Raw genomic sequence first — 64,229 nt, 5'->3', positions numbered from 1 at the left:
ACCACTAGAGGAAGGATACCTTCTTCCCATAGTTGAAACTCTCTTTCTTTTCATGGTTTGATACTAAAGGGGTTCCAAGTACACCTATTGATCTCATTCTATCTCATTGAGGAAAAGGATGCCGACATCTTCTCTGAAATGGTACAAGTGTCTAGCCATACAACATTCTAAAAATGAAGATGGAAAAAATAAACTTGTTACCATTGAGCCATATTCATTGCCTTACACGCTACTCAATAATTTTGCATGTTTGAAATGCAGAATCTCGATGAACAAGATGTTGGCATGACTAAGCCAAGGTTCAAAGCAATAATATTAGGTTAACAATAAAATTGATTATTGAGAATGGTCAAAAAAGGCGTTCATACCTCGTTGAAAGTTATTAATTGGTCTCATTATCAACCCATGGAGGTCTAATATAACCAAATTAAAACACCATTGAAAGAGGAAAAGCATCAACAAAAACATAATCAACTTTTAAAAAAAGGAAAATTGCTTATGTTTGTGTAACTGGAGAAAGAGATAATATCATTTGTAATGAATCCATGAACATGCATCTCTTATATTTCTAAAGTTTTTGTACTATCTCTTTACACTTTAATTATTGGCCCTTTCCTCGAGTTTAGTTGAATACTATTTGCTCATTTATGTGTGTGGGTATATTGTTGAATACTATTTGTTACATGTGTGTGCCCAACCTTCGGAAGTATATTGCCTTTATGCATTTACAATAGTGGTTAATCTTAATGCTTTTCAATATTCCAAATTGCCTTTGAGTATATTGCAATGTATGTATGTTGGATAGTCATGAAAGAAAATTAAGGCTCAAGTTTTGATCCCATATTTGATCAAAACTTATATGTCTTATAGTAATAGATTATAATTGAAACCTTTCCATTGCATGTAGTTTCTAGGTTGGACACTCAACTTCATGATAATTTTGCTCAATATATCATGGGAAAGCAATTGCCGATTCGATAGAGGGACTGTCATCCCAAAAACAATTGCAAGTTGTGGTTTGAGGTTGTGAGTTGTTATGGGTCATCTGATACTTGCTAAGAACTCACCGGATATGCTCAACTCTAACACTCAATAGCTCCTCATCATCTCCAGTATGAGTGAAGAGTGGATCAAAGGGGTGGAAATTTGAGGCTTTGAACCTACCAGAGAAGCTCTAATTGCTCTTAGAGTTGTGTTTACCATTGTTGACTATGAGCTCAACCATCCATCATGGTTGCAATGTTATCTTCATGGGTTTATGTAGATCATGAGGTCATCAACTAGAACACTCTAGTTTCCTACTATTTCTCGTTGTTTGTCCTTAGTACCTGTGGTGTCTTGAGATGGGAAGAGTTGAAAGCTAGGCCTTCCTCCAGGGCAATGACATGTTTCATGTTTGTCAATAGGATACCTTACACAGGGACCAATGTCCCTTTGTCTAATTACATTACATGTTGCAAATTGTATTCATCCACTTGAATGCGAGGGTAGCAAGGGGTTGAACTTCCACAAGGAAATCACATAGGTTGATTGTGATACATGCACCTGAATTAATCTGACAACATCGTGATCAAGGGGAGATAAAATCACTCGACTCAATTAGACACGATTTGTCACTTAAACATTGTAGAATTATTCGATAACTCATAAAGCACATAACAAAGAAAGAGATACACAAAAGGCCAACAACAATGTTGGATTAGCCAAAATATCTTACTTTTCTCTATCCCTTTCTCGCATTTTCATTGAGATCCTTACACAAAAGGGGGCTACAAATATGTTTGTGCATTAAACAATCTCTTTAGCTCTAATGAACTCTATAAATTTTTAGTATTTTCAATCTCAACTAGTGGTGATAAGCCAAATGTATGTAAGAAACATGGTTATGTTGTAATTTGTGGGGAACTACCCTTTATTACGTAAGAATGATCAATGGGCACAAGGCTTGTAATGTGAAAGGGAATCATTAGAGTTTCCAAATTGTTAGTCCATCTCCTCGATTAACCCATCGAGAGGAGTGTGACCCTTGACTCAAAAGTGACCCTTGGAAGTGCAATACTTCAAGGTATGAGTCTTTACCCTTCACGAAAACTCCATTCAATGTGATGCGTAATAATAATCTCACTTCAACGAATTCCCAAATTCTTTGAGATTGAGCTTTGACTATATATTCCACCTCTCTAACACCCAAGCAAAGCAAGTGATTGAATTGAGCCTGCTATCTCTCTTTTCCATTCTAACATAATAATGGAGGAGACACGATTAACTCATTTTGCCATGATTTATAATGCTCCCTGCTTGTTAGTCATCCATTCAAATATTGCGCCTTTGCAATGTTCACTCCCAATAGATACCCCGAGTGTAAAAAAAGCAACATTTTTCAGCCACGAATTATTGTCATCCTAGATATTCCAAATCCCTCTCAATAGTACATGACATGACGTGGGATTTCCTCCCATTAATATATAATACGGACGCCAAGGCAATTTCATCCTATACTCCCCCTCGCCCTTCATTTCTCAAGATTTCTCATGTCAGGCTTGTATAAACACGAAGCTTGAATTTCCCAAATCTTGCACTATAATTGTCCCTCCTAAATGGAATGTGTACACCCATAATATCACATTAGGTGCAAGCCTTAATAGCATCACCAACAAGGAATGCGTAAGTATAACAAACAAGAAGGAGCTAAGAGCACATCCTTGATGAACATACACCTCATGAAGCTAATATATATCTAATGTAATTCCACCATTACACATTACTTGAGACATGATATCTTTCCCTATTAAAGGTAAGGCGGGACATACGTGCTCCAAAGCCCATTATATACTTTAAACTTGAACAAACAACCAATTGACACAATCAAACTCTTTCTCCAAATCTAACTATGCCAAAGTTAAATCCCAATGACTACGTGGGACATAATCCATGTCCATTTGAACATTATGTAATATACCTACGATTAAAATGTATTGGGCTAGGTGTATCAACTTTGGCAAATGCACTTATAATGTATTTGTCACACCCAACTAGAGCCTTCTCTGTCTATCTTTGTATCTCCTTCTCTCTTGTCCCCTAGATAATGAAGGTTTTGAAAGTTTTATAACGCGGCAATACCTACATTGAAAGAGTATAATCCTTAATTTATAGGTTTTCATTTATATGCTTCCATTTATGGGTATTTTTTGTTTAATTCCCATCGCATCGGAAGTTTTATGTTCTCTTAACGATATGCACACATCAATTGAAGAAGCAAATGACCACAACTTGAACACTTGGTATCGTATCACGTATCGAAGATGAAACAAGGGAACAATTGAGGGAGGTAAGGAAGTGCCCGTAGGGTTTGTTATGAGTGCAACACCACACACAATTGTAGACAGTTGCAAAAGAAAACAATATTCAAGAACTTTTTGTTGAATGGAGATCATTGATGCATAAAATGTGGGGGTATTGCGAGGAAAATTCACATATGCACAACAATTCAAAGGTTTTTGATATGCAAGGTGGAATGCGCAACCGACATTTCTTCCTTTTGAAATTTCCGAGGACCAGAGAAAGCCTAGATAAGGGAGAGTGCTAGAGCAACTGTAGACGAGGACCCAAATGGATGTTTGCATATAGCCTGGGACGTTTACCTTCGTACAAGGAATATGAGGGGAAGGCATGAAGGACTATCGAAGGCAGCAAGCAAGGACAGAGTGAACCACAGGTGGGCCTCAGAAAGTTGCCTAAAGACCGAAAGCATTGATCGTATCATCTTCAAGTAGAGCAATGGACTCTACTCGTTGGTTTGTTGGTTTGGCCGACTAATGCATATATGTACATATATATACATATATGTATGTAATGTATGTATATATGTACGTATGTATGTATATGTATGCACATGTGGATGGCTATTTGTGCGGCTTCTCTATGAAAGGAGTGGTTGTTTGTTTTGAAAATTTGAAAAGAAAATATCAATATTTGGGGATTATTTTTTGAATGAATAGATAAATAATACAGAAAAATGGAATTTAAGAAGAAGAAGAAGAAGAAGAAGAAGAAGAAGCAGAAGCAGCAGCAGCAGCTTTCGCCATAAAAAAAACAGGAAAGAGGGAGGAAGAAAAAAGCGAGGGAAAGGAAAGCCAGTAAAAAAATAAAAAAAGAAAAGAAAAAAGAGAAAGAAGAGAGAGGAAAAACAGCTTTTTTTATTTTTATATAAATATAAATATAAATATATACATAAACATATGTATGTATGTGTGGGAACAAATAAAAAGAAAAACAATTTTCTGCATTTCTTTTGATTAATTATATGTAATTTGTTTTTTTTTCAAAAGAAATGCTAAATCGTGATACTCTCTCTCTCTCTCTCTCTCTCTCTCTCTCTGTGATGTGTGTGTGTGTGTGTGTGTGTTTCTCTGCGTTATCTGATCTTTCTCTGCAAACCCTAAAATAGCGAGCAATTTTCTTCTTCCTCCTCCTCCTCCTCCTTTCTTCGTTCCTTATCCCTCCTCTCCCTCTGCATCATCATCATCATCATCATCATCATCTTCTTCTTTTACTTCCTATTATATATATTTCAGATCGTCTTGTTTGTTCCTTTCTTTCTGTGCGATCTGCACTTTTCTCTGCATCTCCTCACCTTCCTCCATCGCCGCTCGGGTGCTATGGGAAGGAAGAAGAAGAAACCCGAGGACGAAGACGAAGATGCAGAAGGCGATGCAAAAGATGCAGATGGTGATGATGACGACGACGACGACGACGGCGACGATAATACACCTTCTCTGATCGGACGCATAGTCCAGAAGGAGTTCAAAGGATTCGGAATCTTCTCAGGAAAGGTAGTCTCTTACAGCTCTTCACGCCGTTTCTATAAGGTTGTCTATGACGATGGAGATAGGGAAGAGTTAGATATTCAAGAAATAGAACAAATACTGGTGGATTCAGAAGAGAAGAATAGAGTTTCGAGCAGAAAGAGAGGTATTCGAGATGGTGGGATCGATTTCATCACTCCAAAACGACAGAAGAGAGAACTGATTGTCAAGAACACGATTTCTATCAAAAAATCTAACGGCAGAAATTATAAGGTTGGACCATCATCATTGTCATCGAGACAAAGGCTAAGTCTTGGCAAAGACGAAGATTTTGTTCTGAAATCAGTCACGAGAGATGAAAAATTGATAGAGGAAGAGAAGATATGCGAGGAGAAAGTTATTGTTCCCTCACCCCTTCCAAGCTCGAGAAGAAAAAGGAAATCGGAGATTGTTGCCGATTCTTCTATGTTCAAGTCTCAGGAACAACAAAAGGCTGAAGAGAGCTCGGTTTCAGATGCTGAATGTTCAAGATCAGATAATGATGTTGATGAAGATGATAATTGTGATGATAGTGGTGATGAAGAATACAGTGATTTTGAGATGGAAGGATCCAAAGAAGAAGAAAATGATTCCATTTCATCTTCAAGCTCAGATGAATCTTCTTCTGTTGTTAGGAGGAGAAAGAGGAAGACAAACCCAAGTAATGTTGTCCTTCCAGAGTTGATCCCATTGCCATGTTCATCGTGTGATATTGCAATATCAGAAGATCTCGTGGTAGAGACATGTGCAATATACAGTGTTCTGAGGTCTTTTAGCCTTGTACTGTTTCTAAGTCCATTCGGGCTTGATGAATTTGTCGCTGCATTGACCAGGCAGATACCGAACAATTTGATTGACTCCATACATCTTGTGCTAATGCAAGCTTTAAGGAGACATCTCCAACGCCTCTCTAAAGAAGGGCACAAGGAGGCTAAAGAATGCTTAAGGTACGGTTTATGTTCTGTTTTGTGAAGCGTTGGCTTTTATTGTTTTTGATTCTACAGTGAATGCACCTAGAATCATTATTTGATATGAAAATTTTGATATTATCATGCCAAACGTTGTTTGGTACTGTTTGAGCTTTGTTTGTGAAGAAGACATGCTGGTTTTCTTGTTCACATTGAAACGAAAACAAAATTTTGATCCTATCATGGAAGCTTGTAGCTTTTTTGTATTATAATGATGAGGAATGTTTTATGTTCAAGGAGCCTTTAGCGGAGGAAAAAAAGCATTTGATCTTTTATTCTACTTTGAAACAAAAATTGAAGGTTTTAAAGTCTTTTTGATATGATCATTTCAAAGAATGTTTATATGGTAAGCTAAAACATACCTTTTTTCATCCACATTGGAACATAGTCGTGCTTCAATTTTTTGATGTTATCATACAATATGAGAATTTGGAGTGATTTATTGTGCTTAAAAATGTTTAAACTATGCTCTTCTTTCTTGCAAGAAGAAATACTTTTTCTTTTTTTTTCCTATTTTGAAACAAAAATATAATTTCAGCATGTTTATTGATATTTTCATGCAAGGAAGAACCTAGAATTGTTTGATTGGTTTTCCTTTTCTATACTCCAGGCAACGAGATTGGAACCTTTTGGATAATGTTACTTGGCCCGCTTTTGTACTCGTCTTCTTAGCTACTCATAGATTTGGTAAGATGTATGGGAAAACACTGTCTTCACTTGGACTTCTCGACTCGGAATATTACAAAGTCCCTTCAAAGACTAAGCTTGCTGTTCTAGGGTTCCTTTGTGATCAAGTGATGGAAACAGAGGAGATCAGGGCAGTGATGGATCTTCGTGAGCTGCGATTTACAAGCCAGGTTAGGCAGAAGGAGAGAAATCTTGCAAGAAAAGGAGCATATTTGTCATGTAATCAAGAATCCATCAGAACAGATGAACAACAAGCTATAGTTAACAGCAACAATGTTTCCCAGATGAATGGACAATTGTCACCTAATATACCCGCTATTGATACCAAATCTATTCAGAATCAAATGTCCACCCATACGAACAATGATGAATGTATGCTTTGTGGAATGGAAGGAAATTTGATATGTTGTGATGGATGTCCTGCAGCATATCACAGTAGGTGCGTTGGAATATCAAGAGCTTCCCTACCTACAGGTGATTGGTTCTGTCCAGAATGCATTGTAGAAAAAGATGGTGGAGAGCAATGCAAACGTATGGATGGATTAAGAGGAGGTCACACCATCGGTATAGATCCCTATGGCCGAACTTTCCTGTATGCGTGTGGCCACCTATTAGTGTAAGTACTTTATATGTCAATATGTTTAATATCAAACCTTTTTATATTTGTTTGGAAATCAATGTGATTTTCCCAGAATATATGCCACTCATTGCTAAGTTTGACACTTTTAAATGTTCTGATGATAGTTCCTTTTTTTCCTCCCATTCCTGAACAGCAGTTTCCATTGTGCTGTGCATGATATACTATGCAAAGTCTGCATATCGTTTTTTTCGCTAATCAAGATTGCATCCCTTTCTCGAGGATAAATTTAAACATGAGTAATTTCATAATCTCATCATCAATTTTTCTTATTGAGTTAATTTCATCATTAGTCTTGTGTACAGGGTTCTATGTAAAGACTTGATATGGCAACCTTGTTAAGTTAGGTTATCCTTGTTTGCAGTTAAAAAACCTTGACAAAGCTGAAATCAATTTTCCATTGCACACCTTTTTATTTTTTAGCAATAGTTGTACTTTTTGAGTTCATATGAATATTCATTGTTGTATTAGCTTGTCTCTTGTTAACTTGCATTCTTTACACTGACACCAGTGAGAACATGATGCAGACTGGAGTCTTCTAGTTTTACAGAGAGCTCCTACAAGTATTACAGTAAAGATGACATTTCAAGAGTATTGCAAAGCTTAGATATGTTGAAACCTCATTGTGACAAGATTGCAAAGGCTATACGGCAACTATGGGGGTTACCAATGCTATCTACCAACTTAGATGCATCTAATAATTCGCAATCACCCAATCCAGTTAAACGTGTGAATATACAAGATGGCTCTGTTCTCCAAATAACAAATGAAAGTAATCGTGGAGAGCAGAAAGAATCAGAGTCAGGCTCAGTAATATCACAAACAAAAGTACCTGAAAAGCCTTTCGATGAATCTATGAACCAGGATTCTGCAGTTGCATCTCTGGAGACTGTTGTAAAAGTTGATCCAGATATTAATGTACAGTCAGAACCTTGTGTTGTGAATTCCAAGCAAATGGAACCTGTCATAGAATCAATATCTCTTGAACATCTGGATGAATCATTTATGTCAGCAACTATTCCAAGTACTTTGGTCCCAGGACATGACAATGATAATAAAATTTCAAAAGAAACCTTGATAGATGATTCTAAACTCCAGGAGCTCATACCTGGAAACACTGACAAGACTGAGGGAGGAGCTTCCAACTCCTTGGAAGGAACTGTCAGCAGTATGGCCAAGCCTCTTGAAGCAATTACTCCACCCTCCATAGGAGAACAGACAAAGAAAATAAACACCCAGTTAGATGAATATGATTTTTCTGTGATGAAAGAAAGATATCTACACTATGAACGTCTACGCAATGAGCATTTTCAGAAAGCGATGTCCTATACCAATCGATATTTGTTGGGAGATGCCTCAGCTACAGCAGCAGCCAACTTAACTTTGGCTACTGGTGATCAGAATGCGCCTGCAAAAGGGTTGAAGAAGAAAAAAGTGGTAACAACAATTGCTGAACAGCTAAATGCTTTTCTTCAGTCACCGCCACGCTTTTCCTGGCCAAGCATGAAGAAGAAGCTAATGGAAATACCAAAAGAAAGGTGTGGATGGTGCTTTTCCTGCCTTTCAGGTTTGAAAAGAGGATGTTTGATGAATCAAGCCTTTGGACAGCTTGCATCTGGAGCTGCATGTGTGCCTGGTGGAATCAAACCCTCCAAATCTGGTGAAGGTCATTTACCTGGTGTTGCTGGGTATCTCCTTCATATGGAAGAAAGTGTGCACAGTTTATTGCAAGGGCCTTGGGAGAATCTGCAGTTCAGAAAGCTTTGGCGTAGAAAACTTGAGCAAGCGAGCTCTGTTGCTGAATTAAAGCATGCTCTTCTAGATGTGAGTTTTGAATATCCTGCTCCCTCTCTCTCTCTCCCCCCAATAATACTGTCACTCAGGTGTCTCAATTGCAACAATTTGTTTACCAATTGGGAAACAAAATATTGGTAAAGAAGTTGTTGGAATTGAGACCTATAAGGTGACATTGATACCATACGAAGTCGTTGTTGTAGCTTTGTAGATTTTTATTATTATATGTGATTGCAGTTTGAGGCCCATTTACGAACAGTGACTCTTCTGGAAGATTGGTCCAGGCGACTAGAAGATGCGCCAACGTTTTTCTTAGGAGGTTGTTCTTCATCTACACTGAATGAACCATTTTTAAAAAAAGCAACAAGCAACAAACGTGCTAGGAGATCTGGTTTAGCTCGACGAAGGCCAAAAGGCCGTGCCACCACAATTGGAATAGTGCGATGGGTACGTCGGGGGAAGCTAGCACATAGAGTGTCTGGCTGGGCAACTTTACCAAGCAAGGTGGTGAGAAAAGCAGGCCGAAATGGTATTTACGATTCCTTGCAATTCTAGTTTATATGTTGGGATAACTCTGACAGGCCCCCTTTCCTCCTTTTCTTTGTTTTGGGTTGGGATAGTTCAGAGTATTTCAGAGTTTCAAAGTATTTCAGGCAGGGACTTTAAGAAAAGCTCAGAGTATTTCAGAGTTTATTTTTATATTATAAGTAAGGTCGATCACTTGCTTATCATGACAACCTTGATTTCAGGTGGATTAAAACGCATCATAGGGGTTACATATGCTGAAGAAGAAGAAGTTCCAAAACGCAGCAGACAAGTAGCATGGCGTGCAAGAGTAAATGCTGCTTGCACTGTTGCTGAACTTGCGCTTCAGGTTACCACTGGTTAACCTTTTTTGTTTAAAGCTTCTGTTCGTTATTTGTATTTGTTGTTTTTCCTTGGTTGGTCTATACTTTATTATGTTCTTCTCTCACAGGTTCGGTGTTTGGATGCACTATTTCGATGGGCAGATTTACTGTCAAAGGTTGATGTAGTGCCTTTGGAGAATAACACGACAGATATTACAAAGCCGTCCATTTGTGCCAAGGAAATAAAAGGCGCAGTTACATTATATCTGATTCCGTCTAGACTGATTCAAAATCCCGGTGCAAGGCAAGGTATCCCTACAGCTAATCAGGTTGTTAAGGATTTGACACCAAAACCGAAAGATCAGGAAACTTGGGTTGATGAACGACAAGTGCCATTATATCTTCTTAGGGAGTTTGAAGAACGAGAGAGGTTGTCTCTTCAGAACAAAGTGACAAAGTTCTCTGTCCTACAGAAGCAGCATATTGAAGTTAAAAGACAAATAAAAAGGGATTTCCTTAAGATCCTTTGGGAAAGAGCTGGTTTCTCTACAGCAACCAAATTGGTGATGTCAATTACATGTAAATATTGCAAGGAGAAGATGGTAGCCAGGTGGTTCTTCTTCTCTATTTGGCATGTGATTTGATAAATTTTAATGATCATAAAGTGTACGGTTTTCAGAGTATTTGGCAGTTTTTGTCTCGAGATGCATGCTTGGACCTGAAACCTAAACTCATGACTTTCTTGTTTTTCTCTTCCTTTTTGCTGTTTTTTTTTCTCCTTCAATGGGTTTCTCTTTATTTAATATTGACGTTTGTAATTTCAAATTTTTGGTCTGGTCTGATAAACTCAAATTAGCTTTTATGAGACAAAGAGCCTTGAAGTTTGGCAAGGGAGGTATATCAATCATGTGGATGTCCCTAAAAAAGTCAACCACTGTTGAGGATCTTTTAGGTCCAGGAGTCACAGCTTTTCATCTATTTTCAATATTCCTTCTTCACTATTACGTTTAAGCATTACATGACTAAAACTGTACCAACTCCCCATATTTTTATTTCTGATTTCAAATTCTTAAACTTTTAGAAACTCCCCATATATTCCTAAATAAAACTTACTGTCCCCTGGGATTATGCCAGATATTTGTATTACCTAATTTTTGCTTTCAAAGCAATTCTATTATTGTGCCATTGGGTAATGATGTGTTCATGGTGTAAAAAAATTGGATCACTCATGATATGGCACTGGAAGAAACATTAGTGCTCAAATGTATAAATGTCAAAATGTCAACTAATTAGTGCTTCAATATAATGTAGCAGTAACAAGTAGTACCTGAGTGAACATTAGTAATGCCCTTGATCATTAGAGGCTGCAAATTATGAAGAACGTCCTACATTCAAATCTTAGAATTGTCAATAACAAAATTTATTGATACGTTTTCTTGCAAGACAACTTTGGACAATCAGCATATCCAAGAAAAGAATGATGTGCATTCTCACTACCTGTCTATTGTATTCTTATAGTTTATGATTAAAATCCGTTTAAGTTAGCCTTAAAAGCACATATCTATGAACTACCACCACAAGAAATCCTGTCATTTATATCCTACTATGATTTTATTTTTGTTGACTAGTGCCGTTGTATAAAACACAAATTTAGGAGCTGCTTATGTTATGTAGTAAAAATGTAATTGGTTAAAATTTTACTAAATCATTTGAAGTTTTATATGTATTGAGAGAAACATCCAGAGTTAACGTTCTACTCTTTCATGTGCAGTTTGGCAGTGCAATGTCATTTATGTCGAGGTAAATATTTTTTTGCTGCCATTTTAATTTCTTACAAACACTCCTAGTATCAAAACCTAACTCGTGCCTTTTGAATGATAGAACCATTTCATAAGGATTGTACTATCACATCGTATGTGGAGGGATCTGGACAGATGAAAAATACATGTTGTGGGTGTTTAAAAACACCTGCCAAACTCCTATCTGCCAATACCACTGTTGGAAAGCAGAGATCACCTTGTACAGTTGAGGCATTGAAAGATCGGAATATTGTGACAAACCATGATTTAGAATCAAGGAAGGCCTTTATACCTCAGACTCCTAGGCCACAAACAAAAGTTGTGTCAGATGGTATGAGATTCTCCAACTCTATCTCAAGGAATATTGAGAAGAATGCCTATGAAGCAGTTTCCTGGAAGCAAAATGAAGCTCATTCCAGAATGCACATTAAAAACAATATGTTGCTTCCTCTTCAAATGAATGAGCAGGTTGTAGGACATCCAAAATGCTTTATTTGTCAGAAGCAGTATAGAGTTGATCAGCTCTACATCAAATGTGAATTTTGTCCTTGTAAGCTTCAATCTTAACAGCTTCTTGACTTCTATGTTTTTGTTTTTTAATTTTGTAAATAGTGTCATCTAATCATATATTATGATTTGCAGTATGGTTTCATGGGGCAGCGTTTGGAGTCACTCAAAGCAATGCTAATGAAGTTTTGGGATTTAAATGCCATAAATGTAGGAAAAAGGGTATGCCACCATGCCCTTATGGCACAAAGAGTAAGATCCAAAAACTTGTTATGCAAGATCGCATGTTGGCGCCAGCGTATACACCTTCACAGAATAATGTGGCTATAGAAGTTGGAGATGTTTACAGAGCCAAGAGGACTCCATTAGCGATTGCAGTTGGAAATCACCACCATCATACATCTCTTGAGGAAAACATCCATTTTCCTGCTGAGGTCAAAGTGCAATCTCAAGTAGACCCCCAAATCCCTATTCAAAGCATAAATGGGCTAACAGTGGATGGCATTCCTCAATTTCCGCAGGCATTTAGTGGTTTAGGTGGTGTTCAAAATGGGGTAACTCTATCAAAACCAACATTCTCGTTCACTGAGCTTTTATCTTCTGAGGATGATGGGGTGGAGCAACTTGGGTTTGACAGGGATTTTGATCTTGATGGATTTGATGTTTTCAATGTTGATGCATTAATGGGCTCAATTAGTTCAACTACTGTTTGCCCCGAAGCAGAAATAACTTCTCAAGATGTGCCCCACGTCTTCATGGATGGAAATGAAAGTATGATAGAGAACATTAATGCTGCTTTGGAACTAAAGGATGTTCCATGTGCTGTTTGTTGTGATGGATCCGTACCTTCTGATCTTCAGTGTGTTGGCTGTGGCTCTGTTGTTCATCAAGAATGCCTTGCTACTGATTCAGCTGCATGGTCATGGACATGCCATGGCTGGGCATGTGATACTTGCAAGGGTGGATTCTTAGACAATCAAGAAGATATTTTCTCAGGATTTGATGCATCCGGTGGGTAGCAAAACACTGTAAACTATATGAGTTTTGGCATTAATTGTGAAGAAAGAAAGGTAGTTGTCAATGAAGGTGATTGATTTGAGGCTCATGATATCATTATATACTGATGACAACAAGTTGAGAATAATTGGAAGATTCTATAATCGCTGCTTAGTTGCTATAATGTTGGGAATAATCGGAAGATTCCTCCGGTATCCGCTGTACTAAAATGAGGTGTGGGAAGATGTTGAGGATTCTGACATTGTCCCTGGTTCATATGCTTTTGAGCAAATGCGTTAGGTATGTGAATATATGAGAGTGAGTGAGAAGCTAGCAGTGCACTGTGCACTTTATTTCTTCATGCACACTGCTTTTCTTGTTCTTTTGGGGGTTCATACACGTCCCAGTATACACACAATGCTATATGGTGTCTTGGTTCCTGATTGTATCATACATTTCTCAACTTATGTTATCTTATGTGGAGAAGCAGAAACAGTGTTCTCAAGATTGTCGAGAATATTGTGCTATCTGAGCAAGAGCAATGTCGCAATAACGACAGTATTCTACAACATCTAACATGAAGTGGTCAGAGTTCTACTTGATAGCTCTTGCCATGTGTATGTAGACTAAATTTTTGTGTTTTTGATCAAGAAAATAATTATTTATATATGTTCCAATATGTTATCACTTCGGTAGGCTATACAATCACGGTAATGATCTTTAAAAAGACTACTTAAATTGTGCTCTAATTCTGAGCCAACAAAAACTGGTTGTCTTAGACGATCTAGCTATTAGGAGGCTCATAGATTTTGTTTTACAGAACAAAATTACCAATTCACCGAACCTCATCTGCTTGCCACCTGCTCATGGATTTTGTTAATGGCATAAGGTTTTGTGAGTAACTTAGGTAGAGTCTATCAGAATTAAAATGGGATATCTGGGAGGTTGAGTGATCGAATTATGCATCAAATAGTGGCCATTCATAGCCTCTAGTTTGATGACTTGCTACAATTGGGGGATGTGATGGATCTTCAGAATGGGGAGTATTCAGATATTGGGCATTTGTGGTTTGTCGTTTATGTATACATCTGACTAACTATCATAATGCACATGATTAATATAATACATCATACAAATTTCTGAGGATATCTGATAATGCATTCAATATGCGGCACGATTTCTGAGGATATCTGATATTGATTTACAGGGTCTGTATGTAGGCTCATCTTCTTAAGAAGGCTAATTATTGAGGACTACTATTGTACAATCTGAGGTTTGGACCTCTCTAAAGAAGAAAAGCAAAGAAATCTAAAAGATAACACATTTGGTGTTGGATATGTAATCTTACTGTACATGAAGAAAAATATTTTTACCTATGAGTTGATCAAATTGAAGAAATCATTTAAGCAATAAATATGCATACGAAATTCATGTGAGTTGATCAAATTGAAGGAGCTATAAAGATGCATAAAGAATTTATGTACTTCAATACAATAATAGCACTTCGTTTCAATGCATCTTTGCTCGACCTGTATGCCTATGCCTTCGTTGAGAAAGTTTAACGGTTCGGTTTTTTTTCAAATCGTTAAATCATTAAACCGTGGTTTCGTTTTCAACTTAGGTAAAATTTTAGTTTTTTAATTTTTTAATTTTTTTAATTTAAAATATTTTATTATTTTACATTTTTTTAAATTTGAATGATGTTTCTAAAATGTGAGAATAAGGTCTAAAAATGAAAAGGTTGTTTAAAAACAAATTTTAAAATTTAAAAGAAATGTTGTCGATTGTTATATGTCATTTAAGCTCCAAGATATTGGTATTCCATCGGACAACATAGTTTTAACCTTGCAGTTACAGAGAACGGCTCTTCATAATCTATTCTGTTTTAGAACTATTAGGCAGCTCTTGTGGACTTCCTACAGCAGAATAATAGGTTACCATCTTTAATAGGAAAATATTAGAATAATATTTTATGCAGACGTTTACATTTCTGTAATGATTACCATCTTAATGTAAAATTTCTACATAATTGGAGATATTAACATCAAATTTTAGTTGCACGAGGCAAGGGGGTTCTAGCTGTTTCTCTTTAACCATTACTACAAAATAGAATTCACATAATAGAAACCGGGCATTAGAGAAGTGTCTGACAGTAGTATACATTCGTAGTATATAGCAACATATGCTAAAGCAGTAGCAAACAAACTATGCCCTCCATTATAGAGTTCAAAGGACTTTCTGTGTATAAACTGATGGAGATGAAAATGGTAAAGTATGGGTGTTACGCAAATATTGAAGCAAATCATGGTCATTACAAAGGTCTTCTCATCTTAGTATTCAATGGAAGTTCTCTACATGAAAATTGGCTATACACGCTAAAGAAATGTTGTAACAAATATTGGCAAATCATGCCCATTAACTTACAATGGTCTTCTCATCTTTATGTTCAATGGAGGCTCCCTATATGAACCAATGGAGCTGACAGCCCTCCTTTGGGGCCTTCCAGATTGTCTTCTCATTGAAATATTCAGTGTGTCAAACCTCTGCAATAATTCCTCCGTTTCGTCTCTAGCTTTTTGTCCCAATGTTATTGGCTGAACATCTATGACACTCATCTTACCTTCTGAACTCGGTTCAGTTATCAGTTTATCTTCTGAACTCATGTGACCATTTGAACTCAGTTTAGTTATCATTTTATCGTCTGAGCTCATGTCACCATTTGAACTAAGTTTAATCAACGTCTCATGTTCTGAAATCAATTTAGGTTCTGATCCCATTTGACCTTCAGATGTTATCTTATCTCTTGAACGCATTTTCGCATCTGATACTGAGAGAACACGACCATGCCCAACTACATTTTCACTTTGTTTTCGCAGTCCATCAGATCTGGTTGCTTTACTTCCATCTTGAGAGGAGACAAACTCCTTTGAGGTTTTGACACATTGTCCTTCGGCCGGCCTTATCTTCATTTTCATCGACTGTTGATGGCTACTTTTACTCTCTCTCTTCCTTACATTGCTGTTGCACGTGGCAGCTGAGAAATCCTTGCCTGGAAAACATAAGACATCAAATCTCTTGAACCATATGGAGATCGTGTGGTTCTACAGGATCTAAATCCTACATATGCATAAATGATAAGACTAACCGTTTGAATGATATCAAATAGCAGTGTGCTTCTCAAAGGATCTAAAATCAACAATATCTAACTAAATACCAGGATTAAGCAAATCACTTACATAGAGGGCCAAGTGTTTTGTTTCCCTTTATATCATCTGGTCCACTATGAGGAGATCCTTCAAAACATGCAACCTTGGGAACAAAAAATAGACATAAATATCATTTACCAGATCAAATCCAAAAGATTTTTTATATATAAAACACTTCAAATAACATCACATACGTCTCCCTGGGTACGCAACTGTGCACCTGAGTGATGATTTAATTGTTCCATGGACTCAGCAAGTTTTTTCTGTTTAGGAAAGTGTACCCTATCTCATATGATTACTAACAACAGAAGTACTAAAACAAAATCAACTGATTATAAGAAAAGAATCTTCAAACCATCCTGGGGGATGCTTGCACAAGAAAACATTTACTATCACAGAACTATGTTCAAATAGCAAAAAGAAATGGAAAACTATGAGCTTTCTAACCTCCATTTCCAGCTTGTAGGCCTTGTGAACTGCCGACATCTGAGTATTCTCGTGTTGAAGAACTTTCAGCTACACATTGCAAGCCATGTTTAATTCAACTGTTTTTTATAAATGAACTATGAAGGATTGACAAATTTTTATCACTCGTATATTCATGAAGGTAATTTATCATAAATTTGAGTATTCACAGTAGAACCTTCACCTATGGATAAAAATATTCAGGAATGCATCAGAAGAAATTCATTAATAAGAACCGGGAAGTCTTATTGAAATGTACCAACAGGAATCCATATGATTGATTAAAATGCAATGAAAAGAATTGACCATATCTATCGCATATGAGCCATAAAAATATGTACTTACTTTATCACGCGCCTGCATCAGGTCCTGCATCAACAAAAATAACGACCAAAATCACAATGTAGCTTGTTAATGCATGCAAAGTGTAAGTTTCAAAATATTTTATACAGATTCTCATCGATATTTATTGCACTAAATAAATATAGATGAGAGTGATACAGACTTTGAATAGCTGTGCATTATGTAGAATGATTTCATCATTTTGCTTTGTCTTTTGGCAGTACTTTATCAACAGTTTCTCCATATAACGCTTGTTTTCCGCAATCAATTCTCTGGTACATTTTTAAGATTAAAATGGTCCTCAAGGAACTAACAGAAATACAAATGGAAACAAGAAAAACTCGAAGAGAAAGACGCGCAGAAATGGAGAAAAGAATGGAAATTCATACTCTTTCTCTTGCAGCAGTCTTCTCGAGGCAGCTAGATCCTGGATTATGATCACACCGAAATATCGATTAAGTTGCCATACTGCGTAATATAAAGATTTCTGTAGTCTAATAGATCCTTACGTAAAGAAAGGAAAACTATTTGATATCACAAGCATAACCTTGGTTATGCCTCCAGGCAGTGTATATAAGCTACGCTCATAGAAAGAAAGAGTTTTCTAGTCCAAAAATGACGATAGTATTCACAAAAATGTCCCTGGGATAGAAAGAGTTCTACATATCTATATAAGTTAACTTCATAAAAGAGTCTGACAGAATTCTCTACTTAGTTCGAAATCATCCTCATTCTGCACATTTTCTGCTCCGAAGTCATTATAGCTGTCGTGGTCTAAAGATAATCAGTGAAAGCAAGTGTGAAATATTCTCTGGAACGAAAGAATTACACGTTTATCAAGATGGTGAAACCTTGACGATTTGAGAAATACGAATTACCTTTTGTAGCTGAGCTTCGATGGAAACCTCGAAATTCTCGTGTGAGCGCAATGGAGTGTTTGTGATCTCCGAGAGCTTCTTTCTGTTGGTTCCACCTCTCTGGGCCTTGCGGATAGTGTTTTCGTTCCCCATCAAACTTACACTACAATCTGTGCAGAAGAAAACTTCTAATCCCCTGAAATCCGTGAAGATATCCTTAAGATCACTGAAATTATTTCTAAATCACAAGAAATTGTGATTCTGAAAGAAACGTCAGATCGGGGAAACGCTTATTTACCACAGATATCTTGCAGGAGGCAATTGGGACGAATCTGAGCAGAGGAGCCTTAACTCGCGCGGCTAAGAAACCCTAAACCAGGAGGTGCACTTCTGGAACCCTAAAACCCGATAAGCTAAACGGATTAGAAACCCTGAAAATGCGATCTGAGAAAAGACAGTAAGGCGATGGGGGAAACCCTAATTGGCGATGAATCCGAGCGATCAGCCCAGGCCCGCTTCATTTCAGGAATTTCGTTTTGAAAAAAATAGAAAGAATAAAATTTGAAATAAAATTTAGATAAAAATCAAATTGTTTCTACGATTCACGCAAACATAACGTCTTTTTGGATGGACGGTTTCACACTTGGGCGGGGCGGACATGCTGATGATGATGATGATGAGCCTCCTCCATTCACACCATCCCCAAATGAATGCTTCTCCTCAATCCTTCCATTTATTAGAGAGCCTCTCACCCGAAGCTCTCGATTCATGTCCGACATTCACAATACATTGATTTTCCGTCCGTTGTCCGCCTGCCTACCCATCCATATATACTGACTGTCACCAATTTATTGCACATGAGCTTGTAACACGCCCGGCCCCAACCAACTCCAACTCTCGGTAACCCACCTTCTTCTCCTAACACTTGTTGTGCACATGCCAATATATCACAACTCGTACTAGTTGTTAGTCCTCCTATCCCATTGATCTTGTCCCTTTCTCATCCATCTCAAGGTCTCTATATCCATCCTGACTTGAAGGTACCAAGATCTTGACTCTAACACCGTAAACTTCTCCATGGCGCCTAGGTATATCTTGGATTGTGTATCATTTTGTTTATGCCCCATGGTCCTTACGACATTCCTCGATTTTCCTCTGAGCTTGCCACCTTTCTCATCATTTGATGTGCATGTTGTCCACAAACTTTAGCAACACTTGTAGTAGCAGCGTATAAGGGTTGAAAAGGTTCATGGAGGAGTCATCTAAGTTGCCTGTATGTGTCTTCACATAGATATTAACTCATACTTGTAACATTTCATTCTATCACACAATTATTTAGCAACACATTCATCAAATTAAAAGGTGGCCAAAGCATTTTCTTCAAATTAAAATATGCACAACATGCTTTTGTGATGTCTCTGAATCTATGATCAATATAAATACATTACGTTGAACAATGAGAGGAAGGAACAATGCATGATCCATGGATAACGTTAATTAAGATGAATGAACATTAGTACCAAAACACGAATGGCCCTATCCTACACTCTTTCAATTTTATGCTTATGGGACATAGTGCAACACATTTGGCCTCCCTCTCATGTAAAGATTTTAACCACTTTCATGAACAATTCTCACTCCAACAAAGAAGTTGAGCGCCACAGACACATCATAGGGCTTGAAGATGCTCACTCTCTTTGTTATAGTGCACATGTGCTCTTTCCTAGAGTGTGCATATACTAAGCACGTGCTCTTTCATAGAGTGTATGTTTGTGCATTGTGCATCCCCCACGTGTGTTGATTGAAGAAGGTGAACATACTTATATTCTTTCTAGTGGAGAACATGTTTATCTTATATTCTTTCTAATATGATGGTCCTTTTTAAGGTATTGGATAGTTGTGAACAAAGAAGACCAAATTAGTAGTTGATCTACAAGCAACACAAACTAAATTCTAATGTAATGGACGAAAATACCACACCAATAACATCATGTTCAACTTAGTAGATAATCAATACCTCCCATGTGAAATTCATAGTAGGGATATGACAACTTTAGTATACATCAGAATGAGCATCACGACACTCTAATCTCAAGTATTATGTCACATAAAGTTCAGTGTCAATGCCACTTACAAAACATTAATGGCTCAATATACTTGTAGTCATAGTTTGGCATAAATTAATGAAACTAGTGGACCAAATAACTAATGTTTTAATAGAAGACATTGGGCATTCAAAGGGGTTTATGTTTTTGCTAGATGAGATTATTGACATTTTCATTCATGGTAGGCAACTCACTTTCTGCTCAGTACACAAATCCTTGCAAATTTGGTGTGTTAGAACAACTTTGCTTACCCAAAGAATCCTAACGCTGTGCTTAAATCTTTAGATAATACGTAGCTGCAGATCAACACATGTTATAGATCAACAACAAAATCTTCTTTGGCAGCATGGATTTTCATGTACTTTCAATCCTAGTGTAATTTGGTTACGAGGGAAGACAATCTAGTTTTTTTAATGACACTTTTAAGACTATTTCCCTACCCTCAATATCGAAGAGGAAAATCGTTACATCTGCTCAAGCTTTTAGTTTATTATAGACTCTAATGGAGACTGTTCCACATTAGCATTCCAGTTTTTTACTAATGGAACGGAATATTCATCACCATCAAACAAAAGTCGATATGCGTGTCAATATTTAGATGCAAGGATATTCAATTATTGTATCTTCACTGTGCACTCCAATTCAGACAAGAAGGAAATCTTTAAATTTTATCTTGGAATGCTCGGTAGATTGTCCAAGCAAAGCCCAAAGGAGCCTTACAGACAAACACAAACCATAAGAAAACGCACCATCATTATAGGAAACAACCAAAAACTGAAGCGGTAACATTCGAAAGGACAGCATGTTGCATGCTCTGATAACATTGGTATGCAACAATTGGTTGTTAACTTAGTGTGCACTATATTAGGACAATATTACAAGCCAAATGATTATCACAAACAATGGGATTAACATGACCAACATTTTCAAAGATGTCACCAGATCCAGCTTCAAGAATCCATAGTTCTAATTCAAACACTGACCTGCTTTGCATCCTCAAGGGAAAAGCAAAAATTAAATTTTGGAGAAAATTTGTTTGCAACTGCGAGGTGCAAATCTGTGACTAATACATCAGCTCCCTCATTATAAAAGCATTGTGAGGGATGTCCTCAGAAATGAATAAAATTAAAAGAGGAAACTATGATACAAAAGGGCACTCACAAGATTCTGGTCCATTACGTTAAGAGGGCCCCATGATGAATGAAGAGCATAAGAAAGTAGTACTAGTTAAAACACGCATGTTTGAACTTTGACGTAGAGTTAGTGAATTCCTACTCATGACGATTCTACTTCAGTTACAGATGAATTGTAGTCGCTACGCCAGTAATTGACATCGTTGAAATCTAGATCTCCAGTGTTTGCTCGAGGATCGAGTTCGTTTTTCGATAAATTCTTCACTTGATGAATCAACTCAGCCTCACCAACAGCAACTTCTGGAGGGGTGTTTGTTGCATCCTTAATCTGGGCATCATCGTTCACATCCTTAATCTTAGCATCATTATTCACATCCTTAATCTGGGCATCATCGTTCACATCCTTAATCTTAGCATCATTATTCACATCCTTAATCTGGGCATCATCACTGCCATCCTTAATCTCGGTATCATTTGTTGCGTCCTTAGTCTCAGCATCATCTGTTGCATCCTTAGTCTTGGCATTTGCGTCATCCTCAATCTCAGTGTTTGTTGCATCCTCAGTTTCCGCATTTGCTACATCCTGAATTTCACCACATTCAACTCGATTGCTTTTTGGTAGAATAGATGCTTCGCGACCTTCGATTTCCTTCTCATCACACATAATTGGATTGTGAACTACACTTGCACCATCAACTTCTTTAAATTGCTCTTCACATTCACTAGGTTCGTCAGATAAAGGCACTAGTGCTGAGCTCGATTCCTCATCTTTGAAGGGATTATTGTCAGTAAACAGCACCCTTCCGGATGTTCCTTCCAACATGGAAGGCTCTTTCCAACTCGCCCAATCGAGTGGCCTCAATAAATATGAATCTGTGTTCATATTTTCATCATTGAAAAATGGTAATTTATCTGAAACACTTAGTTTCACCATATCCGATGAGACCACTGTCTGCAAAACTCCAGCTTCAGAACTAGTCGCATCAGAAGATGTTGCTGTATCAGCTACATCTTCTTCTTCTCCCACAACTACATCATCGTCACTACTACTGCTATTAGGAGAAGTTCCATCAGTTCCTTGGTTTTCTTCAAAACGATGTGCTAGAAAAGACTGACTAAACCAGTTTGACCCCGATAAAAAGCTGTCTTTCGACCCACCCCTGCAAGACATTGGCATTAGTAAGCTTCAAGAAACATTTGAAACTGGTCTAAATTATTTCATGAAACCTCATATTTTAGCATTTGAACATGAAGGATATAAAAAATTTGGGGCCAACTGCACATGACGCAACCCAAATCAATATATTTCATGAAATGAGTGTTGTACCTAATTGAACAGTTTCCATATGCATCCTAGTGAATGAGATATGAGGCAACTTCATTGTCTCCCCAAATCAGCAGCTAATACATGACCCTTCATATATAGACCTATCTAGACTTTTCAAAATGCGGCCTGCAAAGGTCTTAGCGTATGCAAACATTGAGTGCATAACTGTAGTCTGTATCAATCAACACAAGCACGCATGCCCAAGCACATGTATGTTAGTCACCCACTGAAACAAAAATATGGAGTCATTTGAATGCCCTCCACATACACATGCAAACACCATGAGAAACAGATTATGTTATTTGAGATGGTAAACAAGATGCTTATAGTGGTCAAAAAGGAGTTTACATCAGATACTAGGAACACTAACCTGTCATGCTCTTCTCCAAGCCTCAATGAGGACATTACTCCCTCGGCCGACTCATCATCAAAAAATACATCCTGCATGGTTAACAATATCATATATAACACAATTTCCTTAAGAAATACAAGCAGCCTCACTGCCCAAAGAGGTGAAAAAAAAAACAAGATCCTTACATCTTCATCTCTTTCAGTTATACCAACACCCTGCAAAAATAAATGGGTAAATAATTAGCAGATTATCAAGGTGCCAACAGTTTGTATTACTCATTTACCTCGTCACCATCTTCATTGTCAAACATTCCGTATCTAAAAACTTCATGTGTGAGATTGGACGCCATTGTATGTATATCATAATCTCTATCTTTAAAATCATCATCATCACTGTCGCCAGCCCGGTCTCTCACAGTACTTGGACGGCTATAGCAAGAAAGTACCATTGTTTAGGGGTTTGGCCAAAGTTGTATGATACATGAATATTTTTTAGATTTAAAATTTGAAATCATTAGAGAAATCAAATCAGAAAAATCACTTGTCACCAGATCCTACACCTTAAATACGACTGTGTATTTAAAGGCTCAATGTTACCAGCATCCAGCATCTTTGTAGGTGAAGATGCTTGAATCACACTTTAACTAGGGAAATGAAGAAATGTAAACGGGAGTATGAGTGCGTATTTAAAGGCTCAATGCTACCAGCATATACTATTCACAAAATCAAGTATATATACTATTCTATAGTGAAAATGTAGCATACAATTGGACTGTAGCATGAAAGAACACAATGTATTGATCAAAGGCAATAGCTGTTTTCTGATAATTCCCAATATTCAATAATTACAATCCAAAGAGCACAAGAAGCTGATTCAGTTCCACACACTACTTTTTATAAGTACCAGAATAATTTCCCATATTTAGTCCAGGTCTGCTAGTAGAAGATTCCCCAGCATCCACACAAAATCAAGATTATATTGCAGAATAAAGATGCACATTACAACCCTACATTCTCCTTTCCTCACCTGAGGTTGAGGATATGGTCTGACGAATTGTGCTCAGAACTGAAACAATTGTGCCAAAAATTTACACCCAAACTTATACACCTAGGTTATCCCATTTTCAGAGTCATGGGTGTTTTTCTCATACATTATTACCATTATCTACAGGTGTGCTAAGAAATGGAAATGCTATGGCATATGTGAGTAGAAGATTTCCCAGCACCATACAAAATCAAGATTATATTGCAGAATCAAGATGCACGTTACAACTGCTACATCCCCTTTTTGTCACCTGAGGTTGACAATATGGTCTGATGCATTGTGCTCTGGGCTGAGCCAAGTGTGCCAAATATTTATGCCTTCTGAGAGGCATGTGTTTTGCTCATACATTATTGCCATTGGCTACTGATATACTAAGAAATGGAAATGGTATGGCATGTCGTATGACTGTTCATTATTGACACCATATTACTCCCAGAATATATATTATAATGCTAGCTCATGTATGGGCCTATGGATGTCCTTAAAGAAGATCATCTATCATGCATGTTTTAGATCATCTATCATGCAAACAAATTAAAACCAGAGATAAACTCTTCGCAGTTCCAATTGAATCCAGAGAATCAATTATGTGTGCACTCCAACAGCTTTTAAAATACCCTTATTGGTTTCGCATTTCAGTAAGTTGATATATATGCATTATAATATAGCTCACATATACTGAGCTCCATCAAATCAAAGTTTGGAGCTACAAATTGCATACACTATCTACAAGGCTTACTTCAATTAAATTTAAAAATAAATAATTTTCTGCTGATGACTTCAGACACGCATAAAAACTGCTTACCCGCATGCCCAGTAAGAGACATTTTCAATTGAATTCCGATTTTGCAAAACATTGGCTTGCCATTCAACCCATTTGGAATTTCCCTGAAATCATTCAAAAAGTCAGCACCATTAATGATACCTATTAAAAGAGCAATGGAGAAGCTTCTGACCAAATTGCAAGCCTTATATGCATGACCAATGAATAGGAAACAAAAGACAATCAATTTCAAGGAACCTCCAGGTGATCCTTTATGTCCGGGTTATTATTTGCAGCTTGTATTAGCCGATTTGCTAGTCTTGTTAGATGTCCCAGATTTCCTATTTTCGGAGGAGCTCTACCAGATGCTGGTACTGTAGGCTGTAACAATAACAGTAACAAACAAACAAAAATAATGTGCCAAATCACAGTTTACACAAGCATACTGAGCCAAGAGAAACAAACTTCTCCAATAAAAAGCAAGATAAGTAAATGGCTTCTGGTTGTGTACCTTGCCATCTGTGTTTAGCACATATGGATTTTCATCAGCTTCCAAGATCCTTGCAACAAAATTACAATCTTGCAAGAGGTGGTCTCTAAGCATCTTGCTATTACTTTCAAAACATGATATAAAAATATTTTCCGCTTGGTGATGAAGGAGATTATTGAATGGATAACTGCACAGAACCACAAATTAATTTATAAACAGTGAATATGAAATACAGAAGAGTTATACCCACGAGCAAAATATACTTACTCGAAAAATAATTTGACAACGAGTTTGATTGCATCCAATCTTATCAACTCTTGTCTGGCTTCCTCATTGTTGGTTTGAAGCAGGATAGCTAGGAACTCTACTATCTGTGAAAATGACCAAGGAGAATAAGAAAAACTATGCTTATACCTGTAATTCTTATAAATGTCAAGTCACTAGTTAGGCATATGGATACCTTTAAGCGATTGGTACCAAGGGGTGGATGTAGTTTTCCATAAGTAGTAGGCAAGACAGTCTCATCCACTGATACGTCAAGCAACTTAAGCAAGTCTCCTGTTATCATGAGATTCATCCAAGTTGAATAAAGCACAGACATGAGCAAACATGGAGTAAAAACAACAATACGTTGCAACATAGAAGCACACTCTTAAAGCTCTACTCACATACCAGCTTTCATTCTAAGTGGCAAGTGTATTAGTTAGTCTTACATATATTGTAAACCAACATCACAAGATAAATAATATAAATCAATACTAACCAAACAATAAAATTAAAAAACACTGACCTAATCTCTGTAGCATGCCATCAATAACCTCTGGGTTAATAGTTACCAATGAATCTAGTATCTGCTGCCCTCTTCCCATTCCAGTCACTACATACTTCTTTGGATCAAGCAAAGAAATACATACTGTCAGTGAATGGACAAGGGTAGAGCGGGAATCAGTGGCTTCCAACGCCTGATGAAATAGTCTTTGAATGAAGCTACAAAGCAATAAAATATTAATAAATGGAACATGTCCAAAACACATACTGAAATGTCACTCATTAGTATAATCAAAAAAATTCAAATCATGAATAGGTAAATACCTTGGGCTTGAGAGCTTTGCAGCCAGTTCTGACTGAGATAGGCGAGAGACTGCTGAAAGAGCATCAGCAGCATTAGCATGTGCCTCAGACGAGTTCTGATATAGCAAAGAACATGAATAAAGTCAGGTACTATAATTTCAAGAGATTATTTCAAACTGGACCCAATCTTTGAAGTAGAGATACAGCATTTCAACTCACATGAGGACCAAGTTTATCTACAAGCATCTCAAGCAAGTCCGTTTCTGCTAACCAATGAAGAGAATCGTCATGGACAGCATGAATTGTCTCATCTGCTCCCATCAATCTTATAAGAACCTGGAAAATAACAAGCAGTTTCTGGTAAAGAGATTTCCTGTTCGATATAACAGTTACGATTCTGCCATCGAAACATCTACGATAGTTTAAGCCTGGTAGCATTATATTTTAACTCTTTCTGTCTGGTTCTAAATAAGTAGCAAACTGAATAAATATGATAATAAAAAGCTTGACCTCCATAATAGATGTAATGGAAATCAATTCGACCAGCTGCTTAACAATTTCTTGGTGTGCCTGTGACAAGGATAAACTCACCAATGAGACAAAATAGATTTATCAAAAAAAGATTTAAAGGAAAACGTCAATATAAAAGCAATTTATAATATTACATGAAGAATGGTGGATACTGAACAAAGCATGATTAAACTAACACAAGCACAGAGAAGCTGCAAGTTAAATTATCACTTTTTATGTCAATCGGTAATACCATCTCCACCATACATAAGATCAAATAAATCAGATTTACAGCACAAACGTGCTAGAGTGGCGAAGAATGAGAATTAACAGTGAGGACTCCCATGTAAAGCACTGCATATCTATTATCTAAGAGGGAATAGAAACAGAGGACTCAAGCTGAAATGTTCTGTAAAGAAGATTATCAGAATGTTATATTTATTGTGACACAGTATACTCATCCACAGCATAATGTGATAATTAAACCTAGCTATAAATGTATCTGAACATATGCAAAGTAAGAAAATATTTCTCAGAAATATGGATAAAAACCTTAATCACTTCTTTATACATATGCTCATATGCAAGTTGAGGTTATTATCAACGTGTGTATATACCTGTAAATACCGCAACACCGCTACTGGCTTTCTCATTAGAAGACAGATCACTACCTGTGTTAGGTTCATAATAATGTTTAAACACTTGCAGTGCAACAACAAGGATAAAAGGACATGTCCTTGATGAAATAAAATGTACATGTACCTTGCTGAAATACCCAGCTAATAAAGTGCCATGTGGTCGATCTGGATTTACAAACGAAAACAGCAAGCACATCAACTGCAAAAAAAAGGCAAACCTACACTTAGTGAGAAATATTTCCATAGAGCTTCTCAACCATGTGAATTCGCCCACATAGTCAGACTAAAACAGACGATGAGAGATATGCAGTAGATACATTATATGCCAGCAAAATTAAAGTTCAATTTCAAATAAATGCTGTTCTTCCATTTCAAGTAAAGCAAAGTGCATGAAATATGAAATTATATTGGCCAGCCAAAAATGTTAATCATAAAACATCTATAACATAATTACTTGGGACAATGACATTTTGCGTTTTCCTGGAAAGATTTGTCTACCACAGTTGGTGAAATACTAACAAATTCTAGAAAACAATTTGAATTCAATTTCAAAGAAAGGATGACTGTTACTCTAAGCTTATTTTGCATAGATATTGCATTTTTGGATCCATTCTTCTTATCTATAAATAAGCAATAAAAGAACAGACATGGTGAGCCTCTGTTAGTTCTCAAAATAGCCTCTAGACGAGTTTTCAGTTTCAATGACGAGAGTCTTAAAGAGCATATGGAGGGTAAAATTGATGAACAGCTAAAAACAGGGCATGTCATAATAACCGAGACATTTAAAAGTTTTGTGTTCATTATCATAATAAATGCAGACTCTGCATTGCTGTTTCTATACAGTAGATGAATGGAAACAAGACATGCGGTACAATACAAAATTACCTCTTCATCTTCTACCAATGTTTTCATTATTATCTCGATTTCGCAAGTGAAGATTTCACAAGAAATGAAAGGAAACCTGCAAAGATCACCATTTTCTTCCACATTTAGAAATCTGGGTTACACCCTCGCTTCAGTTGAAAATATTCAATTAACACATGTCACTTACTTGAAAACCCTTTTATTATCAGCTCCCTCTGGTGGTTCTTCGATAACATACTTCAGAAGCTGCTGAACCTGTGATTTCCCTCTAAGACTGCAAAATGTCAAGAGATGACCCTGAGCATCTTCTCAGAACAACGACTCCTAAATACTACTGCTCTATACCAAATTCTTACAAATTTATCAATCGGTTATTTAGCGATTTACACTCTTGGATAAGTTCGTCCTCATCCAAAAGCTCTTCAAGTGTGAAGTCATCCCTATCAAGTAAAGTCTCAACCTGCCATCACGAAGCATAATTAGAACATTCATCCAATTCAATTTTATTAAGAGCGAGATGAAAAATATATGAAGCTATTAAAAAAACATTGTTTGAATTTAGAAGCTTAAACATTGTCTGTCCCAAGTAGTTAATATAGCAATGTATATGCATATGTTTATTTATTTATTTATTTATGAGACCAAGAGAGGTGAGAAATGCAAATATTATAGATATTAAAAATAAGTGATTTGGGTTTAACACTTAAAATTGTCTTTCCTTCATCAAAAGCAGCTATACTATATATACTTTGACAATGACTATATTTATGGATTTGCAAAAAATGGCATTGCTTTGTGTAGCATATTGAAGCACAAGCATCAAATGGCTGACCTAGGTTGATAAAGATAAATGCAAAGGAGAGAATTAGCAGAACCAAATAAAAACCACTGTTATATTGTGAAAATGCAGCATATAAGTGGAAAATAACATGAAAGAACAAATGTATTGATTAACAGCAATAGTTTATTCCCAAATATTTTCAAGATTTATAATTACAATTCCAAAGAGCAAAGGGAGCCAATTCCGTTTCCCACATGTACTTTGTTAGAAAATAGTTCGCTAATCGGGCTGGTAAATACCCTTACTTAGCTAATTGGGCTGGTAAATGCCCATAACACCGCTCTCAGCACCTGGATGGATCCAACAGAAAATAGTTGTAATGAAAGGCTTCAGTTGGGTGTGAAGGCATCTGAGTGTATGTCCAGAGATGGATAGTAAATGGGCTGTAAATCTCCAATAAAGGCTTCCTCACGAAGATAATGGTATTGCCACTCAATATGCTTTGTTCAGGAATGAAAAGCAAGTTTCTCAGTGACAGTGAGGCGGCTCTGGTATCACACTGTGAGTAGCAATCAACTCGCAACAAATCAGCAAAAGAAGTCAACATGAAATAGCATTACACATTATGTGAAACAAGCAACCGGGCACTCAGCTTGACAGTAGCATAACCATTGGTTGCCACTAATCGTTCAAGGCAGTTCCTTGGATAATAAATATCCTCAGGCCAGGCATCAATGGGCTTGTGCATGAAAGCCTTTGTTCACACCCCACCCACAAAAGATCAATCATCATGAGCACGCTCTACCAACTGAGCTAATGACCTGACTTGCAGGTAAGGCTCCCGAACTACAATACTGAGACCAGGATCATTAAGTGAGAAGAACACTCTACTCACTCTGAGGGGGAGTCTTAGCTTTCCCATTCCCACCAACAAAGAAAGGATGGAGATATTATGGAAAAAAAAGTTGGTCTATTTCAGAGAACAGGTTCCCAACACAGACCCAGCAGAGACACACCCCTCTTGTAGTTAGTGGATTGAAAGGTGTCAGGGTACCCCTTCCTAATCCAAATCACACCATCCTAAAATACCACAGTATACAGCAAGTTGGTAGAAGATCCAGTGACAAGTTGTACAAGAGATTTACAGAAAGGCATGCTTGTAGGCCTTTTGCAATGGATTTCATGAAACTTAGAGCAGACGAGCTAAGCCCATTGGCTATGAAGACGTCAATCCAAAATTAGATGAGCCAAAGACAAGAACGGTAATATTATGAGAATTCCCTTGATCTTTGAGAACTTTGTGAGAGTGAACATCCCCATCCCCAAGTCAGGGAAATACTTGATCACTTTGATATTCTTAAAAGTTTGCACATTAATTTCTAATCCCAGAAGTATTTAAAGGCATTTAGCCTCAAAGAAGTAAGCTCAAGCATTCATGTCGTGGTCATGCACAAACACCATTAGTATCAAGTGAGGTCTGGATTGAGATGATGTTACCGATCAATTAAAAAGCAGCTAGTGGCTATTTTACTTCTCAGGAATTATTAAAATAGCTTTATTAGTGGCAATTTAGATGCCCACTGCTACAAGATCCTTCCACTTCTCTCAGATTTTCCTTGAGATTCCACACAGAGAGTTGAACTTACCTATCACAAGTTTGCCAGCTCTGAATCCCAAACTAAAATGTGTGCAAACATATTTTCATGCATTTCAATGATCCATTTCCAAAAGGAATAAACATACTCTTCTGTCTGAACTTCTTATGTTACTAAGTCAGCTAAGTTCATAAAACCAAATGCTTGCGAATTTTCTACTCCCACTCACAGAATTTTCCTTGGTGTCACTGTTTATTAGCTAATTCAACATATCGTTGGAGTTGCAAACTGTCTTGGCCTTTTCAACTTCCATACTCCATAATTTAAGTCTCCCAACATAGACATTTCAAAAACGATGGTAAAATTAAATGCTGAAGAACATAGACTTTTGAAGAGCCTTCTCAGAAACAAGATTAGGTGGTCCATAACACACCTCAGAGAGAGTGAAAGAGTAGAGGGATGAACACAAATCTACAGATAAATGCAAACCCTAATGAAAGAGACTCTACGAACAAAGGCCTAGGTTTGGGTTCCGCATTAGATGTTCCAACAGTATAAACAAATGAGATTTACACATAAAATACACTCAACCAGAATCAAACCTCGCGAGCATGACAGCTGTATGAAGAACAGTCATGCCCTCCAAAAACAGGGGTGGGTGGGGACAGGGGAATGTCTAATTAGCTTCAGGTAGATCTTCAGTAGTGTAATCAGAATAAAGCATGATGAATACTAATGAGTGTGTGTCTTCTGGTGTGATGTCAACTAACTTTTGTTTTCTTCTAGAAAAGTCAAAGGATGTTGGAACATTCTAGAATTCTTTGAGATTTCTGGAGAACTCTTGAGTTATTCCAAAGCAAAACGACCTTCATGACAGTGACAATAGCTTCCAGTGGTCACTAAATGGATACATATGGAAATATAGACACACTGGTAAAACAATGACAATAATGTCATAAGATAATAAATAAAATATCAGAACAGATGTATGTGAGAGCTAAGCACCTCCAAAATACCATATTGTGAATAACAGAATAAGCAAACAAAAAAAACGTGCAGAAATCCTATCGTTTCAATTCTAGAGTATGTTAAAGTATATTTCAACAAGGGTATATGCCCAGATATAGACATACCAGAATCTATCGATACAAAAGTATTCTTATATGCGTTAGAGCATAGTATGAACCATATGTACATTCGCATTCGAGAATGTTTCAATTCATTCGAGTATGGAAAACACCTTCAAAGTATGGTAAATACCATACTTTTGTATTCATTATTTATTATAAGGTAAATTTTATTTTAAGGTAAGAAAGTTAAGGTAAAAAGTGTGAAAAAAACATAAGAATGTTTTGATTACATACGCATTCGTATGAAAAAAAATGTTTGCCAATGCATTCGAGTATATTACGTACTATGCGTTAGAGTTTTAAAAAACACACTTGCTTATTTTCAAAGTTACCTACATACGACTGATAAAGTATAGACTTGTGATCACGTGAAACTTACATGATTAAGAAAACTCATTAGTAGCATAGAGCACATGATTAATTTAACCTCTGAAACAGCTAATTAGAAAATGGAGTTTTTAATTGATCACAAAATTAAAAACTTAGTATTTAATAATTTTCCTTACAATATGTATCTATCAGCATATATCTATTGATACATAGATATATACCAACACACACACACATATATATAAACCTATTTCCATAGCCTTAGTGAAGAAAATTAAGAATCACCATTAACTTATTTCGAATTTACCATAAATATATTGGTAGGTGCTTTAAATCATTAAACTGAATATCCTCCTTTGGTATATGAGCCCTTTTACTTCTTAGAATGATAATGAAGCTGATGTGTAGAACTAAAAGAATAAAACAACTATGCCTTCCACAATATTCACATCCAATTCGGATGTCAAATTTATTTATGGGACCAAACTCGTCTTTTTAAAGGACAATTAAAAAATATATTTAGATGATAGCCCAAAAAGTGTTACAAAATAACCAAAAAAATCTTTTTATATGACCAGAAAATTTCTTTGAATGACCGATATTCTCTTCAAAGTGCGCTCTTTAAATCACCAGAAAAATGTGCCCATTTCCAAGAAAAAATCATTAGATAGAAATAACCCAAATAATATCTTTACATGACCCAAAAAAAATCTCATCACATGACCAAAACAATCTCTGTTACATGATAAACATCATATTCATAAAAGCAATTAGAAAGATATAAAACAATTTCAAAGTAAAAAAAAGAACAGAGGAATAACTTACAGGGGAGGTTGCGGACAAACCAGCCATGTGCCAGAACATCTTGACAAAATACAGTTTTCAAGTAAACAGATGGAATTCCTAAATTTCAGACTCTCCTCGCTTCAACAACCCTTCTGGAATCTTTGGAATCTTCTATAACCTTCTGCAGTCTTCCGAAAACTTAAAAGGATCTCCCCGAACTATCACACAGGAGGAGAGCTTTCCTTATTTGGACGAGGTTATCAAAATTTAGGGTTCTCCGTGGGGGAAAAGCCAAGGATCTAGGGTTTTTTCACAGAGAACCTAAAACAAGCAGAGCAGCAGAAACAGAGAGAGGTAGAGAGATGATGTACAAAGGAGATAGGAGGGGAGAGTAGATCCGCAGGAAGAGAGGGAAAGAGAGGTAGAGAGATTCCTACACAGAAAGGGTCTGATTACGGCCTTCTGTTAGTGAAGAAAAGAGAAAAAGGGCAATCGTGTGTTGAAATCTGTGTAGAAATACATACATACACTCTGTGTGTGTGTGTGTGTGTGTGTGTGTGTGTGTGTGTGTGTGTGTGTGTGTGTGTGTTTATGTGTGTGAGAGAGAGAGACAGAGAGAGGAACTTTTGAACATGGGTGGGGGTTAAACTTTTACACACTTAAGAGTATGAATCTAAGAGCAGCCTCGATCAATAATGTCTATCGGATCGGTCCGAATCTTTGTTGTGCCAAGTTCTCGTGGGTCGATTCATCGGGTCCACCCCACTACTTCATTGCCATGCTTATGGTTGTAGCTCGATCCATTGTTGTGGTCTCGGTTATTCGGTTCGAATGAGAGCTCGTCCCACTTCTTCACTAAGTGTTTTGCATTCCGCAAAGTTAACGTGCTATCGACCAATTTGTTTGATTTTCGCTCAACCAACTGAGGTGGGAGCAAGTTTTGGGTGGGTCATCAACTGAGCTCGAGTAGTTATTTGTGAGTTGACCAATCGAGATTGACTAGTTGTGATGTTTATTTCATTGAGGGAACACAAGCGAGTACTTTGCATCCTTGTACTAGTGAGCCCAACTAAATACCATTGGTGATTGCTTGAACTGACTTTGACTAGCTCCAATGGATGATTGATTAATCATATTCGACATGTCAACACATAATTGAAACAATGTCCCTATGATGAAATATAGTGTTTGCAACCATTCGTATTCAACTAAATATTTGAATCATTGATGTCGATGTTGTAGTGTCGAGGCATATTGCATACATATATGATTTACAAGATTCAATTCATGACTTTATATTTCAAGTCATGAATAAGAAACCAAATTTGTATAGGTCTTGAATGAGACTCTTGTAAATATTGTTTTTGTTATTATATTTTAACTTCATAACCTACTTATTCATAAAATGATTGGAAGATGTTGGATTGAACAAATAAGTCTTGACCACTCCAACTGGCTTGCAATTGTCCAACGTTAATAATAAGTCAATGCCATAATATGTTTAACAATCCTTAAAGGTTGTATGAAAATAGCTATCAAATCTTTTAAAACACGAGTTCATTTCCAAACTAACATCAAGATGCTATCTTTTGAGGGCGAGAAACTATAATGAAAGGGGAGGGGAGGGAGGACTTACAACGTTTTGGCCCACTTTTTGGTTCAATATCCCCTTTGTGTACTGCCCGCCACCCCTTATAAATCGGTTTAGGAAATACACAATGATAACAATCATACCCAATAGTATATACAAAAAATGCATGCACATTCACGAACGCGCAGATCTCCCTTCGATGTTTTGTTGAATTACCTTTGGAGGTGCGACATATACTATTGCACAAAAAAAGTTCAATGTTGGTTGTAGAAAAGAAGTGGCTCTAATCGTTCTATGATCTTGTTTTCCAACATAATGTTTGGCTTACAAATGATATCAACATTTTTGCATGGTTGAATTATTGGTGACTCATATAAGTGTTGAGTATATTCTAGAGGACCAAACTATTCCAACATGATTATTGTACACGAAGCCTTGTGTGTCAATATATAACCCCTATGCATGATATACAGAGAAGAAGTTAAGGCATGGTGATGATGAATATGAAGTAGATGATTTGGGAGGAGAAGAATCAAATTTAGGTTATGTTTATCATTTCAATGTTATTGTGGCGGTATGAGAGCTATTTTGCCTTTTGAAGGAGAGTTATTGTTTACAATGTTGAAACAATTTGGTAAAATGTGACCAAAAGACATACCCAAATAATTGGGATCTGGATGAACATGGTGCATAATCTCTGGGGTTCTTTGGATAACATAAAAGGTAATACGCAACAATCAGAGTTTCCACGATTGGAATTTCATGCTATATGGGACAAAGGAACACTTTATAGGCGTATTTCTAACAAGGTGGAGTGGTTCTATTCTAGACCAAAGTATTTATTTAAGTTGTTAGTCAAAACTTAGCACGGGGTTCATTACCTATATGTACATGCTTCATGTAAAGCCTTAGGGTGTTCTTAACACTAATGCAATATCTTTGGAAGAAAAAAAAAGTAGGGTTGTTTGCTACGAAGTCTATTTTCTTTTGTGACAAAACATACTTGCAAATGAGAAACACTACAATGTTAATACGATTGCTTTAATGTCTTTGCTAAAATATGCGAGGCCACATTGATATGCATATAGCCAAGAATGGCCATATGTAGTTTTTTGAAGGGATAAAAAAAAAGAGGCCAGAGTTAAGTCAATAAACAATTGACATGATCCCTAAGGACCCAATAGAATTTTGCACAACTACAAGGTAAGTAGTGACGATATTGCTATCATTGACATAACAATCGAATTTACCAATATACTATATACAATATTTGGTCAACAATATTGGAGATGGTGATCTCACTATTCACAATAATACATACAATATCATGTACAACATTTCTGTATCTCATGCATTAGAATATCATTATCGTGATACTCTAAGTTGTGGTCATTGTAGCAAATTGTGTTATGGCTATGTTGCATTATCATCAATTGGCAAACATGCATCACAACTAGTTGACAAGCATGTATAAGATTAAGAGTAATATACATATATAATATCTCGATCGATCAAACCAATTTGATTCAACACCAAATTTGGCACAAATTTGCAACTATTGTTATTATTTTCTATGATAAAATTTTCCTTCCTTCTCAATCTAGTTTTTTTAAGGGGCTTTTTCCCCTATTCGAACATAGAATACATGTTGGACAGGATGAACCTAATCATAGCATGGAATGTTCAACTCATTAGTCTCTCAATATGAACCAATAGATGGTTTGAACTCTATTTCTTCTTAGTCTTTACGAGAACCCTACAATATTTCTCGTAACTATGAGTTTTATTGCAATAAATCATATACAAGTATCTCTATGAAAGTGTCCATTCCTTGAAACCAATTTTGTGACACTTAAACAAGAGATAAGAGGTTCTTGAGGCACATGACACAAGTGCCAAAAAGGCACAACAAGAAGGAGCCATCACAATGGGTCTAACAACTAGAAACGATTTTATAAATGTCACGATAACAAACTTAGGAACTCTTCAAAGGAGCCCAATATGTATAAGTTTCTTGCCAATGTTCAATGGTGCATGATCAAAGGATTACTAAATCAAATTCAAATGTACCCACAATACCTAATCAATGATGCATGACTTGGATGAATTAATGCCTTGATAATAGATCAAGACTAGCATGGTTTGCACCATTATTTGAAAAGAGGTTGATATTACTAGATAACTTTAATGAAATTATTGAGGTATTTCATGTGTGATTTGGAAATACGTGTAGTGTAAGGGTGATGGTCGATAAAATTCGAAGATTATTTGGAATCAATAAGCGCGTGGTTAATATACTCGAAATTAAACTAGAATTAGAAGATATTGAGTGAAGGCACATGTCATCAATACATTGGCTTCACGGGATATTAGAGTCACAACATAGAGGAGAGACATTACAATAAAGTGCATCATACATGTCATCAACAAACTATCAAAGCATGTGGTCAAGGCATTGGATTTGTAAGATACACAATCAATACACATGTAGTCAACACAATAAATTCATAGGGTACTAACGTATGTAGTCAACACATTGGAAAATATACTAGACTCGTAAGATAATGAGAGTATAGGCACATTAGTCAACACACCAAACTCACAAGTATGTAGTCAACATAGTAAACTGACAAGATGCTTAGGTATATAAATCAATATAATGGAAACGATAATGTCCTTGTAACATGTATCCATTGAAATAATCAAATCACAAGTAACCAAGTATGTATTCGAAAGACATCGGAGTCAAAGACGCAATTTGGGAATTTGGAAAAGCTATTGGATACAAGGTACCATAGTCAAACATGCATATAGATCAAACATTGAGAAAGAAACCTGCAAGGTATCAGAGTCGAGCATCGCGTGTTTCAACACCAACCTCATTGCATACATGTTCGATTTCAAGTCTAGCTCGCGGATAATCATTCTCATCACAACTAACAATGGCTACTTTAATACTAATTAAAAATTGGCCATTCTTTTTATGGTCATTTGTTCTAGCCAAGGGTACAAGAAGGGATAGTGATTCAGAGGACGACAATACAACTCAACTATGATTGCTTGTGTTTGAGTAAGTAGATGAAAGCTCAGGTTTAGGCCCTTTATGCATTTAGGGAACTGAGATGGAGGTTGAGGTTGCTAGCTCAGGTAATCGATGGTCAGGGCTCATGGAGGGGGGGGGGGGCAATCAAGGCCCAAGAATATCGATAATCAAGAGGGTCAAGAGGGAATAGGAGGTCAAGGTTCACAGAGGGAGGGGGCAATCAAGACCCTCGAGAACATAGGTAGTCAAGATACTAAGAATAGGTGGTCAAGGCTCACGACTGGGACAATCAAGACCCGAGATCATCGGTAGTCAAGATAGTGAGAGACACTGAGAGCCAAGAGAGAACAGTGGTCAAGGCTCACAGAGGGGGCAGTCAAGACCCGAGAACATCGGAAGTCAAGATAGAGAGAGAGAGTCAGGGAGTCAAGAGGGTCAAGAAATGAGTCCGCTTTCTGTGGACCACAGAAATTTAAAAAAAAAAGAAAAAAGAAAAACAGAAATAAAAAAGTCAAGTCCAGGTGGGGGGGGGGGGGGAAGATGAGCCAGTCGAGCTATGGCGATGGCGTGCTCATCCCCTGCTCCTCATCGCTTCACGTTCGTTTCCACTACACATCCAGATCTCCCCTCCCCTCTCTCTCGATCCCCCTCTTCTTACTCCTCCCCTCTCCTCTTCCATCGCCATCGCCATCGCCATCGCCATCTTCATAGTCATCGTCGAAACAAGCTAAGCAGAGCTTTATTTCGTACCCTTTCCTTCTCTGTCGAGAGGTCTCTCCTCGATGGTAATGTTCTTCTCTCTTGTCTCTTCTAGAATTCATCCTTTTGCTTTGAAATATCTAAACACGATTGTTGTGGCTGTAAAATGCAAAATTATTCCTTTCTTCCCTTCTGGATGTTCTACAAACAATTCTGCGAAAATGTTGTAGATTTGTTTTTGCTCCAATAGTCCAAAATTTTCTCGTTCACTTTTAGAAAATCCAGAAGCAAATCTACTGGAATACTGGGAAGCTATTGTATGTCTGATACTCCTAAGGAGGTGAGATTTTGCTCGTTTCTTTATTTTCAAACGGTCTAGAAGGGATTCTTCTGGTCAATCTTGCAAATATTTAGATTTTGTGCTCCTTATCACCAACCCTTTTCTCCTTTCTTCTACTCATAAGTGATTCTGTTTCAACCACAAATATGTTTTAGGTACCCCAAATGCTCATGTTTTTTTTCTTTCTTGTCCTTGAGAAATCTACAAGGAATTCTTTTTTGTGAATTCCAAAATTAATGAAGAATATATACTCATAATTAGGCCATCGTATCACTGACTTCTTCCCAATTGAGTGAAGTAGAACTGATTCTGCGAGTATATTGCTATACTCACGTGGATTTTATACACTGATCCGTGAAACTATAATTTTTTTGCTCACCGTGAACTATCTAGAAGTGAGCCTGGTGGCAGATTGTGTTGGCAAATTGCTGAAACATTGTAGATTTTGCTCTACAATTAGTGAAATTTGCAATTTTCATTCCTTTGGACTATATATAAGCTATTTTTATGATAAGATAGTGCTCATACTTTCCTTCTGAATGATCGAAAAGTAATTCTGCTTGTAAATTGCAAACTATTGTGAATTTGTACCATTTTCTTAGTTTCAAACTATATCGAAGGTGTCTTTTATTCCTTTGAATGATCTAAAAGCAATTCTGCTGGTAAATTGCAAAATTGTTGTAGATTTTTAAATTAATTATATGTTGAATGCATATGATTGCTAAAGGATGAACATATTTTTATGAATTTTCTGCCCACTTTTAATAGGATGCTCGTTTGATTGGCTTCATAGTTAGAAGATTGTTTTATGCTTTGATCTTCCCTCCCACATTCCCTATGCTTTTTGACAAACATTTGGTCATCAATCTTCACTTTCACTGCTTGTCTGTTTATTCTTGTCCTCCATGCATATAAACTTCAAAACTAATAATTTTTTATACCTACACATGCAGAGCCAGCAATCATGGAGGTTCCATGTCTACCATTTTCTCCTGCTGAAGTAGGACACATTTTATTATGGTTTTGATGCATCACGTTATCCTTGTCACTCTTGGTTGATGCATCTCTTACAGGTGTTTATTCCTACAGCTACAAAAACATTGCATTTGTACGAGGCAAGATTTCTAGCTCTACTAGAGGAGGTAAGCCATTTTAGAAATATCTAGGAAACTCCTTCCCATTTGATAGAGAAATCTAAATAGTTTATAAATGTTACATCAAGTGCGTAGCACTTGGTAGATGTTTAATTGCTAAAGTCGATGTTTAATATCTAGACTTCCTATTTGTTGGAACTATATGTGCCTTTATCTCCTACAGGCTATGGGGAAATATGGCAATATGTTTGCACACATTGTGATCGAGCCGGTTTCAAATGATCAAGAAGAAGGTGTCCTTTCCTTTGCTGCAAAGCATGGGTGCTTGGCTCATATTGAGAATGTATGTTTTCTTGGCCTTGGAAATCCTGTAGGAGTTAAAGTCTTATTTGTGATTAAGCCTGCCTTCCATGACATTAAACTTCTGTATTAGTATTGGTTTTGATTTACATGTTAGGATTTAGATTTTTCTTGTGCAATCAGCCAGTCACATCCACAATGGGTGAACAGTTAAGTCGTGCCTGGCTGTTCTGAAGAGGTCAATTACCTGTTTCATCTGGGAAGGTGCGGGAATAACAAGTGAGGTTGAGCACAGTGGCATGTTGCTTGATAAGTGACCCCACGTGGTGGGTTTATGAGAAGTTCGTAATGTCGTTTCCCTTTTTTCTGCTGTCCATTTGGCTTTTAGGATGTTGACAAGATGGAGCTCAATGCCTACCTAATGCATATTGTTTGTGGATACTTCGAGTAGATAATTTATGACCCACTTCTTGAACCATTGAGTGAAAAAATCAGTTGATGAGGACATAGGATGATCACACCAAACAGAATGAATAGAGAAGCCAAGATATAGAGAGACTGCAAAATCCTGGCAGAATGAGTGATTAAAAGTGTAAAACTAATACAATGGGGGGAGCTCTCAACTACATACGGGTGATAAGAAGGAACAAAGGTCTGAGAGTGAGTAGTGCAATCAATTAGTGGGAGACGATGTGCTTTAGTTATAGAGCCACACCTTAGAATATTTTCTTGACCCTCCATAGAAGGTTTTCCTGATTAAGCTGAAAAGCTAGATGAGAATTTATAGAGAAATATAGGTTTGGGCTATTTGAAAAAGGTATGTGAGGGTTTAATGGTCAGCACCTGTCTGGCTGACGTCACAGTTTGGCAGCTAGCTGGATGAGAGGATTTTACTTTTGCTTGTAGCTAGAGTTTCACACTCATAATTGCAAGTGACAAGCAGGCATTTCCTTTGCCTTGATCACATACGTTTATACCTTTTTGATGACCGTAATTTTATGGGACTCAATCCCTGTCTCTAGGAGCATCATTGAGAGGAGGAGATATAGGGCCTTATAAGGGCTTTAGACTATTATTACTTCCTAACAATTCTAGTGATCAGGTGGCAAACCTGATTGGTGCAGTTATTTATGATTACATATATTCAAGCCCTTTATATGTAGGAGATTAGTTCAAAAAGATAATTTTCTTTTGTTTTTCACATTAGTGAGTTAACATAAATCTCTTGCCATTTTTGTCAGGTCTCACCAGGCAATATGATCTTCCAGAAATGTTTCTTTCTTTCTTTTGTTTATGTCGAATAATTGTCATTTATTAGTTGATGGCTATAGCTTTGGTCTCATGGTTCATTTTGACCCTTTAAAGGTGTTTATAATCACATTTCTTTTCATTTCTCTTATTTATTCATACACTTTCATGCATTTAATTTGTCAGCCGAGATGTAGTGGTATAAAGTTTAATTAAGATCTGTCTGTAACTTCATTTTGTTATATGTGAGTCTAGTTTGACAATGGCAAATATTGTATGCTTCATCCTCAATCTATTCCTGAGAACTATCAAAGGGAGTATAATGGTTCATAAACCTGGCTTAATTAACAGAAATATTAAATATAAACTATGACTTGTGTTCTTCTACGACAATTTATATTCCAAACATGCTTAGATCTTTTGATGTCTGACATGACGAATAGACATAATTGAATGAAAATACTTGAGTTGCCTCAATTTTATGCCTTCACCAGGAGATATTTTGGAAGTATAGACATGGGATTTGACTAGAAAATGTGGCAATATGTTATTAGAATTTCGACTGAGCTACTGATTGTTACTTAGTTAGGCAATCATTATTGCAAGTCCTAGCACATAATACTGAATGCAGAAATACTATACTATAGCTTATACTGCGCTACATGAGTTCTACTTCTGCCAGTGTGATTTATGTGCATTTGTGTCATTTCCAGGTAAGGCAAATGGAAATTGGGGCATTGGTAACAATCAGAGGTATTGGACGTGTTAATTTAGCCAATCTGACTCAGGTTTCTATGCAAATTATATTTTTGTGTTTATTATTCATTTTATATTATATTTTGCATATGGATAATAGTTATCTGGATGGATTTATGAGATCTACACATCTCTCTTATTAATATTTAAGCTTCTTGTTTCTGTTTTCTGGCAGCTGGAACCATTCTTGAAAGGCAGTGTAATTCCGGTGCAAGATACACCTACGTCTGAGATCTCTGAAATCGATGCAGCTGTAGAAACACTAAAGTCAGTCTTGACAGATGTACAAAGATTGCAGATCAAACTGAGGGTCTGATTTTTTTGAAGCATCAAATAGAGTCAAATAGAAAATTTAATATCATTACGGAATTAAATTAAAATATATTCCTATGCTTAATATGTGTATAGGAGTATAGCTGATGATACATAACATTGGCAAAATTTTCTGCATAAATCAGTTTTTCTTGTTGGTGTGTTGTGGAAATTAGGAGGGTAAGCACAAATGCTTACCTTTATGGATGGATTTGTAACAACTAAACGTAATATACCAGGACTATAATGAAAGACGACACTGAACCGACTTCCAACTATCTTGGATATTATGACATTTTTACTACAGAGGCTGAACTTTAAGATATGAATATTTCACCTTCCAAGAACTCACTTCTTTTCTATCATGCGATCTATGGTGTATGGATTATGTACAATGTATGCTGTGACCGTTGTACTGAAAGTTTCATGTAAACAAACAAAAAGGAAGGGAATAAAGAAGGGGGTGTACTAGCATAATCCTGAAGCCAAATTTGGTCGATGACAATAATGAAATGTACCATGGATGTGAAAGACGAACATGATTCCAAGATATAAACTAAAAACTAAATGACAAAAATCTGAACTTTGTGTTTCATTAGAGGGTTTGCTGATACAACCAGCTTACTTAGAGTGGCATGTAAGTTTCTCAAAGTAGTGTGCGTTCATGCTGCTTGTCGTATTTACTCTCTTAAAATTCAAAAATATCTGAAAGGATTCCATGATAAGAAAAGGAGTGGAGGATTTCCTTAATATGTTTGCTAGTACAATCTGCATGTTTAGACTGAACAATAAGTTTGTCAGAGCAGAGTACATTCTAAATATATCGTGGACACCCTTTTCCAAAGAACACATTTCATACTATTTCCGAACAAGAAACTTGTAAATAAGTATCTGACAGTTTGTGCGGCTTGTCTTAATTCCTCTTATAAAATGCAAACTTTTGTCTTTTCCTATCGACTTCTGGATGTATAGATGTGTCTAATATTTCTGTTTCCTTTTTGCAGGCTTCAAAAGATGAGTTGCTTCAAACACCTCTAGAGAACTCATTGAAATGGGCTGAGAAAGGGGATTTTACAAATGTTTCCAAGAGTTTTATGCCTTCTAGAGCTGAGAGCCTCTCTTTTGCGGCACTACAGCCAGTAGCAAGTAAGTTGTTCGATACAGACCAAAATTTACATTTCTTTCGATTTTTGCAAAACATGTGGTCAGCTTGCTTTCTGTGCTGATACTACTTTGGCCTCTGGATAGTTATCTAGAACAGAAAACTAATGTATATTAATCTACAATACATTTTGTAGACTATCTTGAGTAGGTTGTCTAGAGCAAAATTTGAAGAAGGTATAGTATTCTCTGGGGTTGCATGAAACAACATGACTTTTGAAACACAAAAAGGTCAACTTTTCACGACTGTGATACATTCTGGTTATGGATATCACTAGTTTACAGGGATTTAAAGTTTAGTATATCTAAGAGTGAGTATTTGAAGTTTCAAGCCAAATTTCTGCTATTTGTGATGGTAACTACGCGATATTTTTATGGGCAAAACACAAAAAATTTCCTAACTTTCTGAGTAGTTATCAGAATTCCACTAAGTAAATGACCATAATACCTCTCGAATAATTTTTAATACAGAAGGGTTTCTGGTATTTTTTGTAAAAGCTTGGAGGTATGATGGTAAATATCCAAAAAATGTTGGGGAATTTGGAATTTTCTCTTAAATTTCATTGGGCTGGGTTTGCCTATTTCTTCTAGGTGTATACACCATGCTGAGGTATGTGCATAATAGTGAATCAACCTTTAGAAACTATCCGTATCACCAGAAAATAAGGGAGAGGGCACATGTGCAAGACGAGATGTCATACTATAAAAGATGAGGCATTTGTAGATTATATGGATGATGTGTTAGCTATGAAATAGCTAACATGTTTCAATCAGCACTCATGTAAGATAAATTAGGGCTCAAATAAACCGTATCTGATCTAATGTAAAAATTTCCATTGGGGTGAAGCTTGGGATATATGGGTTAATTTGTTTTCTTTGTTTCCTACACTAGCATTCTTGATTCCCTGGCCCCTAAAAACTGTGTGTTGAATTTCTTTTCACAGGTGCTGGTACCACAGAATTACAGGCACTGCTACAAGAGAGGATGAATGCGATGGAAACAACTGATACATTGCAACGGTTGCAAAAGGTCACCAAACATGCTCAGCTGAATCGATCATCACTTGCTGCCAAAGTTGCGTTACAATCTCTACAATTTTAAAATTGTGTCTGAGCGTATGAAATGATCGGGAAAGATGATAGCTTATGATATAAATATACTAATTCCTTCATTTGACAAAATGTTCATTGCTCGTACTGAAATCCACCCGTCGCTGTTAGGTGCGGATATTTGGACTTCTGTATATATGTATGGTGAACAATCTATATTTGGAGTGCACACAGTTTGCCAAGTTGTGCATGTGTATTCTAGAAATTAGAATCCATTCTTTTTCACTAGATCAAGATTCCTGCTCCATACTCCACTTATACAATTCTCACATGCCTTTGCATGATGACCAATATTACATCTATCTCCATTTTCTTGAAATTTCCATTCTGTATCGGTTGTCTCTTGGAAAGAGTTTGTGTACTTAGTCTTCATCATGAACAAATTTGTTAATGATGATCCTAAACTTCAGTAAACATTAGTGATGTTTGAGATCATTTCAGTATGCGTTGAGCGCAGAGTATTAAAATGCATTGTTGGAAAGTCCAGAGTAGAGGCTTTCCAAAGATCCACTATCTCATGCTAGCTAGTTAGTCACCTAGTTTAGCTATAATGTGATTTTGCCTCTAATTATTATCAGTCATTCTCTAAGATTCTCAGTTATCACATTATAGCTAATTTAGCTATAATGTGATTTTGGCTATAATTTTTATTAGTTATTCTGTAAGATTATTAATTATCGGTTATTCTTTTGGCATCATTAATATAACATGTCTCCTCACCTCGTGATTGTCACACAAATACAACCACAGTTTTGAAGAGTTGATACAACAAGATATACTTTTTTCCCTTCTCATGGAAAAACAAACCATGCTTGAACAAGAAAGATGAATGAAGTTCATCCATTGTTTATTAATGTTGGGAACAATGTGTGAAGATGAATGAAGGACCAACATCTACTACTTTGCCTTGTAGATTCTCTTAATAGTATAAAACCTCATTACATCCTCCATCTAGATGCAAGGTGATGGTCATTGTAAGTGAAGTTTTGTTTGTTTTATGTGATATCTGTGAGAGAAGATACCCTCATCTACCTTCAGAAATACTAGCATGGTGATGATACAAAAAGACGCAAATTTGTATCAAATTCCAATGGGGATGTCTAATAAATTGTAGTGGAGAGAACCTACTTGTTAGAGCACCCATGTTCTAACTACAGGACCCATTACATAGGAGAAGTGGCCTACATAAGAGGACATGAGAACCAATGATTTATTGTGTTCAAACACCCCATAGCTTTATGGAAAACAACAATTCATGCCATCAAAGACACAACTTGTGATTGAGTTCATAGGATGAGATTCAAGAGTATCTCTTGTCATCCCCCTACATTCTAAGCCTTCACTATCTCTATGTTTCCATTTGTGTTATATACTCTATTGTTAGTGAGGTAAAGCAAGAGCCCCCATTCTCATAAGGCGGTTTCGGAAGAGGTGACCTGAGAAAATATTAGACAATAGCTTCAAACTTTTTGGTTAATTATTAAGGGCTTGCCTTACATTAATGTGCGATAGTTACAGATATAAAATTTTCAGATCCGATGGTCACATGCACATTCATATATGCTTAGGATGATTGGATTCACACTCTAAGACATCACTTATTTCTTTGGTGATGACAGTAACATAATATTGTTTCTACAAGATGAGACCCTTCCATAATATTGTTTCTACATTATGAAACCCTCACATGCATCCTCTGATAACAATCCAAAACGAAAGTTCGACATTTCCCTTGTGAACCATCCTAACCTTGCTTCAATAGAGGGGCCAAGTGATGGATCACATTCATCACAAGGGAGCTCATTGTCATCCAACTTACACGCAAAGGCAAGGAACTCAGGAAATTGCATCACAACCAACAAAGTTTAGCAAATGGGCAATTCTCCATGGGCCACAATGGTCATGGAAGAATACAATATTCCATACCCTTGACATCTATTTTTCCTTCTTTGTACCTATTTGTACCTACTTAACTTATGATAGTTAAAGAATGATTTGTTTTACTTTTCACTCCCTTGCTTGGGTCGTGCTTTTGGGCCTTGGCCTTATGAGGAGACAAAAATATCCTTTAAACTAGATGTTTTGGTCATGTTGGCCTTTTGTAGATGTTAATACAGGAGTTAACAATGTCAACACGTGCACACAAACATGTCACATTTGGATGGATTTACGGAAGATAGCAGCCATAAATTTATTTACAAAGCAAATTTGTTCAATACAGGAGCTAAGATGCAGAGTAACCATTTTATGTGGTACAATAATAATAGAGACTTGCTTCCCTACAGGATATGTGCAACAAAACAAAAAGTAGACTTCATTCATGTCCATCAAGCTTCTATTGATTGATAAAATTTGCTCTGCCAAGAGAACAGGCTGCTTCTAACGAATTCATCAGCCATGGTTAACCTGCATGTCATAATTCAGCCTTACAATTAGAAAACACTCTTTATTGCCATGTGCTATCTATGCCAATGCTACTTTCATTAATCAGTCTATCAACTACCTTAATAAACATAATTAACTAACAAATATGATTAATTAACACATATCAAGCAGAGAGTTAAATACAAACTTAACTCAATACCCAGGCTGCGCATAAGAATGGCTAGGACTTCATTCATTTGGAAACCCTCTGACAACATTATAGATATCCAGACACAAATGGATCTATTCTACCCTTTATAAGCTCCCAAATGACTTAGTTATGCTTATGCTTTCATAACATAGAAGCATACCAACTTTGTGGTGTGAATTCGTTTCTACTATCATGAGAAATAATGGAAAGCAAATTTCACCATAATTTCTTACGTATAAAACCCCCAAAATTGAGGTGTAGATTTGTTCCACTATAATGAGAGATAATGGAAAGAAAAACCACAATAAATTATTACCACTATCACTAAGGCAATGAAACCATATAAAAAGAAGAATACCTCATCCTCGTCCTCAGAATCTGAATCACTTGAGAAATATTCAAGCACTAATGAAGAGGCTGATCCCGAGGATGATAACGATGATGATGAGGGTGATAATGAACCAGGATTCTCCTTTTGTTGACGATTTCGTAACTCTATTTCAAGTTGTTGTTTAAGCCTCTGATTCTCGAGGTGAAGCAGCAACTTTTGGCTATAGAGCTCACTATTCCTCAGAAGAAGAGCTTGTTGCTCTGCATTCAGCTCTTCATTCTTCTGAATCAAGGGTGCGAGATTTCGATCCCTTTGCTCCTTTAACCTAACCAGAAAAAAGTATTCATACATTATCTTTAACATAAAGCTTCAATCAGTTTATGCCCAAAAAGGGGGAACCACCAGCTAAGGTTTCAATAAATTATTGGAGTACGCTCTTTAATATACAGTGATTTATTCTGTCAAGTTTCGAAAACTTACAGGTATTCTCATAAATATCCAAAATATTAGGGTTATCTATGGTATATCGTCCTTATATACTCTACCGCAAGTGAAGGACATTGAAAGATAAACTCAAACGTGCTTTGAGATCACTACATTCATTCATTCAATCAACTTTATAATGATACAGAAAATGGAAAAGATAGAGATGAATGTAGCCCTCAATAATAGCAAAAACTTGTAAATAAATTTTGGGCTTCAAATAAAACCTAAACTTTTTTTAAAAAGATTCCAAAATGGAAACTCAAATAATGATATAAAACACTAATTATATATAGATAATTAGAGTAATATAACATTTTGAGGGTCCATAGAGAAGTTTGAAGTTCATCATTGAATGCATGCAAAACTTTACTTTGGGCTTCACGACTTCGTAAAAAAGCTTGAAAACCCATACCATAAATCCTATCTACTCAATGACGCTACATTTGTGTATAACTGCATCAAAAAACCCAAATTCTGTATATGACTGTAAAAACCATGAAATTTGTATATAACTACTGTATATGCAACATAATCACAAAAACTTGTGTATACCTGCAGCGAAACCCCAGAAATGCATGTGTAATGACAAAAAATCTTCTAAAATTTCCACATTCATACAACCATCTAGAACTAAAAGCCTAATATTTGTGTAAATAACACCAACAAAACCACTAAAATATGTGTATATCTATTACAAGAACTCTATTGTTTACGCATGGCAAGAACTCGATGTCTATTACAAGAACCTCAAAATTGTATATAAATTAACTATAATAAGAGTTCCTAGACAAGAACAAAGCTTTCACAAAGATCCAGATAATCATTCTGGGGTTTCCTTCACAGACCCACATAATATCTACCGTTTCTCGCATAAATTCTAGGGGTTTTCACATAGATTCTCGTCTTTCTATACAGACCAACATAAATTTCAACAATTACTTTCAAAAAACCAGACATTGTCGAGGATTCCTTTCACATACCCATATAATTTCGAGGGTTTCTTATAACACCAACATAATCCTAGGGTTTCTGACATAATTTCTAGTTTCTAGATTTCTTACACGAACTGCCATAAACTTGTAGGATTTGTTTCAGTAACCAACATGATATCTGGGCTTTCTTTCCAAAACCCACATCAAATTTCTAAGGTATACATAAGAAAACACGAGATAACAAACGAAAAAGAAAAGAAAAGAGAGTTACCTGCGGTTAAGAAAGTGAAGATCTTGATCCAAAGGGTGGGGAAGATCAGGGCAATGGAAGGAGAGACGTCGATGAGTGAAGAACAAATCATGCTGACAAGTTTTGGTAGCAAGACCTCCCTCGCTACTTCTTGAATCCATGAAGATGTAAACGAAGAAGATGATGATAAAGACGAAGGTGAAGGTGAAGGCGAAGGCGAAGGCGAAGGCGAGGATGAAGAAGAAGAGGATAAGTAGTAATAACTTGCATCCCTTTCTTTGTATATGTAATAAAATATATGCCTTTCAGAAAACAGAGTGAAACTCAAGGTCTCAAGGTGGATTCTGAAGGATAAAAGCATACATCAGAGAAATAGAGAGGAAATAGAGCAGACAGAATCCGGAGAAGAAGAGAGAGAGAGAGAGAGAGAGAGAGAGAGAGAGAGAGAGAGAGCTGTTTTATTTATTTTTTCTCTTTATTTTGTTTTCCTGTATTTGAGTCAGTATTTGGGAGGAGTCAAACTGAACAGAGTTTGTCTGTCTGAGTACTCTCTCTCTCTCTCTCTCTCTCTCATCTCAGAGTACTTGGGCTACTTACTTGCTTACAATACCTATGCTTTTCTTTTAGAATGCTAGCATCATCACCTCTCCAAGAAACCCTCCTTTCAAATTCACTCTCATACATTGACATTATACAATACATGGACATTTGTATGTGTTATGTGTATGTGTATGTGTATGTGTATGTGTATGTGTATGTGTATGTGTATGTGTATGTGTGCACAAGTATGTGTATGTGTGCACAAGTATGTGTATATGGACATGTATATTAGGGTGGGTGAATGCACCTAGATATGTCCATGTGCATGTATATGTATGTGTATGTGTATGTGTGCACAAGTATGTGTATATGGACATGTATATCAGGGTGGGTGAATGCATCTGGATATGTCCATGTGCATTATATGTATGTGTATGTGTATGTGTATGTGTATGTGTATGTGTATGTGTATGTGTATGTGTATGTGTATGTGTGCACAAGTATGTGTATATGGACATGTATATTAGGGTGGGTGAATGCATCTGGATATGTCCATGTGCATGTATATGTATGTGTGTTATTGTCAATGTGGTTGTGGTCATGTGTGGACACATATTTTATGTGTATGTTAGCTCATACGTGGGATATGGATGTGTGTGAATATGGATGTGCATCTGCATTCGTGTTTGTGTATGTGCGTGTATATGAAATGTATGTCTGATTCAGATTGTTTGGAGCTTTGATATTTGTTCTGTTTATCCAGGATACAAGTTGATTCATGCACCCTACAACCTTTCATAAATATAGATTTGTGCTCTCATAAAGTTCAATGATTTGTGCTTTTGTTAAGTTCAATCATGCAATATTCCAAGTCACTCTTTGTTAATCTTGCATCCTCGTTTTTGAAAGAGATATGTGCTCCATTTCAATTGTGAACTAGCGAAATTCTTGTGAGTGCTTGACAATGGACATACATCGATCTTGTCTTTCATAGATGCACCTTCTTCTTTTATATACCACTTGATTTAGCGATTATGCATAAAACTTTCCTTTTAATGTGTGCCATTTTTCTACCAACTTCATGCTAGATTTTCATGTCAATGAATACAAATTTGAATTGATTGGTCACTTGATACATCTTTCTGAACATAGGAAAAGTTCCTACACAACTTATGTAGTCATGGTTAGCAAACTTGTGTAATGGTTTAGGGACGAGAAGAGAGAGACAACTTGATCACAGAAGACTCAAATACAACAAAAAAAGAAAGATGAAAAGAGAGATCTACTCGTAAAGATAGTTTACTTGGGCTATAGTTTAGTTGCTTGTGCCAAACTAATGAAGCAATGAGGTCAACTGATATATTAACATGGAGTTTAGGGGGAGAAGTGGCACATAGGTTGGCGGCTACAGAAGATTGTGATGTACATATACATAGACACTATCCTACATTGAGAGACAAATGTTGCTCTTGGGAGATACAATGAAAGAAAAAGCAATCATCATTTGAACCAGAATCATGGGAGAGCATGAAAGGAAAGAAGAAAAGTACTTGTTTGTATGTTATAACTTATATGTTATATGTGTATATATATGTAGAATTGATGCGTTGTATGCCATTAATTTGGTGTGTAAAATGCTAACACTAAAGAAAGAATGTAATCTCAACAAACAATAGGCATCCAATCTATTCATTAAACATGTTTCTTTGAGAGTGTTCCCATAGTCTTCCTAAAGGGAGGGGGCACATCCGAATTACACACTCCTTGTGCATATTGTAGCATTTGCCAAATTTCTTCGGTCTAGACACATGCACGTGTCCCAAAGCTCTATTCCAAGAATGTGTGATATTGTATGCAAGAGAAAACGAAGCCTCATCTAATGAGCTTCTATAAGGGCGTTGATGTACTCTATGAGGCCACAGAAAAGATAGCTCAAATTAATGTGTTTTCATTAAGTATTAGGTTTTCGTACTTTTGTAATGTAGGATATATCATGATTTAGAGTGGCTCCTTTCTTTGATTTGCACGGATTTTACATGTATCGTGTTCCCTTCGAGGTACTTTCATGACTTTAATCTACTATACACGTGTTCAAGCAAATAAATAGCCATCCACATATAGAGACTATCATGTGGTTGATGGTATCACCCCTAGCTACATAAGAATTTATTCGAACATGAAAACAACTGCGTGTGCTACAATGCCACATAGTAGAGCATTGTGTTATCTTTGTGAACCAAGTAAGAAATAATGTCGAGAAGTTACTTTGCATGTCTCTGTTCAATGTATAAAAATCCTTTCACATTATTGTGTTTTGAGAAATCAAGGGAATCGCGAATCGGGATGTTTGCCCTTGATTCTTTTTTTTACCATTCATTAGGCGAGTGACAACGGTACAAAAACCTAAACGTTTGAGGAAATAGTACGAGTGTCAAGGATGCTTCACAAGTTCGAACCCTACTAAATGTTCTCTTTGTTTGTGTAGTGTAAAAGCATGCACACACAAACACATGATGCCAAGCAACCATTACTTCACAACTAGGAGCAAGTATTTAAAAACATATTAGAATGACCACGACATCGGACGTGTACCCATATCTATTACAATGGTGTAGATACTAGCGATTTCTTTTTATTTACTAGCATTGAACAACATACACTCACGATGTGACTCCACATGGGGTTATCAAACCAAGGGAGAAGAACATAAATGTGGTATTGAATTCAAATTGGACCAATAATTTATGTGGATGTGCAGTAGTGAAAGGAGACATACACATATAGAAAGAAGGAAAGTGATCTCATTAATGCTCTAGTTTCACATTTACACAAATTGAACATTCTAGTAGCATTTATGGTGGGCATTTGATATGACGCATCGTGTATATGATCAAGAGATGATTATTCAACAACCACCACCATGTGATTGTTTAAAAGAAAAACCTTAAATTTGGGCCATGGGCAAGCATCTTTGGAAATATGAGCCGAGACTACGATAAGAGGTGACTTACTTTCTTTTGGGTTTTGTTTTCGAGGTGCGGAAAAGGATGCCACTCTAGGAACTTTTAAACTTTCTCTGATTATTCGGTGAATAATTGCCCCGACTTAAGGAAACCATTATATAGAATCAGATGGGATATTTACCATTTCATACTACTATCTGGACACAAAGACTGGTAATTGATTAGAATGATTATACGTTTGGTGGTAATGTAATCCAACCTGTGATGACCGTACGAATACCATTCGTATGTGGTCGTCATCCATCTTTTTGTTCATTGGTTCATGACACTACCCTCACGATATGACATTCATTGTCACATGCCATATGCATACCCCCCCCCCCCCCCCCCTCTCCCTACTTCCTCTCTATCTAAAATATTTATTGTATCCAGAACTGACTTGCAAGTGGTATATCGTGCACACGCGTGTGACATGTACGTAAATCGAGCAAAACATATTTTTTCTTCGTAATATATTGAAAATTTGAATAGTGTAAGACATCACGAGTTGATTGAAAGTTTCAACATTAACTTATTGTTGTGGTTAAACCCACACAAACAAGCCCCAATAATGGGAATAGAATAGCTCCTCCGCCCCAAATTGTTGTGAAATGGGCAATTTAGCATTCTATCCATGAATCTCAAGTTGATTCACAAGCCATGTGACAATTCTAGCTAATTACCCTAGTACACTCCCGATTGTATTTTTGGCATCTTTTCCGAATGACTTTGCCAATTTGGAGTCACATTCGACGAGTTTAGAGTTGTAGATTCTTCTAAAATTTTTGAGCAAACACACACACATATGCACACACAAAATCAAATCCTCATAGGCTAAGCCATTCCTCTCTAGAAATTGTCTTGAAAGCAACCAATTAACATTAGCGCATGAACACCAAGGATAATCAATAAGGCAAACAAAATAGTAAATGTTAATTACACCTTGGACTTGGCAACTATTTTGGGGATATCCCATGTTTAACAAGAAACTACATGCAAGGTTGTGCATTGATCTTCTTTGCTCGTGTATCCATAGATAAAAAGGTACAAAGAGAACACAATACAAGATAGTTAGTGTAAAACCATCCATTCCAGATGATGTAAACATCATGCAAAAATATCAATACATTTTTCAAAGCAAATACTTAGTTCAACTCTATGGATTTTGAGCAATACAAACTTGTGTTAAAACGCTACCAAATTGAGCAAGATAATGATACGTAACAACAAGACATTATGTATAAAGAACAATGGGGTGCCTTTTTATACCGTGTTTTCAGCTGTAATGACAATAACTCGGGACCAATTAGAGGTGTTCTTTTTTGCCTACTGTTTCGCTCCAAAGAACATTCTTCAAAAAAATAGTTTTCCTAGTCCTACTTGAACAAAGCCTATGAGTGGCCTTCTCCCTAGGGTTGGAGCTTTACCGTTTTTGAATGAGAACCTTTCGAGACGATAAACAAGGGACACAAAACTTAAATAAATAAATATCTAGATAACAAAATCTATAAATAAGTGTTGTTTTGAACGATGAATAAAAGTCATGATCTTTAAAAAATGTTTTCTTTAATCATTTTCTCTAATTTTGTATCATAATTTTTTTGTAGAAAACAAACAAAGCGTTGCGTTTGGGACGTCTAAGTTCTTTAGGAAATGCAATTGTTACATTTAAAAATATGTTATATGTTTTGCCGTGATTATTAGAAATGGGAAATAAATGTGAATACCATCATTTTTGAGGAAGTTATGCGGATTTGCTGACAAGTATTTAAACAAATCATCCTAGAAATGAGCTATTGACACAACATCATATCTCTAATTTCACAAGTAGATTGATGAAATATCTGAATTCAAAAGCATTTCATAAGATTAAGTAGATCATATTCTTAAGATTCTGCTATGTGTATGCTCTAGCTAGTGGGCTCATCCGTAGCAAAGTAATAGAGTGGAGGGGAACCGTATGCTCTAGGTAGTGGGCTCATCAGTTACAAAGTAAGACAATGGAGGGGTGCACAAACATCCTTGTTTCACATTGTACATTAAGAATTTGGATTTAGTCTTGGACATTTTCAACATTTGGAATATTCCCAAAATGCATAGGTTAGAGGCAATCATTGGGATTGGTGTACCTTTGAGTAAAAAAAGGTCACAACTTTAACATTATAATCCCAAACCAAGTGATCCTTAATTTTTTGGAATCTTCTCACTAATATTGTTCTAATGATAAGTTAACCATAACACAAGCTTTTTTAATGAAAGTCCAAGTTTTTCCTAATGGTGGGAGTTTAATCACTTTCAACTAATTTCCACCAAAATCTACACAAGGAATGACATTAAAGAGGGGTATGTACATCCATCTTCCAGACTTTGGCTTGACCTGACACATTGGAGCATGAAGAGAAGTCACATAATATTCTAACATAGGCTTTGTGAAGATTTATGCCACAACAATTGAATGATGGAGGCAACAATGAATCTCACTTTTGTTATGAGTCTTTCATCAAATTCTCAACAAATAAGGGTTTTATCCATCCTTTTTGTCATGCGAGTTATATGAGATTTGCTCTTCTTCGAATTCCACACCCCTTGATTAAAGCTCACATGCCTTATCCATTAGGCCACACATACTATTTTTTGTTAGTTATCAAGCAATTATATCTTACTAGCAAGTATATATAGGCCAACTTTGAATACCACAATAATCATGTCACCACAAAAGGTCATAGGGGGACTTGAACCATAGATAATATTTATTATAACTTTTTAGAGATAATCTAGGCCATACACATAATATTACAATATGTTGCAACCTCATACAAGGTAATGCATGATCACCAAATGGCATGATTGCATGAATGGCAAGTGGCGATCGTGCATGTATCTGAGGTAGTGAGTATGTAAGGTAGTATGTCCAATCCAACCATGCTATGTAAGCATGTGCTCTAATAATTGATGAAGCATTCCGGTTCAACACTAGTCTTCCATGTGTTCTTGTAATCATTTTCTTCTTGTTACTACACATACATTTTCTTCTTGTTATTACACATACATTCTTTACTTGTTTTCCTATTCTTATCTTACATTTGATTTGTTCTTAGCCATGCTGTTAACAATTTGAACCATAATAATCACTTTTCTTTCTAAGAGTTTTTTTAATGTAAACAAGATTTAAGCTTGCAAAGACCCATAATGAACTAAACATCTATTTACTAGGAAAGTTTCATGGTACTCTGCCTCACTTTTGAGGATTTATAAACCAAGTGTGCCTTGTCATCCAGATACAAAACATATATCCAATAGCCACTAGGAACACTACTAACATGTACAAACTTGCATGGTTTGCACCATTTGTAGAAAATAACTCTCTCTTGTTAGAAGACTTTAATGGTTTTATCACTTAGGAATTCCAAGCAAGTTTTGGGGATACCGATAGTGTGAGAATGACAACCAACAAGATTCAAAGTTCGAGACAAGGAGATTGCCCTTCCTTGACTTAGGCAACAAAATTTTGCCTCCTTGCATTTGACATTACTTGGGATGAAGAAGAATTAATGCACAATTATGTTATGGAATACACAATAATGTGGCAGATTTACTTTTTACTTTCCATGAAGATCTGAAATCACTGATGAATTAGGATATCAATTGAGAAGTATGATGTGATGATAAACTATTTGAGGAACATTATAAATGACAACAAACATTATGCTCAAGGACAATGATAACTTATGCATTTCTAAAGTAGCCACACTCAAGAACCTAACATAATTATGAAGGGTGGCCCTCTACAATGGAGATCAATGTTGCATTTTATCTAGGGTCTTTGATTGATGTTGAAAAGTAGTTATGTCGAGAAAACCGCCTATGTCTATATTATGGTGGACCGTGGTGATTAGTTTTGCGTTTTGACCCAAAAATCAAGTTAACTAAGTGCTCGTGGTAAACTCGATTTTTATTCTCTAATTACATCTAGAAATCCTAGTAGCCTTGCACCATCTGATATGTTTGAGGTCTTTAGCTAGCTAGATGAAGTGTTAAATGAGTAACTACAACCAGGCTAGAAGCCATTTGGTTTTACAACCCATAATTTGTTGAGCTAGTCTAACCTAACTAGTAGAGCATTTGCAACAGAAGTTGAACTTAGTGCTTTTCGATGTCATCGATTCCTTGCCTTTTCTTGTATTCAAGAGCCAATTCTTGCTTCATGGACTAAAACATTACCTTGACACAAAAAACCCTCTTAAAAAACTACCTTATCTAGCATCTATCACATTAATAGATGGTTTGCCTATTGCCTTTGGAGAGATAACCGAAGAGTCTGAGTCAATTCGTTTAGTTCTATGTGAGACATAACTGAAGAGTCTAAATCATAGATGATTGCATGTTTACCTAAAATAAATATCAAAATGTATGTATATGTGTGTACATATATGTATATGTATGTGTATATATGTAATCTATTTGTATGGCTATGGATGTTTATGCACATATGAATTCATGCATGAACTAAATGATTGTATGAACGCATGCACTTGTGTGCACGATCGAATGATTGTATGAATGAATGAATGAATGATTGTATGTACATTTATGTGTATAAATAAATAATGGCAGAATAATGTATGTATGCATGTATGTTTAATAATGATCGAATGATCGTATGATTGTATTTGTGTTTGTCTATGAATGAATGATTGCATGAATGTATGAATAATGATTGTATGTATGTACATGCATGTGTATGAATAAATAATGAGTCACGACTAGTGTTGGGCAAAGTTTCTAGTCCCTACTGGAAATTTCTTGCTACTTATGATCCTAACCGGAAATTAAAAATTTTAACCGGCCACTTTCCTACGAGTGATAATGTCAACCGGAACATGTACAAATCTTTTTTTTGGCACATAGCAATTTTTTTTTGGCACATCAAATTATATCAAACTAATGAAACATCTTAATCAAATTCACAAGGTTTTATCACGTTATGTTTTCTTAATGAACCATTTACCGTCGTGATGGCCAAAGATTTGATTTTGAGGCTCGATATCGGATGTCATTGGCAACACACAAATATTTCAAACTTCAATACTATTCATATCTCGTCTATATCTAAGTTGTTTACAATGTTAAGATACATTTCTAGGAAATTAGCCTCTCCTATCCAAGAAAAAAATCATGGCATTGGTTATCCATATTCAAAATCAGAATGTTTGAAATGCTTTTGTTTATCCAATAATGGTTGTTTAAGGCCTATCTGGTTTGTCTATCAATCATTCTGGCTTTGTGAATTCATTGAGCTCTGCAATGGGAAAAAGGAACAAACCATACTTTTATATAGCTTTGAGCAACCACTGACATTGCCAATTAGCATATGTTTTGTATCCATAAAACCAAAAGTATTACAACCATACATTGTTTTGGATGAACTTAGCTCGCTGTGCAAATTTCAATGTGCTCATGTCTTATTGGCACACCTGTAATAAAGAGAGGTTACCAATGTTAGCCTACTTACAACAAATCAACAGGTTAGAGGTTGGTAATAACTGTCAACAGGTTTTTGTGTCAGTTTGTGAGGCTGAACAAAATTGTTAAACAAGATTTCTTGCTAGACTTACGAGATAGATGGGTTCACTATAGCAATAATGGCTGTTTTTGAGTTACAACTCCTTGAATCATCATCAACTATAAATTTTCATGTCCTAATAATCTAGGTAGAGTTAGATAGTAACTTACTTAAAGTAAGAATGTGAGTTTGGAATCTCGGTAGGGTACATGGTGTTGTTCTCCATGTGCAATGCCCACCAACACCATGATAACTAAACTGGAATGACAATTATATTTGATAACTTATGAAACAAAGTGCACATTTAATATAACACCGTAGAATAAGAGATTTCCTTACCCAAGTGTGGAAAGAGATTTATTAATGCTTATAGCCTCTCTCAGTCGCTCACCTTCTGCCTTAGAGCTCTTTTGTCTGCCAAATAGATTTGTATTATCAATCAACTGTTATTTGTGCTTCTTAGATCTTTACAAGAGGTTGTTATGCATATTTATATATATACACAAAAGCCTGCCATATCCAACAATAGGGGAAGCCAACTAAGACGGGGTTCTCTCTCTCTCTCTCTCTCTCTCTCTCTAAGTCAAATCTCTTTCCAACAAATATGTTTTTGATTTATACAGACCCTGGAAAGGACCAAATCGATTGACCTTTGATGTTCTTTGCAATAGCCAAATAATTGAAATTGATGGATAAAGAAGAATCATTCAAATTCATCATCATGTATATCACTATAGTTGACTACTACATATACTAAATTTCTAGCAACTATAACATAAAGGTAAACATCAAGAAACTCCCACCTCAAATTATTCAAGGAATGTGATATAAGAAAATGTCACATCAAGTTAGTGTTGTGCTAGAATTGTTTTGCTCAAGCAATGCAAGCTTTGCTCTCCTATTTGTAGCCTTTTTCTGAGCGCATTTTGATGCTCGTCTGGCACGAGGTCTAAGCTCTCTCACATTCTGAGGGGGCATTATGTAAGGCTGCAAGGGCTTGTCAGCAAATGGATGCTTATCATCCACAAAAATTCGCAGCTTTCTTGCCCTATCATCTTGTAGCCTATTCTTGGGAAGCATACGGAATACAACTTTACGAATAACTTTAGTAGGATCTCTTCGCATCCGCTCTTTCAAACTCCTCTCCTTCAGGTGACCTACATAACCAATATGCCAATGATAGAACTTATCAGTCAATTTGTTTCAGTTGCCTATTGTTATCAATTTGTTTCTTTGTACTTGTAGAAGATCTTCCACTCAAAGAGTGCTGAGATTGTTCTGCACCTGGCGGCCAGTTCCAACAGTGTGATCAAGTACGAAGGAGTGTTAGGGCTCTACGAGAGTCAATACTCATGTTAGTAATTGTTACGGGCATGACCATAAATTCTCATGTGGTAAGATTGTATCATAGTATTCTATACACGTGGATAACGTGTTGAGGGTTAAACGACAATGTAAAGAACGGAATGATTCCTTTTAATCCTTGGGATTGAGACAACCCATTAAGGCCAAGTGTCAACTTGCATGGGGCCCTTAGGTCTGGCTATAAATATGAGGCCTAACTACCCTCATTGAGAATATTCGACTACGTCGAGACTTTGCTTAAGTGGTGATCAAACTCTTGTGAGCGAGCACACCAGTACCAGGTACGACTCGATGCCACAACAGTGGTATGGGACGCCGATCAAGGCACGAGTCTGTCTCGATCCCTTTGCTCGGGGGTGGCCGAGTGGATCAACACCCTTCTTTTTCTCTTTTTTTTTTTCTATCTATTTATTATATCCTTATCATATGCTTACATTAGGATCTAACTCTAACAGTAATGAGGTAAGGTTGAATGCGATCAATAGGTTGTCTTGCCTTATATATAACCCAACATTCATGATTGATGTTTGCAATGTAATATTCCCATTTTGTCCTTTTAGAGAGAGAGAGAGAGAGAGAGAGAGAGAGAGAGAGAGAGAGAGAGATGCCCAGTTGGATGTAGCTCAGTTGGTAAGGTTGCCCAATGGAGACCGGGTGGTCATGGGCTCAACCCCTACATTCCACAGTGGCATCTAGTGAAATAGAGATATATATGAAGTATATATTAGAGAGGTGAGGAAATTGGGTTTCGAACCCAACACACAATGCTTGTAGTGTTATCAACTTACCACTAGGGTAAGCTATTACGATAAAAAGAGAGAGAGAGAGAGAGACTCAAGGCACAAAACTGACTTTTGTAGTTCTTTTACAATGAGATTATCCCCTTTCACGTTGAGGTAGCCATTAGACCTAAAGATCTAGAAACAAATTTAATATGTTCCCCTTCTCTTGGTTCCACACTTAGTCTTTAGTATCCAGAAATGACGCCAATGCTCAAAATAGTCCACGATAGCCAAATCCCCTTCTTATGAACCTCAAGATTTATTCTCATATCTTCAAATTTCCATGAATGAAAAGCCATTATATGTAACTACCTGTTGCATTCGGTTTGTGAGGGGTGTCGAATACGGGAAAATAATGGATGTATTCACATTGTCCCATTGGACGCACTAGGTTTAGGCTATTTATGCAAATAGTGGAAAGGGCAATTGCTCTAAGTTAGTTAATATATAACTGGTTTTGTAACCTAGTTTATGTGGTCATTCATGTTGTACAATGTGCCACTACAACTCTCTGAGATAATAAATACAATTACATTGTTCTTGTGCCCATTGGTGTCTCCTTCTTGTTGTCTTTCTTGATCTTGATTCCCAATTCAGTTGCCTACTTTGTCTTCAATCTGTTCCCACCTTTATATCCACATGAACTAGATGTTCTTTACTTGATGAGTGTTGATCTTGTTCCACACTCAGTCCGGATGCCACACCAGTCTCTATGACAATACGACTCATAACGTATGCGCATATACCCGGCCAGAACCAAAGATTAGGTGTTCTCGATCTTCCAAGAATGGCTCGCCGAGAACCAGTCCAGCCAAGAACAGAAATACTTATGGGAATTTGTTAGATTTTCCCAGCATCGCACTATTCGACGTGAATATACGACACCGTATAGTCCAAAGTAAAACATAATTTCTGAATGAATGAATCGAACAATTTAGGAACGAATCATTATTATGCTCCAACACTTTGGATTGTCGGATGGTTTCTAGGTAGAGGACCTGCTTACGACATTACACATAATTAATATGTCTCTAAGTACATCAAGAATTACGAACTGGCCTGAAGTCAAATTATGACACGTTGAGGATTTTTGGATGCGAGTCATACACCCTCATTACGAAAGAGGATTGCCAAAAGCTCGAACTGAGGTCCATGAAATGTATTTTCCTTGGCTATGAACCGGACAACGAAATTGGATACTGCCTCTGGGACCCAGAGAATAGACAAATAGTCTGAAGTTCGGTTGTTGTCTTTAATGAGTTGGTCATGCTCAAGACAACCGAAAGGCCTATTGAACTCAGAAGGTTAAACTTTTCAGAAGTGCTGGCCCTTCATGACGGCCCAACTCATAACACGAGGTCAGCTTCATGGGTAGCTCAATCCTCTAACACCGAATTAGCTCCAACCGATTTGGCACAGTTGAATGGTTCAACTCAGAACCATCCGACCTAGACACTCGACCTGTCTAACCCAGTCATACCAAGAAGATCCGAAAAAATGTTGCAGCCTTCGGAGAGATAGAGATACTCTCCTATAATCTTCTTCACGGATATCGGTGAGCCGATGTCCTATGATGAAGTATCCGCATCAACCGATTTGGCCAGATTAGTAGCGAAAGGGTTTTGACAGGAATACAATGTTGACTTCAACGAAATCTTCTCACTAGTGGTGAAGATGACAACCCTGCGCTTTATGGTTGACATCGTGGCAGTCGAGGATTTGGAGCTAATCCAACTACATGTCAAAACGACAATCCTCCATGGTAACCTAGAGGAGGAGATTTATATGGAGCAATTGAAAAGCTTTGTGGTATTTGGCCAATAACAACTAGTCTGCAGACTCAGGAAGAGTTTATATGGCCTCAAATAGGCACCCTAGTAGTGGTATAAGAAGATTGACGATTTCATCCAATTAGTCGACTTCTGAAAGTCTGAGCGATGAGGACCATTGCCTCTTCACCAAAAGAGCTTGAGATGGGTCTCCCATGTTCCTCATCATCTACGTGGATGACATGCTACTCTCCGGCCAGCATGCCAGAGAGCTCACCAACCTCGATCAACAATTGTAGTGGAAGTTTTCCATGAAGGACTTCGGTCTAGCAAGACACATTCTAGGGATAAAGATTAGTTGGTTTGGGAATCGACGACAACTACATTTGACATGTCTTAGAACGCTTCAACATGCAATTGGCAAAATCTGTTTCAACCCCACTCCCAATTAGCCTTCGGCTATCTCAAAATGACTGCTCGACATTCGGTTCAAAGGGGGAATTTTTCAAGCTCATACCATACGCACCGGTTGTCAACTCCTTAATGTATGCAATGGGTGCAACAAATATGGATTTAGCCCATGCCGTTGGAGTTGTCTGCAGATTTATGCACAACCTCGGTCGATCGCATTGGAATGCAGTAAAGCATGAGTTTAGATATCTTGTAGGCATAGAAGACTATGGTATCCTGTTCGGCCCAAACGAGACTTTAGGCGCAGTCGGTAATACCGACTCGAACTTTGTCGACTACTTAGGTAGTCCAAAATCGACAATCAAATACTACTTTATGTTTGGGAACAGAGCAATCTCGTTGAAGTCAAAGTTGCAGGAGTGCACCACAACATCAACGATCGAGGCCAGATATGTAATTGTGTTCGACGCGGCCAAAGAGGCCTTATGGCTCGGTTTATTAGCACACATTTCGACAAGCCAACTGTGACATGGTTCCAGTTGTCTATAGTGACAATCAAGGTGCTATCTCTTTGTCCAAACATCCGGTTCATCACAACACCTCAAAGTATATAGACATGAGGTATCACTTCCTTCGGGACTGTGTCATTTCCGAGAAAATCAGCCTCTAGAAAATATCCATAGTCGATAATGTCGTAGATGGGATGACCAAGTGCCTTCCGACAGACCGATTTTGATCTCTTTGGCACCAAATGGACATAACGGAAAGTCGGTTCGATCAAGTCGGACACTAAAGATATGTCTCGGGCAATCACCATCAACATTCCAAGATTCGACATTCTGCACAGCCTATTCGGCTTCAGACCTTCCGAGTTGACCTTCTTTTTATTACAGATTTTTGTTGTATACACCCATTATAGGGGATTGTCGAATACAGGAAAATAATGAATGTATTCACATTAGGTTTAGGCTATTTATGCAAATAGTGGAAAGGGCAGTTGCCCTAACTCAGCTAGTATATAATTGGCTTTGTAACCTAGTTTATGTGATCGTTCATATTGTACAATGTGCCATTGCAACTCTCTGAGATAATAATACAGTTACATTGTTCTTGTGCCCATTGGTGTCTCCTTCTTGTTGTCTTTCTTGATCTTGATTCCCAATTCAGTTGCCTACTTTGTCTTCAATTTGTTCCCACCTTTAAATCCACATCAACTAGGTGTCCTTTACTTGAACAGTGTTGATCTTGTTTCCAACAAGAGGAGACTCTTGAGTGCAAATCTGATGCATCAACATCTAGAATATAGGACTTGGTTATGTTTGGGACCAAGGAGGACATGCTTTGATGGTCAAAAGTAGGTTCTGCTAAATATGTTAGGTTCTTGTGATCATTGCAGACAATGATTTGATAAGGAGAATTAAGAAATGGCGTTAATGCTCAAAAGCCCCTTCTCATGAAACTCAAGATTAATTTTCGTTGCTTCAAATTTTTGTGAATGAAAAGCCACTCGATGTAACTACCCGTGCATTCGGTTTGTGAGAGGAGACTCTTGAGTGCAATATTTGATGCATCAAAACAAAAGCAGATGCAAATGCATATTTTAAGCTTTCAAATGCCTCCATTGCACTTAAATTTCATATAAATGGTTGGTTTTTCTGTGTCAAATGTGTAAGAGGAAGAACTATTTTTGAGTAAATCTT

The 64,229-nt window shown here is 36.7% G+C and overlaps 5 protein-coding genes and 1 long non-coding RNA gene across 6 annotated transcripts; 2 read left to right on the top strand and 4 right to left on the bottom strand.

Annotated features, from left to right (window-relative positions):
* The first annotated feature begins 4,380 nt into the window (after positions 1 to 4,380).
* On the top strand, positions 4,381 to 13,679 carry LOC147867858 (DDT domain-containing protein PTM-like). Its single transcript, XM_087315721.1, has 9 exons — positions 4,381 to 5,791; positions 6,423 to 7,115; positions 7,664 to 8,960; positions 9,168 to 9,459; positions 9,680 to 9,804; positions 9,907 to 10,388; positions 11,550 to 11,578; positions 11,660 to 12,127; positions 12,220 to 13,679. Exons 1-9 carry the CDS (start codon positions 4,659 to 4,661, stop codon positions 13,101 to 13,103), a joined length of 5,403 nt encoding a protein of 1,800 aa, XP_087171847.1. The 5' UTR covers positions 4,381 to 4,658; the 3' UTR covers positions 13,104 to 13,679.
* A 1,712-nt stretch (positions 13,680 to 15,391) lies between these two features.
* On the bottom strand, positions 15,392 to 18,467 carry LOC147867857 (uncharacterized). The gene is made up of 10 exons (XM_087315720.1): positions 18,427 to 18,467; positions 17,972 to 18,348; positions 17,483 to 17,520; positions 17,257 to 17,365; positions 17,097 to 17,120; positions 16,734 to 16,802; positions 16,481 to 16,549; positions 16,317 to 16,389; positions 15,740 to 16,129; positions 15,392 to 15,682 (listed from the first exon to the last, which is right to left on the bottom strand). The coding sequence occupies exons 2-10, from the start codon at positions 18,101 to 18,103 to the stop codon at positions 15,501 to 15,503; spliced, it is 1,086 nt and encodes a 361-aa protein (XP_087171846.1). The 5' UTR covers positions 18,104 to 18,348; positions 18,427 to 18,467; the 3' UTR covers positions 15,392 to 15,500.
* A 2,586-nt stretch (positions 18,468 to 21,053) lies between these two features.
* On the bottom strand, positions 21,054 to 33,253 carry LOC147867855 (uncharacterized). Its single transcript, XM_087315717.1, has 19 exons — positions 32,909 to 33,253; positions 28,604 to 28,707; positions 28,435 to 28,521; positions 28,269 to 28,344; positions 27,508 to 27,582; positions 27,363 to 27,416; positions 26,746 to 26,805; positions 26,455 to 26,571; positions 26,257 to 26,351; positions 25,955 to 26,151; positions 25,625 to 25,722; positions 25,432 to 25,535; positions 25,186 to 25,351; positions 24,933 to 25,055; positions 24,717 to 24,799; positions 23,151 to 23,295; positions 23,053 to 23,082; positions 22,886 to 22,956; positions 21,054 to 22,348 (listed from the first exon to the last, which is right to left on the bottom strand). Exons 1-19 carry the CDS (start codon positions 32,945 to 32,947, stop codon positions 21,331 to 21,333), a joined length of 2,742 nt encoding a protein of 913 aa, XP_087171843.1. The 5' UTR covers positions 32,948 to 33,253; the 3' UTR covers positions 21,054 to 21,330.
* Positions 23,640 to 24,709, bottom strand: LOC147867856 (uncharacterized). Its single transcript, XR_015529381.1, has 2 exons — positions 23,973 to 24,709; positions 23,640 to 23,925 (listed from the first exon to the last, which is right to left on the bottom strand). It is a non-coding gene; the product is annotated as an uncharacterized LOC147867856 (long non-coding RNA).
* Positions 33,254 to 38,032: 4,779 nt separating the features above from the next.
* Positions 38,033 to 44,846, top strand: LOC147867854 (ATP-dependent protease La (LON) domain protein). Its single transcript, XM_087315718.1, has 8 exons — positions 38,033 to 38,288; positions 39,496 to 39,542; positions 39,616 to 39,684; positions 39,860 to 39,979; positions 41,898 to 41,972; positions 42,116 to 42,250; positions 43,257 to 43,398; positions 44,358 to 44,846. The coding sequence occupies exons 1-8, from the start codon at positions 38,060 to 38,062 to the stop codon at positions 44,513 to 44,515; spliced, it is 975 nt and encodes a 324-aa protein (XP_087171844.1). The 5' UTR covers positions 38,033 to 38,059; the 3' UTR covers positions 44,516 to 44,846.
* Positions 44,847 to 46,689: 1,843 nt separating this feature from the next.
* On the bottom strand, positions 46,690 to 49,663 carry LOC147867853 (uncharacterized). Its single transcript, XM_087315707.1, has 3 exons — positions 49,119 to 49,663; positions 47,457 to 47,754; positions 46,690 to 46,929 (listed from the first exon to the last, which is right to left on the bottom strand). The coding sequence occupies exons 1-3, from the start codon at positions 49,256 to 49,258 to the stop codon at positions 46,915 to 46,917; spliced, it is 453 nt and encodes a 150-aa protein (XP_087171833.1). The 5' UTR covers positions 49,259 to 49,663; the 3' UTR covers positions 46,690 to 46,914.
* Positions 49,664 to 64,229: the final 14,566 nt, after the last annotated feature.

Source organism: Azolla caroliniana, unplaced genomic scaffold (genome assembly GCF_043228905.1).
Source record: "Azolla caroliniana isolate FFs.n. ecotype wild unplaced genomic scaffold, voAzoCaro1.0.p SCAF_2, whole genome shotgun sequence".
NCBI classification, from domain to species: Eukaryota; Viridiplantae; Streptophyta; class Polypodiopsida; order Salviniales; family Salviniaceae; genus Azolla; species Azolla caroliniana.
The sequence above is the reverse complement of the archived record's forward strand: the minus strand, read 5'-3'. Positions and strand labels throughout refer to the sequence as shown.

Bases quoted from the DNA above. Each gene is read 5' to 3' on its own strand.
- LOC147867858 (XM_087315721.1), top strand. From the start codon at position 4,659: ATGGGAAGGAAGAAGAAGAAACCCGAGGACGAAGACGAAGATGCAGAA. The intron at 9,460-9,679 runs GTATTTACGATT...CCTTGATTTCAG, and splicing joins GAGAAAAGCAGGCCGAAATG to GTGGATTAAAACGCATCATA. The intron at 12,128-12,219 runs GTAAGCTTCAAT...TATGATTTGCAG, and splicing joins CAAATGTGAATTTTGTCCTT to TATGGTTTCATGGGGCAGCG.
- LOC147867857 (XM_087315720.1), bottom strand. From the start codon at position 18,103: ATGGGGAACGAAAACACTATCCGCAAGGCCCAGAGAGGTGGAACCAAC. The intron at 17,366-17,482 runs GTATGAATTTCC...AAAATGTACCAG, and splicing joins AGACTGCTGCAAGAGAAAGA to AGAATTGATTGCGGAAAACA. The intron at 15,683-15,739 runs GTTCAGAAGATA...TGAGTGTCATAG, and splicing joins GAGTTCAAATGGTCACATGA to ATGTTCAGCCAATAACATTG.
- LOC147867855 (XM_087315717.1), bottom strand. From the start codon at position 32,947: ATGTTCTGGCACATGGCTGGTTTGTCCGCAACCTCCCCT. The intron at 27,417-27,507 runs GTACATGTACAT...AACCTAACACAG, and splicing joins TAGCTGGGTATTTCAGCAAG to GTAGTGATCTGTCTTCTAAT. The intron at 23,083-23,150 runs GTAAATGAGTAA...TTATTTTTGCAG, and splicing joins ACAATGAAGATGGTGACGAG to GGTGTTGGTATAACTGAAAG.
- LOC147867854 (XM_087315718.1), top strand. From the start codon at position 38,060: ATGGCGATGGCGTGCTCATCCCCTGCTCCTCATCGCTTCACGTTCGTT. The intron at 38,289-39,495 runs GTAATGTTCTTC...CTACACATGCAG, and splicing joins CGAGAGGTCTCTCCTCGATG to AGCCAGCAATCATGGAGGTT. The intron at 41,973-42,115 runs GTTTCTATGCAA...GTTTTCTGGCAG, and splicing joins ATTTAGCCAATCTGACTCAG to CTGGAACCATTCTTGAAAGG.
- LOC147867853 (XM_087315707.1), bottom strand. From the start codon at position 49,258: ATGGATTCAAGAAGTAGCGAGGGAGGTCTTGCTACCAAAACTTGTCAG. The intron at 47,755-49,118 runs GTAACTCTCTTT...TTTTCTGGTTAG, and splicing joins CTTCACTTTCTTAACCGCAG to GTTAAAGGAGCAAAGGGATC.